This window comes from Microcebus murinus, chromosome X (genome assembly GCF_040939455.1).
Source record: "Microcebus murinus isolate Inina chromosome X, M.murinus_Inina_mat1.0, whole genome shotgun sequence".
Taxonomy (NCBI): domain Eukaryota; kingdom Metazoa; phylum Chordata; class Mammalia; order Primates; family Cheirogaleidae; genus Microcebus; species Microcebus murinus.
The window spans coordinates 12,350,880-12,422,968 of NC_134136.1; the positions used below are offsets into that span (position 1 = coordinate 12,350,880).

The window sequence follows — 72,089 nt, forward strand, 5'->3', positions numbered from 1 at the left end:
TACCATTGATTAATTACAAGCAACTTCATGGTTTCTTAGGTGGGTCAATTTATTATTTTAAACCAGTATAGAATCAATTAGTTAAAAACATACTGTATTATAAAAATATCAAGATTTATATAATGGAAAAATGCAGTCCTTGTCATTCAGTAGCACAAATTATGCTACTAGCCCTTTACTCAAAAACATTGGAAAGGAAATATTAATTAAATATAGTGGTATTTTATTTTTTTAAATGATCAATTGAAACATGTCAAAGGGATTTTTACATGTGCAAAAGTCATGTAATGAGGAATTGCAAGATGGCTTGAATTATAGAAACTAACCAACAGTTCCTTTCATATAACAGATACCACATTCTGAACTTCTTGAATATTCATCATCATTGAATTATTATTTATAAATAGTCTGAAGTATTTCCCTTCCCAAGAAACATGTGTGTCTCCATCCATATGTGAAGGAAACATTCTTGGAATAGGCCCTGCACATTTATGTTATTTGCCTCTCATGCTCTTTGACCTATCCAACCTCTGTTGGGGCTAGTGTTATGTCTGTTTTCACATGATGACTGAGATTTGGAGTTTGAATGCAGGCTGTAATTCTGTAGAATTTAGCACTAGGTTCTAACTGACTCATCTAGTGGTGATCAAACTTGTCACTTTGTCTTCATTAGCACTATAACTAACTGAGATAAACAGCTCAGACAATGGCTGTGTCATTTAATTACAAATAAACTAGGTGTCTTTCTGAATGTCAAGGGTAACTCCACAAAGATAGTTATATCATTAAGCAGTCCTAACCATTGTAATACTTTCTGTAAAAGTAATCCTTGTGCTTTCCTATTGGAAATAGTAATGACCAGGAAGTAGCATTTGAGAGTTTCTTTGTGGCCCAGCTCTGGGAACTGGTAGGTACTAAATCTACCAACCATCCTCATCTTCAACATTCCATACTCTAGGGTTTTGTAAAGAGCTGAAATGTGTGTTATCTGTTATTACTACAAAATTTTACTAAATAATATATTGGAGTGAAATCCAAAGGTTGAAATTGAGCAATAGCATTTATTTTGTTCATGATATTTACAAACAACTTTCCCTCAATATATGAAAGATGTGAAAATATTTGCCAGAAGAGTACTGCAGTTGAAAATATAGGTCTTCGAATAAAGAGGTGTTGCCTCTGATCTTGCATAAACAAAAAAAGATATTTTGCCTGCATATTGACTGCATCTTCTCTCTGTGTGTATCTCTCTGTTTCCCACTTCCTCTTTCTCCCTGCTCCCCTCCTCATGTACATATACAAAAATCAGGCATCATAACCTGATAAACTTTTTAAATATAAATAATAACAAACAAGTAACTGATTTTCTGCCTAGAGGAGTTCATTTTTTCCAGAGTAATAAATGTTTCAACTCAAGCAAACAACACAGAGAAATCAACTGTATATGATGCTTTTAAACTGAAATCCATAACAGGGGAGTTGATTTGTCAATACTCCATTAAGAGATGACCAAAACGGGTTCTAATGTGGTTTACTGTTACAGTTGTTTCTAAACATAGATTATTGTGTGTGATATAATATTTCTGGATGTTAACTTAAAAAGTTAAAGGAATGATGTTAAAATGCATTTAGGTCTGGTGCTGATACCTCTTAAAGTTCAATCTCCAATCTCAACCTCCCGAATGAATTCTAGTACTGCGATCTTAATTCACTTCTAAGTTATTTCATCTTCTTCCTATTTTTCTTGTTTTTTGTATGCTTACCATCATTCTTCTATCATCCAAGTTCAATACCAGCTACTACTCACTCAGCTACAAAAAGCCCTATGGATTCAACACCCAGTGAGTGCTGAAAGCCATTCTTTCCTTTCCATTGCCACTGCTTATCCCCTTATCTAGACCCTCATCACCTCTCATATTCATAATCACAATTGTCTTTTAAGTGGCCTCCTGTCCTCCATCTCCCCCTACTCCAATCTATGCTATAATCTGCTACCAAATCAATCTTGTCAAATATAAATAATTAATCATGTTTATTAATCATGTTTACCTTCTTCTTAACTAAAATCCTTTTATGATTTTCCCTGGTTGGACCTACATTTTATCCATGGCATTCAAAACTCTATACAGCATAAGTCAACTCGGCTTTTCCAGTTTTATCTCTCACCTACTCTCCTTTACATTTTCTCCAGTCCAGCTAAATTGGACTGCTAATCATTTCCTGAACATTCTCCACACCAGCATTATCCTCTCCCAATTGAATGTCTCTTGCTCCATTTCTATTTCTAAATTCTCTCAATGTTCTAAAGTTCAAATCAAATGTCATTTTATTCATATTATTATTGTATATCCAGAAATAATTACTTTTTGCCTCTGAATTAAAAGAATGTTTTCATGTTTTTGTTTGTATTTGCACTGCTTTTGTGGAATATATTATGTTTGTTATTGTTTTAGTTGTGTATTTGTCTTATTTTATTCCTCTACCAGAATATAAACTCCTTAAGGAACATACTAGATCTTACTTTTATGAGGCTATTTCGTAACAGAAACTGAAATACAGTTTTTATATTTAAGAAAATTGTATTTTAACTTTCAAGAAATAAAACTTCCTGAATCACTTCTATTATAGATGGTATTTCACTCATTTGTAATGCAACTAAGATACCTCTGTTTTTTCTGTATTGAGGTTTCCTTGAAGTCTATTGAAAAAACTTCTTTAATTGGAACATAATAATGGATTATACATACCAAATTATTAAAAGTTTACTCACTCTCTTATTTTGTTTTTCCCTCTACTTTAAAACAATGCCAATGTCTTCTTTTTTCTCCTTCTTAATTGTTTTACTATAAAACATTTATCTGATAGTGAAGATAATCTGATTAGCAAAAATAATTATAGAGACATAATTCTCCTTTTCTTATAAAATAATATAAAGCTTTTTCTTACAATGGGAAGTTGAGTGAAAAATATAAAAGTTTATTTTTTGCCTTCAGTTTATATACTATCCCATTTCCCATTCAAAGCATAGTGTGTTCTTTTAATATATCAAGTTCTTACCATCATTAATTATTTTAGTAATAAGGAAACATGTCTTTCTTGATCTTCTCAAGATAAAATTTTAATTTATGATTTTCTTTTGGTCAACTGGATACCTCATAATATTTTCATAGTTGTGCTACTACTTCAATAGAAATGAAAAATCTCACCTTATAATTTCAACTTTGCAATCGCTTTCCACATTTTGTACAATGAAATTTAAGCAAGTCTTCCCCACTTTGCATCTGTCTAATTTTCAGGGCCTATTTACATTTCATTGTAATGTGACAGCAGGAAAAATGCAGCCAGATGTAAAAGGGCCAAGTCACATTGTCAAGCAGAAGGTTCAACTTAAATTTTAAAAAGGCAAAAGAAAAGAAAGGAAAAAGAAAGATAGAGGGAGAAAGAAAAATAAAAATAATTCTTCTTCCTCATAAAACAAGCAATATTCTATAAATTAATACTTAAAAGAAATAAAGTAAAATAATGTAAATATCTATCTACCCAAAGTGCAGTCTTATTTTAAATTTAAATCCCTCTGAAACCCAGAGCACTGTGTTTATAATAGGAGAACAGCAGACAGACTTGCCCTTCACTGGAGGGCATGTCGTATAGTCCTTGCCTTCTCTGCAAAACCATCAGGCTGGCAGTAGTGACAGATGAACAGCTTACCATTAATTTCCCCTCTTTCATGCCTTCAATCCAAATGGTGCATATTCTCCACGGGGAGGCATCAAGGTCTTTGCCTTTATTTCTCTTGCATACTCACACTGACTTATAAATCAACTGCAGATAAAAAGAGAGGGCAAATATCAATCTTTATTTTTTTTCCTAGCCTGCGCCCACTGGCATACTACTGAGCTTTGACTGAAAGGTTCTTCAAGTCATCCTGTGATTCATAGGCTAGGGAGTTCTCAGTGAGGACAAAACAACAAAGGAAATCTGAGAGAGAGAATTTGTATAACTTGGTTTATAATTTAGAAGCTTTGCCACTGAAGTATTTTAAAGATGGGTTACCAAAAATATGTCTCTAAGATGTTATTACCATTGTGGAAAAATCTGGAATATAAATCCATCTGCATTCTTTTACTATGGCTAAGAGAGCAGCAATCTTTAAAACGTTTCTTTAGTCTTGTTTTTTCCCCTTATTATAAGGAGTTAGTCTCTTTATAAAACTAGAAGAATTAGCCTAAAACACCCTCTGTTATGACTGGTTTTGTTTTCTTTGAATTGGTATGTTTTACAATAGCTTTATGTATTAAATGTTTCATATAATATATTTGAAGCCTTTAATACATAACTCTTATTACTTTGCATATAGTTTTCAAATTGTACATGATAATTTGTACTTGGTAAATGCTTAATAAATATTTTATTTTTCAGAAGCTACAGTACTGGTTTTTTAGTTGTTGTGGTCATTTTATGCTAATATTTAAGATGATTGAGGATGACTGAGTTTTTAAAATTTCCTTTGAAAAAATTATACTCTGCTCCCTTTGGGAAAACAATGTTTATTTTGGGAAGAGGAAATGTTTGGAGAAAAAAGTACATTATAGTTCTTTTAACTTACAAAAAATCAATCCTGCACTAAAAGTACATTCAAAACCACTGGATGATGCAATATAATTTTAGGATAAAAAACTGATATTATGATCATTCGCAAATTGCAGTATTATTTTCTAGCTAAGTATAAAGTGGTAATTCTGTTAAATGACTGCAAATGTTGATGTTTAAGGCTGCCTGCTAGCCTTTTGCAGGTGACATATGTAGGCATCAGAGCTATTCCATTTTCTATCCCCCTTTTTTTAAGGCTGCAGGCCCCAACTATAAATTACAACTGATGACAAAAGTGGAAGCTAACAGTGGCAAAATTAGGCCCAAAGGCAAAATAATTATATATACAGCCTTCAGCAGTAAGGGAGAGAGCCATCAATCAGCCCCCAATTATTCACTAGTTAATCAGCTCTGCCCTTCCTTTATTGAAGGGTTACAGTGTAATTAAGTTGGCAGCATCCTTTTAATTCATCAAACATACAACACATGGCAGTGTTTGCTGCAATTGGGGGACAGCACCTTTGTGAGTTTGACCCCTAGCACTGATGCTGTAGATGAGGAAAACTTCAGAGGTAAGAGAGAATTTTTATGCAATAACACAACACTCCAGTGTTGGTGTCTTCATATATAGCCCTAAGCTTAAAACAGCTAAAGGGACTGTATATTACTGAGCACTTTCAAATCCATATTCCATGAGGCATGCAGTAACTAATCACAAAGCTAACCTTAAATATGTAAATGAATGTGCATGGCTGTGTATATTTATGGATATGTGTTTAAATGGCACATATAAAAGATGTGACCATAAAGAGATATACCTGATTTCTGACACACAAATGAGCACTGACACTTTCAGAATACTAGTTTGGGGAGGATATCCATTTATTCTAATGAACATACTATGGCTTAAACTATTTTGGAGGGGGATCCTGTAAACTTTACCTCATTTTATGTGGCATGTCAGAAAATGAGGCAAGTATCATTATGGTCACTTATTGTTTGTGCTACTTTATTCTGTTTTTATTTTTGATCCTAAAAAAGATGTTCTATTTGCTCAATATATTTTAAAGTGAATTTTGTTTCTTTCCAAAAATGACTTCCAACATTCATCTTTGTTGAGAATGTTCTACAAAGTCTGACAACAACCTCTAATAATTACAATGGTTATATTATTGCTGTCCACATGGAGCATACTACTGAGTGCACTATAAAACAGTGGTACTTGGATATTTAATATGTGTTGTGTTGTTTTTCACAATTACTATAGTATTAATTATTTTTTTTCATATGGCTCAAAAGTAGTAATGAGTACAATTTCTGAAGAGAAGTTCACAAATATTTTCTTTAATATTATTTTATATAATCTCTATTCAAATGCTCATATCTCATGCATAACTTGGAAACTAACACTATAGTCTATCAACAGAAATTCAACATAAGAAAATTTAGTAAAATGTTAGAAAAGTTGATATATTTTAAAAGGTGGCCACATAAAAAACACACACACACATACATGCACATGCACGCACACACACAGAGAAATTACTGAAGTCACTAATAGAATAGCTCAACTAAATATTTATTTTGAATCTCCATTAAGTTGTCTTCTATGTCCTAGCTTTATTTGCATTTAATTTGAGCATTACTATTGCATTTATTTGAGCATTTAACTACATTCTACAAAACATGAAGGTAGGGATGTTTACAATGCTTGCTCCTCATCCCCAGCATGATACCTTCAAAATGATTGGGAAACCAAAAGCCTTCATTGAATAAATTAGCATAAACAATACATAAAAAACAATTGGTTCAGCAGCTACTAAAAATAATCTAAAGATTCACTTAGATTGGTGGTTATATAACTGATGTGCATAATTTAAAATTAAATAAATCATACATATCTACAAAACTAGCCTAGCAAGAAGGAAAGGTAGAACAGAGGCTTAAAATTTCTTTCTATTCAAAAAAAAGACATATTTGAATTCCATAAATTTAACATAATAGTAATTTTTCATTCCAATATATCAATTGATAAACAAATTTAGCAAAGTCTCAGGTTATAAAAGCAATGTAAACAAATCAGTAGCATTCCTATATGCCAACAAATGGCAAACTAAGAAACAAATCAAAGACTCAATAACATTCACAGTAGTAACAAAAATCTGTCAGACCTTTTTGGTCCAGGGCTTAAAATAAAATGCATAGGAGTATATTTAACTAAGGAGGTGAAAGATGTCTACAGGGAGAACCATAAGACATTGAGGAAGGAAATAGCAGAGGACATAAACAGGTAGAAAATCATACCATACTCATTGATAGGCAAAAATCAGCATTGTTAAAATGTCCATACTACTCAAAATGAGCTACACATTCAATGCAATCCCTACTAAAATAGCAATATAATTTTTCACAGATTTAGAAAAAAATAATTCTAACATTTTTTGTGGAACCAGAAAATACCCCCTATAGCAAAAGCATTCTTAAGAAAAAAGAACAAATTGGGAGGCATCAATTTACCAGACTTCAATCTATACTACAAGGCTACAGTAACTAAATAGTATTGTACTGGCATAAGAACAGAGAAATAGACCAATTGAACAGAACTGAGAACCCAGATATAAATCCATCCTCATATACTTATCTAATCTTTGACAAAACAGAAAAAAGTACACTGTGGAAAAAAATCCAATAACCACCTGTAGAAGACTAAAACTGGATCCACACCTTTCACCTCTCACAAAAATCAACTCACAATAGATAACAAACTTAAACCTAAGGTGTGAAACTATAAGAATTCTAGAACAAAATGTTGGAAAAACTCTTACAGACATTGGCCTAGGCAAATAATTTATGAAGAAGACACCAAAGGCAATCATAGCAACAACAAAAATAAATGGATCAAATTATAAAGCTTCTGCACAGCCAAAGAAACTATCACTAGGGCAAACAGACAACCTACAGAATGGGAGAAAATATTTTCATGCTACACATACGATAAAGAGCTCATAATTAGAACCTATATAGAATTCAGGAAAATCATCAAGAAAAAAATCAAAAAACTCTATCAAAAAGTAGGCAAAGGACATAAGCAGAAACTTTTCAAAAGAAGATAAACTAATGGCTAGCAAACATGAAAAAATGCTCAGCATCTCTAATAATCAGAGAAATGCAAATCAAAACCACAATGAGATATCATTTGCTTCCAGTGAGAATGGCTTTTATCAAGAAATCCCAAAACAACAAATGTTGGTGTGGATGCAGAGAAATAGAAACACCGATACACCATTGGTGATACTACAAACTAGTACCACCTTTGTGTAAAGCAATATGGAGATACCTCAAAGAGCTACAAGTAGAACTACCATTTGATCCAGCAATGCAATTATTGGGCATCTACCCAAAGGAAAAAAAAAAACACATTCTATACATTCTATAAAAAAGACATCTGCACTTGAATGTTTATAGCACTACAATTCACAATTGCAAAGATGTGGAAACAATCCAAGTGCCCATCAATAGATTAGTGGATTAATAAAATGTGGTATATGTATACCATGTAGTTCTACTCAGCCACAAAAAACAATGTTTATCTAGCAGGTCTTGTATTATCCTGGATAGAGCTGGAGCCCATTCTACTAAATGAAGTATCACAGTAATGGAAAAATAAGCACCACGTGTACTCAACATCAAATTGGTATTATCTGATCAACACATATGTGCACATATAGTAGTAACATTCATTGGGTGTCAGGCAGGGGCTGGGTAGGGGAGAGTATGGGTATATTCACATCTAGTGGGTGCTGTGCACACCATCTGGGGAATGGACATGCTTGTAGCTCTGACTCAGGTGCAAGAAAGGCAATACATGTAAACTAAACATGTTTAGCACTGTAATGTGCAGAAATAAAATGAAAATAATAATAAAAGAAAAAAGAAAAAAAGCACAGTATAATACCTTACCATTGTTCCTAATTAATTTGATATAATTGAATTTTGCATACTTAGACCAATAATATTTGTAATTTTCTCTTTTTTGTGCCTATTGATTTCATAGATTTCCTCCAATATTTTCACAGATATACAAAATAAGCCTTCTTTGAAAACATAAAAGTAGATGCTATATAGTCCTTACATTCAGTTTATATAAATAAGTCTTTCCCTTGTCTTCCCCATCTCTGTCTTGCCTTCTTCTTTTTCTTTAAGTTGTCTTTTATGGGTCATAGTTGTATTTTTTTTCTTCTTTTTAAAGACAAAGATTTTCAGAATAAGCATTAAAAACCATTTCCTTTTAGTAATCATATATTATCAGTTTGCCCTTATCATTCAAAAGGCATATTTTCATCTGATATTTTTATTATTCCTAATATGTTCCAGGAAATATTTTCCTTAACATTGTTTTTCAGGTTGCATCTTGCTTAAGGTTTTCACTTTTTTCATTATACTGGCCTTCATTGTATTTCTTGGTAGGTTAGACTAACTCCCTACCTGGTAGTTTTTCTATTTCTTTTTAATTTCCTGTCACTTCCTGATAGGAGCACAGAGGTAAAACCATTTTGAACTCATTGTAATATTTTAGAAATATTACTCAAATATAAATGAAAAGAAATATATCATTTGGGTTGTAAATATATTGATTACCACATATGGTTGAGTTTATAGTTGGAAAGTGTATATAAATTTTGCTGGTAACCAACTAAATTCTATATAGAAATATTTTGATTCTTTGTATAAAATGTTAAATATTTTCATCATTTTTTCAGAAAGATCAGCTTTCTGTATTTGGTGTTATATTTAAAGTCCTATAAGTTTGGTTTAAACGTATCTCAAAAAAATAAACAACAAGAAAAAAAGTGAAGGTTTTTAGTATAAAGTTGACTTAAGGAAAAATAATAAAAATCACCACCTACTCTTTTATGGGTAATTTGTAATAAGGAAGACTTAATTTCTTTCCTTTTTTTTTTGAGTCTTACATAGATTTATTTATATGCCCATTTGATAGGCAAGAATACTGAGGCAGAGGGCACATGACACTTTACAGAGAAAAGAATGAACAAGTCTTTGGAGGACAGCTGTTTCTTGTGCAAGAATCAAGTGCACCTGCTCACACTATGCCTGCAGTTGTTCTATTTCTGGTGACAGCACGAGAGGCTGAGTGAGCAGGATGGATCTCGAGACCGGGATGTAGACTGGAGCAGGAGCTTTCACGTGCTCACACCTGGGTTTACAAAGCAAGAGGAACGGGAAGAGCATGGAGTTCAGCAGAGGCTGAAAAATCTCCTGAGCGTCTTCAAGGCAGAATCCGAGTAAGGAGCGCAGCCACTTGGAAGACAGGCTACATGGAAGCCAGTGCTCAAACATTCTCATTTTGCCTGGAAAACCTCCCTAGAACCGGAGTTAAATTCTATTAAGATATATGCTGCCCTGCATATATCTAAGCCTAAGGAAATTCCAGTCCCTATCCTACCAGTGACCTTGGACAAGGCCCTTCCCCTGCATCCTTGTCATTACAGACCATCCTGGAATTGGGCCAGGCAGTGTGAGGGTCTCTCTCAGCTGCCCCACTGACTCCAGGGGCAGTGCCAAGTCACCGTGATGGTGATGGTGAGGACCCAGTGGGCTGATGCACTGGGCAACCGCAGGGATTGCTCATCAGTGACTCAGGGGGTTGACTCAACGGCTAGGGGAAGATTCTGGGGTGGGGACAGAGGCCCAGTGAGCTGGGCTCCACCCTTTCTTTCCCTTCAGTCACACTCCACTTTTATCTGTGGTATATATATTGGGGTCTAGCCAAGATGTCGTTTGAATATATATATATATATATATATATATATATATATATATATTTTTTTTTTTTTTTTTTTTTTTTTTGAGACAGAGTCTCACTCTGTTGCCCGGACTAGAGTGCAGCGGCGCCAGCCTAGCTCACACAACCTCAAACTCCTGGGCTCAAGCGATCCTCCTGGCTCAGCCTCCCAAGTAGCCGGGACCACAGGCGTGCACCACCACACCCAGCTAATTTTGACTATTTTTAGTAGAGGCAGTCTCCATACGGACAAAGCTTTTGCTTCACTTGAGTGATGAAGTAGAGCAAGGGTAAACTCTTCTTTCTGTGTGGCCTCATGAACAAACCCAGCTCATTTTTTTTAAATAAAATTAGTAAAGTAAAATAGTTGTTCTAAATGGACAAATAATGGTAACATGATCTTCCACCATGCTAACAGCATAAATTGTTTATTAAATATAAGCTTCTTTATAATATTGGGTTCTTTAATTCAAATGAAGCTGCATAATATCCTCCTCCCTATAACTATCTTCACTTCATTAAAAGTAACTTCATATTTTATTTAATGTACAGATTAAACATTTAATTGCTATACAGAAGGAGCTATACAGAAGGAGCTAAGCAACAGTGTTGATCTTTCCAAATCAAATGAAATAATGATTCATGCTATATTAAATGTGAAACAAGTAGCATTATGAAAGAAGCAAGAGAATACATATGGTATTGCTTGGATCATATTTATCCCAGAATAATTGAGAAATGATATAAAAGCTGTTTTTCTTCAGCTAGGAGAGAATAGAGTTATATAGTATTTTATGATATAATTGGTAAGACCCCAATAGACAATCTGGATCATTCAGAGAAAAAAGTTGTTTCTTCTCTTTAGAGGCTTAAATTTATGGTTGACATGCCCTTTTTGTTTTTACTAGATAACCTCCCCATGCCTTGTTTGCCACTGGTTTAAGAGGAATATTTTTGCCTGTTCTTCTTAGCCAAAAGTCCAAGAAGGGCTCAATAGGAGATTGTTGTGGAATGAAAGAATGAGACTTGGAAAATAACAAAATTATGATGGTCCTTAAAAAATGTTAGTGTTTATGTAGTGCTCATGTATCATTAAATTCAGAAATACAGTAGAGCCCTGTTTTAATCCAACCTTTTTTTCAGGATTTAAACATACTGTGGATCAGATCTTATTCCCTAAATCTAACAACTATAAGTAACCAAAACCTGAGAGAGTACAGTGAGGCTGTAAAGCAGGTGGTCTTCCTGCCTCCCTGCACCAGGGTTATAAAGGAGTCTCACTGTTTTTCTTTTTCTCACTTTACATGCTATAAAATAGGAAATGACCTTTGTTCTCTCATAAAGAAACTCAGTTGAATGAATTACTTCTATAAAATATTCAAATTATTCAGCTTTCTTGTTTCTTGGGATTATAGGGTAAATAGTATCTCTGCTGAGGTTTCAGAAGAGAAGGGACTTTCATATTTCAAATGTCCCAAAGGAAGAAAAACAAAGTACTCAACTATTTACTTCCATCAATAGGTTGAAGAGTCCAGCTGTTTAAGTATCTGAGTGGCATTGTCTGCAAATTCTGAGCATTCAGTATAATAATCATAGCACTCATAACAATCCTTATTTTTAAGCACTTTTATATTTATTTATTTAATCAACATGATAATCCTATGATATAACTATTATTACCTCCATTTTACTTGTGAAGTAATAAAATCACAGAGAAGCTAAATAACTTGCTCAAGGTCACATAGCTAGTGCCTAAATATAGTGTAAAACCAAGCAATTAGGCTCCATACTCACTTTTAACCACTACATTGTTAACCAGTATGCTCTATCCCCTTTACAGGGACTTGGACTAGATGATTTAAAATAAATATCTCTTCATTTGATTTTATTATTAAGAATAACATTAGGAGCAAATTTTATTCCAATGTCAAATACAGTAATCCTAACTAATTTGGGTTCATACTCCAGCTTGAAATTTAACAATTTTTTCTTATATTTGACATTCAATGATCATTTAAAAGAGAAGTAGTTACAGAGATAAAGGATAGTCAAAATTCCATGTATTGTTTTGGGATAATCATATAAGCCTATGAATGATCTTTGTAAACTCTATCTCTTCCTTGACCAAATGAGGAATTAATTCATTTTGCACTGTTCTGTGTCCTGGTATAATGGAGATTAAAATCATGTCTTGAAAGTTTTTAAATGACTTTAATTGTATACAACATATAAAATTGTTATCAGTGTGAAAGTTTTTTCAGTAGTGACACAAGGGTAAAGATGATCATTTTGGTCTGTTAGCATATAATTATAAATTGTTTTAGTTAGCATTTAAGTACTACAGCTAATGGACTAATTTATATGAAAGTACTTTTGTCAATAGCCAAGCGTTATAGTAATATTTTTTCTCAGCTGAAATTGGGCTTTTTTATTTATATAATAAACTTTCTTTGCTTTTAACACATTGATTACCACACTAGAAAAAAAATTTCATTGGGACCACACTATTTTATTATGGAAATGTAATAAAAACTTCGAAAACAAAATGGTTCTTTCTAATATAATGGAAAATTTATATTTTTTATTTTCTGTGCATGAGTTATATGTAATTAAATTGCCAATATTAATTGTAACAATAAGAATATAAACAAGTAAAGTTTCACTAACCAACTGTAGGGTTTTGCCCAGAGGACCACCCATCACGTAATATGTATGCTATAGCATGGCAGCATGAGTTGCCTGTGTACCTCATGGCTATGTGTTACATATACTTCAAGAGGCCTCCACCTCAAAACTAGTGTGAGTTTAATACAACTCACATGACAGTTAATGGGTCATACACATTTCTTACTATGCAGTATTTTAATGTAACATTAGCAGAATGAAGTATTCAAATAGTGATTTTACAGATGTTAAAGTGTTTCCTGGAATGTGTAAATTATCACAGGTTAGTTGCAACTGATGGGACACTAGGCCAATGTTTAAAATCATGTCTCTTATGCATCATTTTGCACCTACTTTAATCTCCTACAAAATCTTTCCTTCAAGATGTCATTTTCTTCAATTTTATTGTTATTAATTGATATTCATGTTCTTTTTTAAAAAATCAAGGAATGTTATGTACTTGAAGAATATAGGGATGAGTTAAAAGACAGCTATGTGCTTGATGTGGATGATTTCTAGTATTTTTTTTTCTAATCTTGAACTTTTTATGATTCAGGGCCGGGTGCTGTGGCTCACACCTGTAATCCTAGCACTCAGGGAAGCCAAGGCAGGAGAATGAGCTCAGGAGTTTGAAACCAGCCTGAGCAAGAGCGAGACCCAGTCTCTACTGAAAATAGAAAACTTAGGCAGGAATAGTGGTGTGTGCCTTTAGTCCTAGCTATTCTGGAGGCTGAGGCAGGAGGATCACTTGAGCCCAGGAGTTTGAAGTTGCTGAGAGCTATCATGATGTCATGGTACTCTACTCAGGGCAACAGAGTAAGACTCTGCCTCTAAAAAAAAAAAAAGAAAAAAAAAAGAACAATTGAATGTAAAGCATTTAAGTTAGCAACACAGCACATAGAAAATTCCTAATATATTAACTTATAAAAAAGAATTTTTTTATGATTCAAAATCAAATTTTAATTTCAATTATGTCATTTTTTTCTTCCATACTTTGGACTCTGTAGCATCCATTGGGCCCTAAACCTCAAAGGCACCTTTGATTCTATTTTTATCTTCTTTAATCTATCATATCTAGTCTATGCACTGGGAAATAATAAAAACTATATACATTATGATACCTGATCCCCTGACTCCTTAGCCTTCATAATTTAATTAGAGATATAAGTAATATAGAAGTTCTTTGAGAGCACTTATCATGCCTTATATGTTGCACAGTATTTTTAACTATATATTTTGGTTACTTAGTAAGTGCCAATACCTCCTAATTTCTAGTGTGACTATAAAATGGTGCAGTTGCTCAGAAAACACTTTAACATAGAAGTTAAACATAGAATTACCATATGATCCAACAATTCCATTTTGAAGTATATACTCCAAAAATTGAAAAGGTATGATCAAATATTAATAAAAACATGTACGTGAATGTTCACAGCAGTACTATTCACAGTAACTAAAAAGTGAAAGCAGCTCCAATGCCTATCAGCTAATAAATGGATAAATAAAAAGTGGTAATAATACAATGCAGTATTATTCACCATGAAAAGAAATGAAATACTGATACATGCTACAACATGGATGATCCTTAAGAATATAATCTAAGAGAAAGATGCCACACAAAAAGGCCACATATTTTATTACACTTTTTACATGAAATATTAAAAGCAGGCAAATCTATGGAGACAGAAAACAGATTAGTGGTTGCCACGTACTTTTGGAAGGTAGAACAGGAAATAACTGCTTAATAGAAATGGAGGTTTCTTTTGGGGATGATAAAGATTTCTAAAACTAGATAATGATGGTGGTTAAACATTGTGAATGTACTTTATGCCACCAAATGGGACATTTTAAATGATAAAAATGGTAAATTTGTGTCATGTGCATTTTAGCCACAATAAGAAATTAAAAAAAAATAACTGATTATATTTACATGAGGCAGGGTAGGGATCTATTGGATCCAGACAGTTTCAAGAAAAATGGGAACTCTCGTAGGCTATATTCCTGCTAGGATTGTAAACACAAATGTTTTCCGGAGCAAGCTTGTCACAAGGAAACAGAACTGACAGATATCATACAATAGCGAGTAGTGGGGTCTTGGACAAATTCTAGAGTGAAAAACACACTAATAAATTTTTCATATTTTATTGTTGAAAAGCTGTTGTATTTTATTATGAATGAGTCTTGGGTTTGGTCAAACAATTTTTCTTATGAATTAATATGGTCATATGATTGTTCTTCTGTAGCCTGTGGATATGCTGCATCTGATTGATTTTCAAATGTTGAACCAGCTTTGAGTACCTAGAATAAATCCCACTTGGCTATGGTGTATAATGTTTTAGTCATGATTGGATTCAATTTTCAAATATTTTATTAATAATTTTAATAAAATCATATTTTGTTAATAATTTGTACTGCGTTTGTCTCATTTTCATATCAGGGTAATATTAGCTTCTTAAGTGATTTGGGAAGTATTCCTCCCTTTTTTTATTTTCTGAAAATAACTGGGCAACATTAGTGTTAATTCTTACTGAAATGTTTGGTAGAATTCTCCAATGAAACCCTTATGGCTTGCAGATTTCATTTTTGGAAGCTTTTTAGTTACAAATTCAATTCCGTTAATGGTTGAAGGACAATTCAGATTATCTATTTCAGCCTGATTGGGTTTTGGTAGTCTGTGCTTTTGAGGAATTGGTCCATTTCTTCTAGGTTGACAAATTTTTGAATAAAAGTTTGTAGTATTCCTTTATTACACATTTAATGATTATAGGATTATTCATGATAACTCTTGATGCATATTAGTAGCTTTTTTCTTTTCCACATATTAGTAGCTTTTTTCTTTTCTTCTTTGTTTCTGTATGTTTTCCTAGAATTTTAATAATTATTTGGAAGACCAACTATTTGTTTAATTGAAGCTTCTGTTTGCTATTGCTTTCCTGTTTTCAATTTCATTAACTTTTGCATTTATTTTTATTATTTCCTTTCTTCATGTTATTTGCTTTATTTTTTCTTGTTTTCCTAGTTTCCTGATGCAGATTAATAATTTGAGGCTGTAGTAAACTGTAAGATATTGTGGCTATAAAATTAATGATAGCCATAAGGCATATGCAAACATCTCACAGGGTCTATGCTATGTGTCACTTAGCAATATGATGCATCTTGGCCTGAGGACTTCAAACCCTAGCCCTGAGGATTACTGGGTCTGTATCACAATGAGAACTAAAAACTCTGGTTGCCCTAGAGACAAGGCCACCTCAGCCCAGATGCAACTTTCATGAACCTTAAAATAAGAATAGTTTTACAAGAACCTTTACAAGAATGGCTTCAATGTTCCTTATGAAAGAAGGGATGGGTATATACAAACATAATGAGTGAGATGTGCAGCATTTGGGGGATGGTCACGCTTGAAGCTTTGACTCGAGGGGGGAGGGAGGCATGGGCAATATACGTAACCTTAACATTTGTAGCCCCATAATATGCTGAAATTAAAAAAAGAAAAAAGAAAAAAACAAGAAATACCTGGTAATTGATCCAGACTTAATACAGGTATAAGAAAGTGATGAGAAATCCCAAACTCTCAGGGAATGCTCTCAGGTTGGAAACCCTCTCAGTCAGACCATCATCTGATTCCTGATTACATGTGATCCATGCCACTGGCCTGCTCCCACTGTCCATTTCATAAGAATACTACCAGAATAAACTACACGAACATCAGACAGTGCCTAAGACTCATTTTTGAAGTGAATCATACCAAAAGAGAAAAGTTGTCACTGGGGAAGATGGTCAATCATGACTACTTGAGACCCCAGGACATACAAGAGGATTTTCCACTTTTTAAAATATAACCAGTTAGTATTATGAATTTACCTCTCAGCATAGATTTTGATATGTTTTATTTTCATTTTTTCAGTTATGTATATTTTTAAAATGCCCTTTGAGATTTAGTTTTCATCTACAAATTATTTCAAAGGGTGTTGTTTCGTTCCCAAGGGTTTGGAGATTTTCTTGTTGACTTTCTGTTACTGATTTATAGTTTAATTTCATCAAGATCAGTGAACATAGTTCACTGATTAATTAGTTTTAATTATTTTAAGATTTTTGAGATTTGTTTTATGGCCTAGAATATGGTTGATCTTGGTGAACGTTTCACAGGTGCATTCTCTCTCTCTCACACACACACACATTATGCTGGGTATTTGTGTGGGGAATGTTATGTAAAAATTAAATTGATCTTGTTGGTTGATTGTGTTATTCAGATCATTTCTATCCCTACTCTATTTCTGTCTAGAACTTGTATTAATTACCGTATGTGGGATGTTGAAGTCCTCAAATGTAATTGTATATTTATCTACTTTCCTTTTAGCTTTATAGTTTTGTTCCATGTATTCTAAGGCTCTGTTTGGTTTGCACACAATTAGGATCATTATGTGCTCCTGGTGGAATGATCAGTTTGTAATCGTATAATATCTGTCTTTGAGCCTAGTAATTTTATTTGCATTATAATCTATTTTATATGATATTAATATAGTTATTCCTTTCATTCCTTATTTGTAAATATTTGCATTGTATATATTTCCATTATTTTACTTATTATTTCCCTATATGATATTTGACATGAGTTTGTTCATCCCTTCATGATAAACTTTCAGTATTTTAGGAAGAGAAGGATACTGTCAACTTGAAAAATAGCATGTACAAAGAAACAATAGCTGACCTCATAATTAATGGAAGATCAGAATGCTTTTCCTAAGATTAGAAATAAGTCAATGCTTTTACCACCTTTATTCACCATAGTGCTAGAAGTTATAGCCATAGCAACAAGCTAAGAAAAAAGTAATAAAATGCACACAGATTGGTAAGGAAGCAGAAAAGCTAAAAAATAAGTAAGTTCAGCAAGGTTACAGGATTCAAGATCAATACAAAAAGGTAATTACATATATATGCTAAAATAAATGTATAGACATTGAAATTAAAACCATAATACAATTTTCAAATATTCTAGAGTGTTACAATGATAAAGAAAAATATTTATTTATTTATTTATTTATTTTTATTTTTTTTATTTCGTCATATGATGGAGGTACAGATTTTAAGGTTTCAATAAATGCCCTTTCCCCCCTTCCCCCACAAGTCTGAGTCTCCAGCATGACCATCCCTCAGACGGTGCACATCTCACTCATTATGTATATATATACCCACCGCCCGCCCCCCTGCCCAATACCCTATTACTGTAGTACCTATGTGTCCACTTAGGTGCTGCTCATTTAATACCAGTTTGCTGGTGAGTATATATGGTTCTTGTTTTTCCATTCTTGGGATACTTTACTTAGTAGTATGGGTTCCAGCTCTAACCAGGCAAATATAAGATGTGCTATATCACCATTGTTTCTTAGAGCTGAATAGTACTCCATGCTATACATATACCACATTTTATTAATCCATTCTTGGATTGATGGGGGGACTGCAAACTAGTTCAACCTCTGTGGAAAGCAATTTGGAGATAACTTAAAGCGATACAAGTGAATCTACCATTTGATCCAGCAATCTCATTACTGGGCATCTACCCAAAAGATCCAATGACACTCTACAAAAAAGACACCTGCACTCGAATGTTTATAGCAGCACAATTCATAATTGAAAAATATTTATTTTTAAGGTATTTTAAAAATACTTTAAAATTAAGAAAATTAAAATTTTAAAAACATGTACAAGATCTATATGCTGAAATGTAGAGGCAAATAATTCATATGAATTAGAAGACTGAAAATAGTAAAGATGTCAATTCTTCCTAAATTAATCTGTAGGTTTAATGCACTTCTCATCAAAATTCCAGCAACTTTTATTTGTACACAGAAAAGCTTATTATAAAATTTATTTGAAAAGGCATAGGATACAGAATAGCTAAAACAACCTTGAAAAAAAGAATAAAGTGGGAGAAATAATTCTATTTTAATATTAATATATAATTAGGTAAATAGTAAGGCCTTGTGTATAGCTACAGTGATCAAGACAGTATAGCAGGGGAGAAGGAATAGACACACAGATAAGTACAAAAGACTATAGAACCTAGAAATGTACTCAAGTGAATATTACCAACTTATTTTTGACAAAGTTACAAAAGCAATTAAACTGAGGGAGGAAAGCCTTTATATCAAATGGTGCTGGAATAATTGCACATCTATAAGTAAACAATTGAACCTCAAACAAAGTTTCACACCTTATACAAAGGTTAACTCAAAATTCATTGCAGACTAAAATATAAAATGTAAAACTATAAAATATTTAGGAGAAAACAGAAGAGAAAATCTTCAGAATTTAGGAATTTATAGAGTTCTTGGATAGAAGTATAACCCATTAAAAAATCAATAAATTGGTAATTAATCAAAATAAAAAACAATCTCCCTGCCACTAAAAGCCACTGTTAAGAAAACAAAAGGGACAAACTATATTCTGAACAAAAAACACATAGCCATCAAGGGATAAATATTTAGAATATATAAGGAACTCTTAAAACTCAACAGTAAAAGAAAAAAAGGTAATCCAAATAGAAAAATCGGAAAAACAACATGTAAAGACATTTCACTGAAGACAATATACAGATAAAAATTATTTTCAACATTAAAAGCCATCAAGAAAATGAAATTAAAACCACAAGGAGATATCACTACACATCTTTCAAATTGGTCAAAAAACAAAACAAAACAAACAAAAAATAAAATAAAATAAAGTAAAAAATGGCAACATCAAATGCTTTAGTGAATGGGGAGCAACTGGACCAGTCATAGATTACTGGTGAGAATATAAAACGGTACATTTTACTTTGGCACATAACAATTTAGAAGACAGTTTGGAAGTTCTTATTAAACTAAGTATGCAATTATCACAAAACCCAGCACCTGTATTCTTGAACATTTATCCCATAGAAATAAAACCTTATGTTCACAGAAAAGCCTACACATAAAAATATACAGGGGCCACAAACAAGATTCTCTGTATTATTTATTATAACTGCATGTGAATATGTGGTTATCCTCAAACAAAATGTTTAAATAATATTATTCCAGTTATATTATTTGTGCATTAGCTATGACCATAAAGCCCTTTCTGAGGATTCTTATTTTATTTAAGATTTTATTTTCTTTGAATGTAGGAAATTAATCTTAAACTACTTTTTATTCACCACAGCATCACTACCAGCTGTTTAATTCATAGTTATTGACAGATATGGTAAAATGAAGAATTCATTTTATTAAATAAACTTGGCATTTAACATCTACTCTATGCCAGATATTATAGTTACAGAAATGGGTAATAGGATCTTTAAGTTTCTATTAGGATTTTACAATCTAGTAGGGGAGAAAGTCTTGCAAACAGAAACTAAAACTATGTGAAAAACCCTAATAGAGACATGGATGGAGTGCTGCATGAACTCTATCAGCAGAGGAATATATTGGATAATTAGGGAAATTTTCATAGTAACAGTTAAAACACAACTAAAACATTGAAGGATGAATAGAAATTTTTCAGGTAAAGGAAAGAAAAGTGGAAGGACAATCCTTGTTGGGGGGGGGGTTGAGGGGCAGAAACAGTATAGTCATATGAGGGAATCATGAAACAAATGATGCTTACTGCAATATTTGGCCATAAATAATAATATGGCACAGCTAGAGTATACCTACCAGAATAGACACTGGTGGAAATAGAAGAGCTAAGCAGAAGTCATATCATGTTTGGTCTTGTATGCCAGGCTAAAGAATTTGAATTTTCATTTTGTAAACAGTGAGGAGTCATCCAAGAATTGTGAGCCTGTATGAAATATGATAAATAACAGTCTTGGATGAGCAGAGACTATACTGGTTTTAGGACTAAAAGCCCCATATTATGGGAAACATTTCAGTCTCAAGCAAACTGGGACAGTTGCCTACACAATATGAGGATACCAGGGCTATAGTTTAGAAAAATAACTCACTGTAGACTTAAAAGTAGCCATAGTGTAGGAGAGTGAAAAAGAGGCCAAAGGCAAGAAAATCAATTAAGAGAGAATTGCAATTTCAATGTAAGATTTCTTCTTTAATAACTTTACTTGAGTGAGAACCATTATAAATAATTTTTAATGGTCACCTGTCACACAACTCGATGTTCTGGGGCCTTAAAAAGAAATAAACAACTAACACAACGTTAAAAGAAGTAGTCCTGTATTTAAAACCATGTTTCAAATTTTAGTGAGGGTTTTGTACTTTACTTTCATTTCCACAGCCCTCCTGAAGGGCATATTATAAGATTAACCCTTCCACATCTAAAAATTACATAAACCTTATCACCGTGTATATTTGGATAAATTCATAATGAGGGACATTTCATAAATATGGTTGGGCACTTTACAAAGTTGGCTTACATGCAGAATTTCCCCATGGAATTTTTTTCCCAAGCAAGAAAAAATCTTGCTTGATTTTTCCCTCTCATCTGGAAGAGTGTTTTTTTGTTTGATTGTGTTTTTACTAAAATCCGAGTATCTGTAAAGTCTTACAAAATGATAAAAAAATTCAATAAATTTGAAGTTAGAGAAAGACAGATTCAGCTATAATTTGGAAATGTGGATAAGCTGTGGGCTTTAAATGGTTTAACAATTTAATAGAGATGCATTAAAAAAGTAAAAGAATCTTGAGCAGCTTCATTCAGAGGTGTAGCTTTCATAAGGTGCTATGGAGAGCAAATCATAGGAGCCACATTTCACAAGCCTGAAGGAGTCACTCATATGGCACATCTATTTTTAGTAATATTTTTGAAATCTATAATGTAATTCATGCTCATGGTAAAAACAATCACACATTATAGAAGAGTATAAAATTAAAAGTAAAATTCACCGCCACCACAATCCCACACCTTAAAGGAAACCACTATAACCTTCTAGAAATTGTACTTCAGTTATACAAACATACCTATATATATCCTTTTATTTGCACAAATAGAATTGTATCACACACACTATTTTGAAGAAGAAGGCTTCCTTTTAGCATTCTAGTTAAAACCTGGTCCTCATTGACATTTGTTCCCTGGATATTAAGTTTCACAGCCTGAATATTTAGCAAGCTTAGAATATGAATAGACAGGGTCACCAAATCAGTTGTTTTCAGTGGAAATTGATGTTTTCCTTTTTCTCATCTTACTGCCTGATCCCAAAGCAGTCAAATGGACCAGCTGTGCAATCAATCTACATTAGCTAAAAAGACAGTCAAAAACATTATTTTGGCTCCTTTTTGATCTGGTATTTTTTTTTTTTTTTACATAGGAATGACCACAATAATAGCATTCATTAATTGAACAAATATTTATTAAGTACTTACCAAGTGCTTGACACTGTTCTAGATTATGGAAAAAGGCATATAGGAATCATATTAATAACATAATATATTATTATTATCATTATTATGGCCACAAAATTTTTTCAGCCTCTATTTTCATTCCAAACAACAAAAAAAACATTTCAGCGGCTTGGAAAATCACTTTAAATCTATATTTATTTTGATCCAACATTTTCTCTAAGGTCTAACATCTTTTCCATATTAGTATCAACTACTACCCAGGTTTTAAATATTTATGGGGACAAAGGTTTTAAAAATTATTATTTTATTTCTGAGTAGTATTTACATGATTCAAAAGTCAAACTATATAAAAAGTATATGTAGAAATGTCTTGCTTCCACCCCGTCTCCATATGTCTTATTCTCCAGCCTCCCACAACTACTTTATTCATTTCTTATGTATCTTCCAGAATTGTTGAAGATTTCATTAATTTTTATTTAATGTTTATTTTAAGTTCCTCAGTCTCAATTCCAAATACTATATTACATTTAGTTAAAGTATCTCTTTAGACTCCTCTTGGCTGTGACGTTTTAGTTTTTAATATTTTATTGAGGAAATAGTCACATAAAATTGAGCAATTCATTAACATTTAGTACATTCACAGTGTTGTACAACCATCGCCTCTATCTAGTTCTAAAACATTTCCATCTCTCTAAAGTAAACTCCTTACTAATCAGTTTCTCCCCATTTCCCCTCCCCCCAAGCCCTACTACAAACTAGATAAACCACCTATCTGCAATCTGTCTTTATGGATCTATCTATTCTGGATATTTCATATAAATGAAATCATACAATGCATGACCTTGTGTGTCTGGATCTTTTCATGTAACACAATGTTTAGAAGTTGATCCAAATTGTACCATGTATCGGTATTTCATTCCATTTTGTGACTCAATGATATTCCAAATGTGTAGAGTATTGTCCATCTATTCTTCTACTGTTCATCTATGTTGATAAATATTTGAGCTCTTTCCACCTTTTGGTTATTGAAAATAGTAATGCTATAAACATGCATATTCATGTATTTGTTTTACTATTTGTTTTTAATTATTCTGGGTATATACCTAGAAATGGAATTTCAGGATCATATGACAATTCCAGTTTAACTTTTGGAGAACCACCAACATGTTTTCCAAAGCAACTGAACCATTTCACATTCCCACCAGAAATATACAAGGATTTTGATTTGTCCACATTCTTGTAAAAACTTGTTATCTTCTACTGTTTTATTATACTCATCCCAGTGGGTGTGAATTGGTGTTACTACATTGTGATTTTGATTTGCCTTTCCTAAAGACTAATGATTTTGAGCATATTTTCATGTTCTTGTTAGCCATGCATATATTTTTTTAAAGAAAAGTCTATTGGATTATTGGCTTGCTTTGTAAATAGGTTTTTGTCTTAATATTGTTGAATTGTAAGAATTTTTTAAATATGTAAATATATTTTATTTGTCAAATGTAATGTCAGTTTTATTTGAATATTCAAGTACAAAAAATGAAAATTGATATACTTACAACTGTTAAGAAAATGTTAGAAACCATTAAAATGTTCTCAGAAAACTAAGGCACTGAATGCAAATATCCCTTGAAATATGAATTATCTAAATTTTTATATCTTTAATATTCAGATGTTCATAGATACTTTCTTAAAAAATATTTTAATTGAATGATTCAACCTTATTAATTTTCCCTGAAAGACAGAGTTTTAAACAAGTATATAACACATCTTAATGAAAATAGTGTGATACACCCAGGTTCAAAGGTGCTTTATCAAAAGGGTTTATATACCTGGATGTTTTTACTTGTAAACATTTGTTTCATCTCAGCAATACATCATCCTCAATAAGGCAAACTGAAGCATGAAAAGTTATTATTATATAATTTGACACAAAAGCTTAGGATCATTTTACCATTTGGATAATCGTATCAAAAATTTTAAAGTTCTATGTAACTATTGAAAGATTAGAGTGTTAACTCTATAATACATTCCTAAACATATTCCCAAAGCTTTTTTTTTAAAGAATATACAAAAAAAAGGTTCATCTAAAACATAAATGCAATCAGATGGCCATGATATTAAAGAGTTCTGTAATTTCAATGGCACTGAGACTTTGCTCTTTGGTATAATGTACTGCAAAGTGACAATAACTTGGCAACAGGAAAAAAGATCTAGATTCATTGCAAAATGGCAACTTAAACATTTCTAACAACAGTAAAGGTTGTTGTACAGCAGGTTGAAATACAGGTTGATTATACCTTATCCAAAATGCTAGGGACCAGAAATTTATTTCAGATTTCAGATTGTAGAATATCTTCATATACATAATGGCACACAAGTCTAAAAACAAAATTCATTTATGTTTCACATACACCTTATCTACATAGCTAGAAGGTAATTTTATATAATATTTTTAATAATTTTATACATGAAACAACGTGCGTATACATCAGTCTTTCAGAATGCAAAGGTGTCAGGTGTAGAATTTTCCACTTGTGATGTCATGTGGTTGAAAAGTTTTGTATTTGGGAGCATTTCATATTTCAGATTAGGGATGTTCAACCTATAATATCATCCACTCTGGCTTATGCATTGACCTTATATTTAAAAGTATTTTTCCATAAATGTCAGCAACTGTGGCCATTTGAGAGATATAAAGTAAGTGATAAAGCAAATAAAAATGGCAAGAGAATCAAAGCACACTTCTGATGTTTTAATAACTTTTGCTTGTGATGATCTTCTGTTGTCTGGAACTGCTGTTTTATGTATAATTAGAATTCTTGTGGTCCTTGTCTTTTCTCAGGTTGCTACCTGTTGCCAGAAAGGACTGGTTCTGGAATATCTCACAGGTAGCTTTCTGTTTAGAGAAGGCGATTATTTCTTCATCCAAAAGTCTTTTCTTCTCTTCAAGCTTTATTCTCTCTTCTTGGTGAACTCTCTTCAGGTGCTCAAACTTGGCCTGCAGCTCTCTTTCAGCTTCTTTCAATATAGCTTCTTTCTCCTTCATTCGCTGCACAAACATCTGCTTCATTTCTTCTTCCTTCCTCTGACGTTCACCATGGAATTCATGTTTTTTGGCTTCGTAGGTCTCTTGAAGACTGACAGGCTTGTTCTCTGGGCCCATATCCTAGAAGCCCATTTCCTCCAGCTTGCAACATCTGTAGAGCTCGTAGTGCCGAGTATGGGTCTGCTCGCACAGGTCCTCCGTGTTTGTGCAAATGAGCATCTCCCGCAGCTTTACGAAGTCACAGTGGTTTTCGTTTTCCACTTGTACAACACTCCAAGGGTACTGGCGAGCTTTGACCATTTTATTTCCGACTTTCACCTCATCCATACTCCCTACAACAGCAAATGGCAATTGTCCATTCATTGCACAATTGATCCTAGCAACAGTGTCATCGTCTGTCGGGAACTGGTATATCTGGACACCATTGCTGACAAATTCACTCATGAGCTTGATCTTAAACTTCTATAATTCAGTTTTAGAAACTGTATCTGCTTTGGCAATCACTGGTATAATGTTCACCTTGCTGTCAAGGTTCTTCATGGTTAGGAGATCAAGTGTCTTCAGAGAGTGGCCTGTGGGTGAGAGGAAGTAGAGGCACACATGGATACGAGAGTCATAGTAGTTGAAGAGAGAACGCTTAATCTTCAGTTCTTCTTGGAGATAGGCCTCAAACTGGGCATCTATGTAGTCAACTATTGGTTGGCAGCTCTCTTCTTTATTTATTTGGTCACCAAATCCCACTGTATTCACAATGGTCAATGTTTAATCAAACATTACTTTCTTGGAGTTCATATGTCTGAGCTTTAAGTTTCACATGTGGGCAAAATGTGAAGATTCTTAGTATTCAAAATTAGTATTAAATAACGTGTCAATCAGTGTTGATTTTCCAATTCCAGTCTCCCCCATGCAGAGAATATTAAAACAGAAACCTTGCTGAATGGATCTATTGACCAGCTGATCAGGCAAATTCTCAAAGCCAACATGGCCAGACATAGTCAAGAAACGAATACTTTCTCTTTTTTTCTGTTCATCGTTAGACACTGGTGAGGACGTACAAGTTGTTTTCATTCCATAAGACAGCTGCCGCGTCACCTCTTAGGAGGCCATGGTCTCCGGTGGGAGGGCGGCTGAGCTGCGGTCTTGGTCGGGGGGCGCCCAGTGGCTAGTCTGGCGGTGGAGAATGGGAAGGCCGGCGGGTGAGGCGGGGATATAAGACTCATTAGATACATGACTGATAGACATTTTCTAACATAAAATAGATTCTTTTCACTTTCTCTATAATGCCTTCTGTTGCACAAAAGTTCTTGAATTTGAAGTTCAATTTATCAATTTGTTTTGATTTTGTTTATTTTGATCATGGTTTCAGTGTTTTATATAAGAACACACTTCCAACTCCAGGGTCATGAAGATTTACCCCTTTATTTTCTAAGAGTTTTATAATTTTAGCCATTATATTTAGGCCATTAATCCATTTTTATTTTTTTTTGTATACAGTGTGACGTAAGGGCCCACATTTACTTTTTTACATGTTGATATACAATGATACCAGCACCATTTATTGAAAAGATTATTCTTCCACAATGAACGGTCTTGGCACGCTCATTAAAAATTGATCGACCATAGATGTGCAGATTTATTTCTGGAAATTGCATTAGTCTATATGTCTATCTTTAGGTAAGTTTCACACCATTTGGATTACTGTAGCTTTGTAGTATGTTTTAAAATTGAGAAGTGTCAGTATTCCAATTTTGTTCTTCTCTTTAAAGTTTGTTTTGGCTATATGGAGCAATTTACTATTTCATAGAGGATCAGCTTTTCTGTTTCTGATTTAAAAAAGGCCATTTAAATTTTTGATAGAGTTTACATTAAGTATTGATGTTTTGGTAAGTATTGATGTTTTAATGACATTAATGTCTTAGCATTGTCTAATTTATAAACATGGAATTTTATTTAAGTTAATAATATTTTTTTTTATTTAACATATGTTTCAGTCTTTAATTTCTTTGAGCAATGTTTTGTATTTTTTAGTGTATTAATACAAGTCTTGCACCTCGTTGGTCAAAGTTATTCCTAGATATTTGTATCATTATTTGGGATACTATTTTAAATTAAATTGTTTTCTTGATTATCTTTTTAAGTATTTATTGTCAGTAAATAGAAAAAAAATCAGCTGAGTGTTGATCATGTATCCTGCAACTTTACTGAATTTGTTTATTGCCTCTAGTAGCATTTTTGTGGATTCTTCAGTATTTATCAAGATCATGCCACCTTCAAATAGAGATAGTTTTACTTCTTCCTTTGCAATTCAGATACCTTTTATTTCTTTTTCTTGCCTAATGCTTTGGTTAGAGCTCCCAGGACATTGCTGAATGGCAATGGTGAAAGCTAGCATTCTTGTCGTGTTCCTAATATTATGGGAAAAACTTTCAGATTTTCACCATTGAATATAATAGTTGCTGCAAAATTTTTAGAAACATTCTGTATCCATGTTAAGGAAGTCTCCCTATATTCCTACTTGCCAGGTATTTCTACATGAAAATGTGAGCTTTTGTCAAATGCTTTGTCTGCACCAATTGAGAGAATTGTTTTTTTTTCTTTCTTTTCTTCTTTGTACTATGAATGTAGTGCATTATTACATTTATCAATTTCTTGATGTTGAATAACCCTTATATTATTGGAATAAATCCTATTTGGTAATAGTGCATAGTCCTTTTAATATGCTGTTGAGTTTGGTTTGCAATTATTTTGTTGAGGATTTTACATTTGTATTCACAAAGGCTATTGGTCTGTAATCTCATTTTATGATATCTTTACCTGGGTTTGGTATCAAGATAATGCTACTCTTATAGGATGAGTTAGGAAGCTGTTCCTCCTTTTTTTCTTGTGAAAAAATTTGACAAGGATCACTGTTAGTATATCTTTAAATATTTCATAGAATCCACTACTGAAGTAATCTGGTCCAGGACTTGTTTTTATTTGAAAAGTTTTTAATTACTGATTCTATTTCTTTAATTGTTATAGTCTGATCAGCTATTTTTTTCTTGCGTCAGTTTGATAATTATGTATTTATAATAACTTGGCTATTTCATCAAGGTTATGTAAATTGTTAAGTACAATTATTTATAGTATTCCTTTATAAACTTTTTTATTTCTCTAAATTCAGTAGTAATATCCCCACTTTCATTTGTGATATTAGTTATTTGCATTTTTTTCCCAGTCTAACAAAACGTTTGTCAATTTTGTTGTTCTTTGAAAAGAATCAAGTTTGGGTTGCACTGAATTTCTCTTTTGTTTATTCTTAACTTTTGCTTATCTCTATTCTCATCTTTATTATTTCCTTTCATCTGTTAGCTTTGAGTTTACTTTGCTCTTTCTTTTTCTAAATTCTTTAAAGTGTGTAATTTAGGTCATTCCTCTTTTTAATGTATGCATGCAGTGCTATAAATTTCACTCTGAGTCCTGTTTTGGTTGCATCCCATAAGGTCTGATATGCTATTCTTTGTTTTTCATTGATTTCTGCATATTTTGTATTTTTCCTTATGATTTCTTCTTTGAACTATCGGTTGTTTAAGATTGTTTGCTTTAATGCTTACATATTTGTATGTTTCCTAGTTTTCCCTCTGTTATTGATTTCTGACTTTATCTCACTGAGGTTAGAGAAGATAAGTTATATTATTTTATACTTTGCAATTTATTGAGACTTATTTTGTGGCCTAATTTTTGCTCTATTCTGTAGAATGTTCTAAGTCCATTTGAGAAGAATGTGTTTTGTTAGATGGAGTGTTCTATAAATCTCTTAACTGTGGTGTTGTTTCAGTACTCTACTTCCTTATTAATCTTTTGTCTAGATAATCTATCCATGAGTAAAAGTGTACTATTACATTGTCTAGCTGATATATTAGAACTTTTTTTATTTCTCCTTTCCAATCTCAATCATTTCTTCAAATATTTTGGGGCTCTGTTGTTTGGTGAATATATGTTTATAATTATATCTTCTTGAAGAATTGACCCTTTTATCAATATATAGTGTCCCTCTTTGTCTCTTATAAGAGTTTTTGACTTAATGTCTATTTTGTTTGCTATTAGTATAGCTACTACAGCTTCCTTTGGTTAGTGTTTTCATAAAATAAATATTTTCATCTTTTCACTTTCAATGTATTTTTTTTTTCCTTAGAACTAAAATTAGGCTCTTGTAGACTGCATGTGTTTGGATCATGTGTTTCTTATCCATTCTTCCATTCTATTCAATTGGATGGGGAAGTTTAATCCATCTATATGTGGAGCAATTATTGATAAGGAAAGAAGGAATTAATTTTCTCATTTTGTCATTTGTTTTATGTATGTTAAAATGTCTTTGTTATAAATTTCCTCCATTACCGCTTTTTTGCATTTATTATTTTTTGCAGCTTTCTGTCTTGATCCTCTCATATTCACTTCTATATACTTTTTTAAAAAAATGTTCAAAATATTATGAGGGTATAAACATTTGGTTACATATATTGCCTTTGCACGAGCCAAGCCAGAGCTACAAGCCTGCCCATCCCCCAGACAATGTGCTATGCACCCATTAGTTTAGCATGCCATCTTACTATCTTCTGGCCTCCATGATTTCTCAGGAGAAACTATTGATTTTATTGAAGATCCCTTGCATTTGGTGGGTTGCTTCTCTCTTGCTGCTTTCAAGATTGTCTCTTGTTCTTTGACTTTTGGCATTTTGATTAAAATGTGTCTCATTGTGGATGTTTTAATATCATATATTTCATCAGATTTGGGAAGTTTGAGCTATTATTTCTTCAAATATTCTTCTTGCTTCTTTATTCTGTGTCTCTTCTCAATCTATGAATCCCATAATGGTCTTCCTGCTGGTTGATGGTGTCCTATAGGTTCCTTATGTTCAGTTCACTTTTCCTCATTCTTTTTTCTCTGCTACTCAGATTGTATTGTTTCAATTGTCCTATCTTCTAGTTCACTGATTATTCTTCCTCTGTTTAATCCATCTAGTATAAATATATTTATTTTAGTTACTATAATTTTGACCTCCAGAATATCTATGCATTTTCTTTATATAATTTGTATCTATTTGTGGATATTGTAATTTCGTTCCTATATAACTGTCCTGATTTCTTTTTTTAAATATTTTTTATTACTTCATATTATGGGGGTACAGATATTGTTAGGGTTACATATCTTGCCCCTGCTCCCCCTCCCACACCCCGCAATGCCAGAGCTTCTAGCATGTCCAGCCTCCAGGTGGTGCACACCGAACCCACCGTGTACATACATACCCTTCCCCTCTCCCTCCTTCCCCCTGCCCAATTCTCGATTATAGATTTTTTTTCAGACATTTTGGTTACAATGTATATCTTTACCTCTCCCTAAAAAGTGATAGAGGTAATCCCTTCCCCCCCAACAATGCTCACCACTTCATTAAGATGTGGGTCTCCACCCCCCAAATCCCTGTTGGACACTACCATTTTTTGAGCACCATAGTTTTAGTCAGTCAGTACCAATTTGATGGTGAGTAGATGTGTAGTCCATTTTCCAGATCTTGTGTCTTGTGTCTCACTTTGTATTACGGGCTTAAACTTAATCCAGGATAGCATAAACGGTGCTAGCTCACTGTCATTTCTTAGGATTGAGTAATATTCCATTGTGAGCATATACCACATTTTAGTTATCCACTCATGAACTGACAGGCACTTAGGTAGTTTCCATGACCTTGTAATAGATTTCTTTCAATTATTTGTCTACGATTTACTTTAGCTGTTGGAGCATGTCTCAGACAGTTGACTTAAAGTGTTTGTCTATCAACTTCAAGGTTGAGCTTCCTCAAGGATGGCTGCATTCAATTTATGTTTTGTGATTTTTCTTAAAAATTGGATATTTGAATGTTATAATATAGTGACTATGGAAATCAGTATTACTAAACTTTCACGACTTTGATGTTCTTGCTTTTTGAAGGCTCTAGTCATATTTTAGTTAGTGAATCTCCCAAATTGCTTTCGCAAAGACTACCTTCCTTACGATGTATGGTTACTAAAATTTCTCTTCTTTTAGCTGTGTTCAGCTAATGTTTTGACAAAGATTTCTTTGAAAGTTAGAAGCAAAACAAATAAGCAACTCTCCAAGCCCTTGCAGATTGATTCTGTTCTGGGGCATTCCTTCTACTTTTAGCCAGGTCATTTACCTTTCTGTCTTAGCCTTCACTCTCTGCTTACACTTAGGGATAAATCAAAGGTTAAAACAGCGTTCTCTCAGGTCTTTTTAAAACATGTATTCTGCCCTGGGAATGCACATGGCTTTCTAAATTCGCCAGTATACATGAGTACTCTTGAATGCCTTAATTACCCAAAGAAACTCTTTCCTATTTTTGCCTACATGATTAAGGCTGTCTATACTTTGTAGGTATGTATTGTATAGTATCAAACATAATGGTTTGCCACAGGTGGCTGTGGGTTTTTCCTTCATCTAACAATGTTTCCCAGCAATGCCTGCTGCTTATCTGTCCTAGGTGAGTTGCAAGTCAAGTTAAAAAAGAAATGATAATTGCCCTGTGTTAGTCTTTTGGGTAGACTCTACACAGGTTAGAACAAACACAATATTTTAAAATAATGTTTAGTGTGCTCCCCTGGAACCAGGAACCATGATCTCACACTTGGAATATTGACTGCTGCCCTCAAAACCACTATCAAGTCAGGGGGTAGATCAAGGGAAAGTAAAAACTTCACAAAGCTTTCCTACCATTTTTAAGTTGCTTTTTTTTGGGGGGGTGGTATTCAGTATTTTCTCAGATGTTATAAAACTTTGGCTGTTTTCCAGACTCTGACAAATTTGATTCTGATAGTTTCATCTTTATTTTTAAATTTCTGTTGAGGGACAGGTGTTTAAAGCTTCCTACCCTACAGTTTTGCTGATATTTCCACTATCAACCAGTTTTGCATAAGAGGATTTATGCCATATTGTAACAACAACAACAAAAAATCCATAACACAAGATAACACAATCATGTCACAATTAAATTCTAGACACAAAATATTTCATTAATTACTACTGAAGGAAATTATATTTCATCTGGCAATATTATTTTATTGCATTGATATCGACTAGTAGCTTCAATAAGTATCATATCATATAGCATGCTCTTGCTTTATAATCTTAAGAAATTTATTAAAATAATGCCATTATTTGTAGCATATTTTGTAGAAATCTCATAAAATTTTTGCTTCAGAAGAATGGAATATGTCCAGAAAATGATTTATGTATGTGCTTTTTCCATTCAAATGCCTAAAATTATAAGAACATAACAATATTTTTATTCTAATTCACACTGTAGAATGGCAGAGAGAAAAGAAAAGAGTCAAAAATGAAATAACAGGAGGGTGGGAAGGAAGCACAGAAAAACATTCTTATTATGTTTTACATTGGGCAGTATCTATACCAACAAGCTATTATCAAGTATAAAAATACTGCTTATGAATACATTCAATAAACATTTATTAGGCAACTACTGTATGCTAGTTTCTGGGAATATAAAGTAAATCTCCCATTCAAAACACAAATATATTAATGCAAAGTGATATATATAGCAATAGTCACAATGACTTTCCTTTTATGGTGGTGATATGAGATTAACTGTCAAAAAACAAAGTTACGCATTATGTAATAAGAATACCACCATTGTAACTGTGAAATTTGTTTCATACTAAGGCAACAATATTTTCACATTTTCCATACAAAGAAATGCCATTCATATGTAGCAGGATAAAATACTTTGTTATTATAGGCTTAAAGTGTTGTCATTAGGCTTTAAAATCATTTAGCAAAGAACAGATACATAAGCAAAGTTATGATGTCTTTAGCACTAATTATGTGGTACAATCACAATGGAATACTGACAAAATTGTCATTTACTTCTTCCTGTCACTGTTGCTCAGTGGTGTGTGGCTCCACAAACTGACATAACATGTTATGCCATATCAGCATTATGTGGCTGGTTGGCTTTGGTAGACAGGTTGCCATAGTGGCTGTTGAAAATCTTTTCAGCTTGAAGATACAAAATAAAGTTACTGTGGAATAATTAACATATGTTTGGGTTTAGAAGGAGGTGGGATTAGCTGCAAGTCATCAGTTCAACAATCTGAACATGTAGCCATGGCACAGATGGAGCAAAGGGTATTTTCTTTGCCAATTCAGTGTTCTAAGCACTATTAATAGAGACATCTGGGAAAGTTGAAATGTAAGATAATTTATATGTTACAGGGAGCAGTTCCACAAGTATTGTTGGTGTATGTTGACTTTTAAAGAACAGAAATTCCACCAAACTGTTAATAGTGTGAGCTCACATTTTATATAAATGAATAAAATTAAATATGAACATCTATAATTTTGGCAATATGACAACTAGTCTGAATACCCTGCTTAGTGTACATGTAGTGTATTTACATAGAAACTAATATAGAGATAAAGCAGAAAAGAAAGATCAAGAGAGCTTGAGTGCATTTATTTTGGCCTATACCAGACTCTTACCGCATTGAACAAGGAAGTTTCCATTAAGTTGCCAGCCTGGGACCCCCTGAAGATGGATGAATTACTAAATTGCATGCCTTATAAACTATTATTGCTTACCTTTCTGTGACAATAGTTAGTGATTAACTTTTGTGACCTGGCCACAAGACAATGCTGGTTACATATGGTTGTTTCCCAACAGCCTTTTTAAATATTTAAAAAATGTTGCCACTGCCTGATAAAGAGTCCCAGTCATGCTTGGGAGAGGGCCTCTACTCTGTTTGTGGAGAAGGATCTTCTGTCTGACTATATCTAAAGACCAAGCCAGGTCAGTCAGTTGCAATTTAAAACTCAAGAAACTGAGAAGAAGTAAAAGAAGAAAGTGAATTATTAAACTCCTGCTCAATGATGGAGAAAATCCCTACCAACTCCCAAGGCCAGGGGCATCTGGCATCCACCAACTACTTGAATCTTCACAGAATGGGATTAAAACCCCTGCTACCTCATTATTGGGGAAGCCATATTTAAGCAGATGGAGTGAATGCATGTCATGTAATTCTGGAGGAAAGTCTCAAGAACAGAGTTGGAAAGAGATGGACTGTTCAGGCCTTCTGATAAAGGCATGACTAGGTGGTAGTAGTCCCATCCAGGGGGACTACTAGTGTCTGTCACTAGTTGACTTGCTTTCTAATTATTTTCTGCATGAAGCCAAGAACCCACTTGACAAGTTCAAGAGACTTTCCTCCCTTCAGTGGGAAACCGCCTTAATCATCTTCCTGGTGACCCTATATGGGACAAAGAGGGACCCTCTACCCAAACCCCAAATTAAGACCATATGGCATTATTAGAAACTTTCCAAATTGGTAAGTATCTCTTTGTCTAGTTTAGTTTAGTAACCTTGGGTTCTTTCACTTCTTTTGTCTTCTAAAGTCTCAAACTTTTTCATTCTCACTTTAATCTCTGACCTGAGTGTTCCTCTCAATTTCAGACAAGTAGGGAGGTGGCTGCAGGGCCTCTAACTCAGTAGCTGGTGTGTATGCTCCCATCATCTGTGTGTCCTACATGGGTGCCCTAGTATTTTCAGCATTTTGAAAAGGGATCCTCACTGATTAGCTTAACCATGAAATCAAGAGGGGTAATTGCATTAGCAGCTGGTCCCATATTTGTCTCCTTCTTACTGAATACCAAGTCACACTGCGCCCTCTGCCAGCACTTTTCCTGCTGGCTCTGTCACACTACTTTTTTCTGATGATCTATCTTTGCATGCTCTAAAGATAAGACATCATTTTCCATAGCAGCCAGCCAATTATTATTCCTTGGGTTGTTTGCTTTGTCATTGCAAGGGATGTTGCTGGGACAATGGACAACAAAACAATTTACTTTTACTATATTACTATCACTACATAGGTCAGTAGCATGCATCTGGCATTTTTAAGCTCCAGCTTTACTTTTGTTTTGTTTTGTTTTTTTCTTCTGGAAAATATATTTTATTTTTTAATTTTTTTCAGTGTATTACTGGGGTACGAATGTCTGGTTACATATATTTACTTTGCCCAACCCAAGTCAGAGCTTCAAGAATGTCCATCAACCAGACAGTACTCACTACACACATTAGATGTATATATACCAATCCTCTCCTCCCCCATCCCAACTGCATGACACCCAATGAATGTTATTACTATATGTTCACTTAAGTGTTGATCAGTTAATACCAATTTGATGGTGAGTACATGTGGTGCTTGTTTTTCCATTCTTAGGATACTTTACTTAGTAGAATGGGTTCCAGCTCTATCCAGCATAATGCAAGGCATTCTATATCACCATTAATTAATTAATTAATTAATTTTTTTGGCTGAGTATAACACCATGATATACATTACCTCATTTTATTAATCCACTCATGTATTGATGGGCACTTGAGTTGTTTCCACATCTTTGCAATTGTGAATTGTGTTGTTATAAACATCGGAGTGCAGATGTCTTTTTTATAAAATGTCTTTTGTTTTTTGGGGTAGATGCCCAGTAATTGGATTGATGGATCAAATGGTAGATCTACTTGTATCTCTTTGAAGTATCTCCATATTATTTTACACAGAGGTTGAACTAGTTTTCACTCTCATCAGCAGTGTATGAGTGCCCCTAACTGTCTGCATCCATGCAACATTTATTGATTTGGGACTTTTTGATACAGGCCATTCTCACTGGAGATAAGTGATTTCTCATTATGATTTTTTTTTTAACTTCACCTTTCCTTTTATTTAATTTTTTTTAATTTCGGCATATTATGGGGGTACAGATTTTAAGGTTTCAATAAATGCCCATTTCCCCCCTCCCCCCAAAAGTCTGAGTCTCCATCATGATCATCCCCCAGATGGTGCACATCTCACTCATTATGTATGTATATACCCGCCCCCCTCCCCCCTCCCACCTGCCCAATACCCTATTACTGTAGTACCTATGTGTCCACTTAGGTGCTACTCAGTTAATACCAGTTTGCTGGAGAATATATCTGGTGCTTGTTTTTCCATTCTTGGGATACTTCACTTAGTAGTATGGGTTCCAGCTCTAACCAGGAAAATATAAAATGTGCTATATCACTGTTGTTACTTAGAGCTGAGTAGTACTCCATGGTATACATATACCACATTTTATTAATCCATTCTTGGATTGATGGGCACTTGGGCTGTTTCCACAGCCTTGCAATTATGAATTGTGCTGCTATAAACATTCGAGTGCAGGTGTCTTTTTTGTAGAGTGTCATTGGATCATTTGGGTAGATGCCCAGCAATGGGATTGCTGGATCAAATGGTAGATTCACTTGTATCGCTTTAAGGTATCTCCATATTGCTTTCCACAGAGGTTGAACTAGTTTGCAGTCCCACCAGCAGTATAGGAGTGTTCCTCTCTCTCCGCAACCACGCCAGCATTTATTGTTTGGAGATTTTTTGATAAAGGCCATTCTCACTGGGGTTAAGTGATATCTCATTGTGGTTTTGATTTGCATTTCCCTGATGATTAGAGATGTTGAGCATTTCTTCATATGTTTGTTGGTCATTAGTCTATCTTCCTTTGAAAAGTTTCTATTTATGTTCTTTGTCCACTTTTTGATAGGGTTCTTTGATTTTTCTTGCTTATTTTCTCAAGTTCTATATAGATCCTAGTTATCAGCCCTTTATTGAATTTGTAATATGTGACTATTTTCTTCCATTCTGTAGGTTGTCTGTTTGCTCTTGTGGGAGTTTCCTTGGCTGTGCAGAAGCTTTTCAATTTGACCAGGTCCCATTTATTTATTTTTGTTGTTGCTGTTATTGCATTTGGGGTCTTCTTCATAAATTCATTGCCTAGGCCAATGTCTAGAAGAGTTTTTCCAACATTTTTTCTGGAATTCTTATAGTTTCCTGACTTAGGTTTAAGTCTGGTATCCACCGTGAGTTGATATTTGTGAGAGATGAAAGATGTAGATCCAGTTTCAGTCTTCTACATATGACTATCCAGTCTTCCCTGCACCACTTATTGAATAAGAATTCTTTTCCCCAGTGTATGTTTTTGTCTGCTTTGTCAAAGAGTAGATGGCTGTGTTAGGATGTTTTTATACATGGGTTCTCAGTTCTGTTTCATTGGTCTACATCTGTCTTCTTGGGCAAGTATCATGCTTTTTTAGTTTTTTTAGTTACTATAGCCTTGTAGTATAGCTTGAAGTCTGGTAAATTTACACTTCTTAATTTGTTCATTTTGCTTAAGATTGCTTTTGCTATATGTGGTCTTCTCTGATTTCACATGAAGTGTGAAATGATTTTTTGTAGATCTGTGAAAAATGATGTTGGTATTTTAATATGGATTGCATTGAATCTGTAGATCAATAGGTAGAATAGACATTTTAGCAATGTTGATACTGTAGATCCGTGAGTGTGGTACGGTTTTCCACCTGTTTATGTCCTCTGCTATTTCTTTCCTCAGGGTTTCATAGTGCTTCTTCTAGAGGTCTTTTACTTCCTTAGTTAAATGTATTCCTAGGTATATTATTTTCTTTGTTGCTGTTGTGAGGGGTACTGAGTCTTTTATTTGGTTCCCAGTTTGACTGTTTTTGGTGTATAGGAATTCCACTGATCTCTGTACATTGATTTTGTAACCTGAGGCTTTGCTGAATTTATCAATTCCAGCAGTCTCATAATCTTTGATGTTTTCTACATATAAAAGATCATATAGTCAGCAAAGAGTGATAGTTTGACCTCTTCTGCCCCCATTTGGATACCCACGATTTCTTTGTCTTCTCTGTTTGCTCTGACTAAGACTTCCAGCACTATGTTGAATAGAAGTGGTGATGGAAGGCAACCTTGTCTGGTTCCAGTTCTAAGTGGGAATGCTTTCAATTTTCCACCTTTCAGTATGATGTTGGTGATGGATTTGTCTTAAATGTCTTGTATAATGTTTGGTTAAGTCCAGTCTATGCCTATTTTGTTAAGCATTCTTATCATAAAAGGGTGCTGAATTTTGTCAAATGTTTTTTTCTGCATCTATTGAGAGGATCATACAGTCTTTGTTTTTGCTTCTATTTATGTGGTGAATTACATTTATAGATCTGTGTATGTTGAACCACCTCTGCATCTCTGGGATGAAGCCCACTTTGTCGTGATGGATTATTTTTTTTTGATAAGCACCTGAATTTCGTTTGCTAGGATTTTCTTGAGCATTTTTGCATCTATATTCATAAGAGATATTGATCTGTAGTTTTCTTTTTCTTTCTTTTTCTTTTTTTGCCTCCTTTCCTGTTATTGTTATCAGAGTGATTACCATTGGTTTCTTAAGTGAGCTAGGTTTATAATTCATTTGACTCACTTTATATGTCAAAAACATTCCTCTGTCCAATGTCTCTTTTTGCTGGCACTCTGTAACTACTTCTGCCATCAGCCTTTCTTCATTTGCCCCAACCCTAAATGATTTCTCTGATTTTCTTTTTTTTAATTTCAGCATATTATAGGGGTACACATATTTAGGTTATGCATATTGCCCTTGCCCCACATGAGTCAGAGCTTCAAGTGTGTCCATCCCCAAGACGATGTGCACCGCACCCATTAGGTGTGTATATACCCATCCCCTCCCCCCCCAATCGGCCTGACACCCAATGAATGTTTTTACTATAGTGCACTTAAGTGTTGATCAAATAAAACCAATTTGGTGGGAAGTACATGTGGTGCTTGTTTGTACATTTTTGGGATACTTCACTTAGTAGGATGGGTTCCAGATTTATCCAAGATAACAGAAGAGGTACTAGATCACCACGGTTTTTTGTGGCTGAGTAGTACTTCATGTTATACATATACCACATTTTATTAATCCACTCATGTATTGATGGACACTTGGGTTGTTTCCAATCTTTGCAATTGTGAATTGTGCTGCTATAAACATTCAAGTGGAAATTTTGTTTTTAATATATAGAATATCTTTTTTTTTTCTTTTGAGTAGATGCCCAGTAATGGGATTGCTGGATCAAATGGTAGTTCTACTTTTAGCTCTTTGAAGTATCTCCATATTGCTTTATTTCTTTTTATGTCCATATTGCTTTCCACAGAAGTGGTACTAGTTTGCAGTCACACCAGTAGTGTACGAGTGTTCCTATCTTTCCACATCCCCACCAACATTTATTGTTTTGGGACTTTTTGATTAAGGCCATTCTCACTGGTGATAAGTGATATCTCATTGTGGTTTTGATTTGGATTTCCCTGATGCTTAGAGATGTTGAGCATTTTTTCATATGTTAGCCATTAGTCTATCTTCTTTTGAGAAGTTTCAGTTGATATCTTTTGCCCACTTTTTGATAGGGTTGTTTGATTTTTTCTTGTTGATTTTACTGAGTTCTATATAGATTCTCTTTATCAGCCCTTTATCAGATATGTAACATGCGAATATTTCCTCCCATTATGTAGGTTGTCTGTTTTACTTCATGATAGTTTATCTGGCTGTGCAGAAGCTTCTTAATTTGGTCAGGTCCCATTTATTTATTTTTGATGTTGCTGTGATTGCCTTTGGGGTCTTCCTCATAAATTCGTTGCCTAGGCCAATGTCTATAAGAGTTTTTCCAACATTTCCTTATGGAATTCTTGTAATTTTATGCCTTTGATTTAATTCTGTTATCCACTGTGAGTTGATTTTTGTGAGAGGTGACAGGTGTGAATCTTGTTTCAGTCTTCTACATGTGGCTATACAGTTTTCCCAGCACCATTTATTGAATACGGATTCTTTTCCCCAGTGTGTGTTTTTGTCTGCTTTGTCAAAGATTAGATGGCTATATAAAGATGGTTTCTCTACATTTTGTGGAAGTCAGATTATAATTGTCCTCTTGGCCCCCAATATTGTGTTTGTATTCATACTGAAACCTGCTCTGAGTACTCTTGTTTTATCCTTGATTCTATAATTTTTGTGTTGAAGGATTTGTTTTGGTGTGTTCCTCACACTGGAGGACATAGCACTCATTCTTCTGTGCAGATCTATCTTTATATTTTACTCTTCGTGCTTATTCATCTGTGCCAGCTTTCACTCTGCAGGGTTTTGTCGTCATTACTTTGTTAAGTTTCCTTATTGAAAAGAGAAAATATAAGTGGAGAGGAGAAAATAATTTGTTTACTTCAAAAGTTAGGAGGACCCCAATTTCTCGCCAGGATCCTTTTTCAGTATGGGACAACAGTGAGCGTCCTGGAGACTCTTTCTTAGGGTGCCTTCTGAGCAATTGGGACAAATTTAAACTGGAAGGGTTAAAGAAAAAATAAATATATTTTCTACTGTAATGAAGCTTTGCATCAATATAAATTAGAAGATCATCAAATTTGGCAGAAAATGGTTCTCTAAAGTATAATTCCATAATGCAATTAGATTTGCTTTTTAAGAGAGTGGAAAAGTGGGAGAAGGTCCCTTATGTACGTGCTTTTATGGCTCTTTATCAGGATCCTGATTTAAGGAATATTTCAGGATGTTCCTAATCATGTAATATCAAGGAATCAAGAAGTCACACCAGATATTATGGATGATCCTCTCCTGCCTGCCCCTCCTAGACAGCCTATGTCACCCCTGCAGCCTCCTCCATCCTCCAACTCTGACAGAACTTCCATTAGCTTCCACACACAGAAGTCTACACTGAGGTCATCAGGCACTCCTACCTCTTACCCAATTAGCATCAGCCTATACCCTCCATTACCTTACTGGAGGAATTGAGCCCTACTAGCACCAATAGGTGTGAGACTCCACATCAGCCTTTAAAATCAAACCTGTGCCCATTGTGGGAAGTGGGTAATGGAAACAAGGGAATGATTAGAATGTATGTGCCTTTTTCTATGTAAGATTTGGCTATAGGCCAGGAAAAGTTTGGTTAGTTTTCCAAGGACCCATGAAATTTTATTGAAAGATATGTTAAGTTGTCTATAACATTCGAATTAACCTGGCAGAGCTTACAGATCTTATTGTTTATTTTTTGTACTGTAGAGGAAAAGCAGAGAATCATAGGCACTGCCTGTGAGCATCCAGGTGGGATGGCTGCTCAAAATCAAGGCTGTACAATCTATTGTGTAGCGGGAGATACCATTCCTTGTTTAAACCCCCAGTGGAATTATCGGAGAATATCTATAGACTGTCAATTCTGGAACCACATGATAACTTGTCTAATAAAAGGCATGAGAAAAATGCATAGTGAAGCTGATAAACTATGACAAAGTCAGAGAAGTAACCTAGGGAAAAGTTGAAAATTGCACCCTATTTTAGGGTCACCTGGTTGAGACTGTTAGAAAATATGCTAACACAGACCTAGATTCTCCAGATGGTTGGGCCATCATAGGAATGCATTTTATCTCCCAATCCACTCCTGATATTCAGAAAAAATCTGCAAAAAGCAGCAATGGGCTCTCAGACTCCCATGAATCAACTTCTAGATAAGGTCTTTTGAGTGTATAACAATAGGGATAGAGTGGAGGAGGTAGATAAAAACAAAAGAAATAATCAGAAGGCCTAACCATTGGCAGCTGCTTTAAGCTCCCTGCCCCACCTCAAGGTTACCCACCTTATAGAAATATGGCAAGGCCAGCATCTGGGGTACCCAGATGAGAGCTCTTCATTTGCTATCCCTTGAATCCCAATCAATGTACATTTTGTACACAAGAGGGCCATTGGAAAAAGACTGCCCCAAGCTCCTGAGGGAGCCTGAGCCACATAAACCTGTAATGGCCAAGAGAACAGAAGATTGATGGGGCCTAAGATTCCCTACAGCTCCCACTGGATGTCTCACCATTTCTACAAAGGAGCCTTGGGTAACCCTAGATTTAGAAGGGAAGAATATTAAATACTTATTAGATATGGGAGCTGCCTTCTCAAACCTGACCCCTTTTTCAGGGTCATGATTTTCTTGTTGCTATACAGTAACTGTAATTTATGGACAGCCAAAGATTAAAAGTTTTACCTACCCTTTAGGTTGCTTCCCAGTGGACCATTGATTTTCCCATAGATTTCTGCTTATGACTGAATGTCCAATTCCTCTGATGGAGAGAGATTTACTTTTCCAGTTACAGGCCACTGTTCAATATGGTGAGCCTTATAAAACAGCCAGTCCAGAGGGAACTTTGGTTTTTTACTTTGAATGCTTGTCTACATGCAGGTAGGGAAGAGTCTAGCCTTCAGCTGGATACCCCTCACATTTGGAACATGGACATTCCTGTCAGGGCTGTTAATGTGCCCCCAGTTTAGACTGCTTTAAAGCCTAATGTTAAGTATCACTGGAAAAGGCAATATCTTTTGAGACCTGAGGCTCAAAAGGGTAATTTAGCCCTTGATAAGCAAGGTTTTAAAACATGGGCAGCTACAGCCTTGGCAGTCCCCATGTAATACTCCCATGTTGCCAGTAAGGAAACCAAATGGAAATGTAGGTTTGTCCAAGACTTAAAGACAGTAAATGAGATCATAATTCTGGTCCTTCCAAAAGTTTCCAACAATTTGTACAATACTGACCCAAGTGCCTGAATATGCAAGATAGTTTACAGTATTAGATTTGAAAAATCCTTTCTTTTGGACTTCTTTTTTTTTATTTTTTTTTTTTATTTTGGCATATTATGGGGGTACAGATTTTAAGGTTTCAATAAATGCCCATTTCCCCCCTCCCCCCAAAAGTCTGAGTCACCATCATGACCATCCACCAGATGGTGCACATCTCACTCCTTATGTATGTATATACCCACGCCCCTCCCCCCTCCCCCCTCCCACCTGCCCAATACCCTATTACTGTAGTACCTATGTGTCCACTTAGGTGCTACTCAGTTAATACCAGTTTGCTGGAGAATATATCTGGTGCTTGTTTTTCCATTCTTGGGATACTTCACTTAGTAGTATGGGTTCCAGCTCTAACCAGGAAAATATAAGATGTGCTATATCACCATTGTTTCTTAGAGCTGAATAGTACTCCATGGTATACATATACCACATTTTATTAATCCATTCTTGGATTGATGGGCACTTGGGCTGTTTCCACAGCCTTGCAATTATGAATTGTGCTGCTATAAACATTCGAGTGCAGGTGTCTTTTTTGTAGAGTGTCACTGGATCATTTGGGTAGATGCCCAGCAATGGGATTGCTGGATCAAATGGTAGATTCACTTGTATCGCTTTAAGGTATCTCCATATTGCTTTCCACAGAGGTTGAACTAGTTTGCAGTCCCACCAGCAGTATAGGAGTGTTCCTCTCTCTCCGCAACCACGCCAGCATTTATTGTTTGGAGATTTTTTGATAAAGGCCATTCTCACTGGGGTTAAGTGATATCTCATTGTGGTTTTGATTTGCATTTCCCTGATGATTAGAGATGTTGAGCATTTCTTCATATGTTTCTTGGCCATTCTTCTGTCTTCTTTAGAAAAATTTCTGTTCAAGTCTTTTGCCCACTTTTTAATGGGGTTATTTGATTTTTTCTTCCTAATTTTCGTGAGTTCTAAGTATATTCTAGTTATCAGTCCCTTATCGGATGCATAGGATGCAAAAATTTTCTCCCATTCTGTAGGTTGTCTGTTTACTTTCATGACTATTTCTTTGGCTGTGCAGAAACTTTGTAGTTTGATCATGTCCCATTTATTTATTTTTGTTTCTGCTGTGATTGCCTTTGGGGACTTCTTCATAAAGTCTTTGCCTACGCCGATGTCTAGGAGAGTGTTTCCAACTTTTTCCTCTAGAGTTCTAATAGATTCATATCTTAGGTTTAAGTCTGTTATCCAGCGTGAGTTGGTTTTTGTGAGAGGTGAAAGGTGTGGGTCCTGTTTTAGCCTTCTACAGGTGGCTATCCAGTTTTCCCAGCACCATTTATTGAAGAGAGATTCTTTTCCCCAGCGTATGTTTTTGTCTGCTTTGTCAAAGATGAGATGGCTATATGAGGATGGTTTTATATCAGGATTCTCACATCTGTTCCACTGGTCAATAGTCCTGTTTTTGTGCCAATACCATATTGTTTTAATTACTACAGCTTTGTAGTATAGTTTGATATCTGGCATATTAATGCCTCCCATTTTGTTTTTGTTGCCTAGAATTGCTCTTGATATTCTGGGTCTTCTTTGGTTCCATATGAAGCGTAAAATTATTTTTTCTATATCTGTGAAGAATGCTGATGGGATTTTAATAGGTATTGCATTGAATCTGTAGATCAGTTTGGGTAGTATAGACATTTTGATGATATTGAGTCTGCCGATCCACGAGCATGGTATGGATTTCCATCTGTTTACATCCTCTGCTATTTCCTTCCTCAGTGTTTCATAGTTCTCCCTGTAGAGGTCTTTTACCTCTTTGGTTAAATATATTCCTAGGTACTTTAATTTCTTTGTTGCTATTGTGAAGGGAATTGAGTCTTTGATTTGGTTCTCAATTAGATTGTTGTTGGCGTATATGAATGCCTCTGATTTCTGTGTATTGATTTTGTATCCTGAGACTTTACTAAATTCATGGATCAGTTCCAGGAGTTTCTTGGTTGAATCTTTGGGGTTTTCTAGATACAATATCATATCATCAGCAAACAGTGAAAGTTTGATCTCTTCTGCCCCTATTTGGATACCTTTGATTCCATTTTCCTGTCTGATTGCTGTAGCCAAGACTTCCAGCACTATGTTGAACAGAAGTGGAGATAGTGGGCAGCCTTGTCTGGTTCCAGTTCTAAGTGGGAATGATTTCAATTTTTCCCCATTCAGTATGATGTTGGCTATGGGTCTGTCATAGATGGCTTGTATCATTTTTAGGTATGTCCCTTCTATGCCTATTTTCTTAAGTGTTCGTATCATGAAAGGGTGTTGAATTTTGTCAAAAGCTTTTTCTGCATCTATTGAAAGAATCATGTGGTCTTTGTTTTTGCTTCTGTTTATGTGGTGAATTGCATTTATAGATTTACGTATGTTGAACCATCCCTGCATCCCTGGGATGAAGCCCACTTGGTCGTGGTGGATTATTTTTTTGATAAGTGTCTGGATTCGGTTAGCTAAGATTTTGTTGAAAATTTACAGCAATTAAAAATCTCCCTAAAAAGAAAAGTCCCAGTCCAGATGGCTTCACACCCGAATTTTACCACACTTACAAAGAAGAACTAGTACCTATCTTGCAGAAACTATTCCACAACATCGAGAAGAACGGCAACCTCCCTGACACCTTTTATGAAGCGAATATTACTCTGATACCCAAACCAGGAAAGGATGCAACAAAAAAAGAAAACTACAGACCAATATCCCTAATGAATATAGAACTCTTTCATATCTTTCATTATATATATTCCTAGATATTTAATTTTCTTTGGGGCTATAGTAACAGGTATTACATTTTTTATTTGAGTTTCAGCTTGACAGTTCTTGGCATATATGAATGCCTCTGATTTGTGTATATTGATTTTGTAACCTGAGACTTTACCGAATTCATTTATCAAATCTAGGAATTTCTTGGAAAAATCCATGGGGTTTTCTAGGTATAATATCATATCATCTGCAAAGAGCGAGAGTTTGATCTCATCTGCACCCACTTGGATGTCCTTAATATCCCTCTCTTGCCTGACTGCTGTAGGTAGGACTTTAAACACTATACTGAATGGAATAGGAGATAGTGGGCCTCCTTTTCTAGTTCTGGTTTGAAGTGGGAATGGTTTCAATTTTCCCCCATTCAGTATAATATTGGCGGTGGGTTTGTCATAAATGGACTTGACAGTTTTAAGGTGTGAGCTGCCTATGCCTGTTTTGTTAAGAGTTTTTATCATCAAGGTGTGTTGGACTTTGCCAAATGCTTTTTCTGCATCTATTGAGAGAATCATATGGTCTTTGTTCTTAACAGGCTCAAAGTCCTTTAAGGCGATACAAGACCAGAGCCCATATCCCCCTTTTTCTTTTTCTTATATCTATCAAAACAGATATGATATAGTTCTTTCACCATAGGGAAGTTTTAAATTTTCTTTAGTAAAAACTAAGAGAAGAAATTATCAAATATAGGAAAAGTCATTTATGATAGGGACTTACAAGAGCAAGGAGAAAATATTTACTGCTTTCATAACACTGCATCAGACACTGTGCTAGGTAGTTACACACGTTATTTCAACTAATTTTTATAATAACCCTGGTGTAGGTGGTGTTAATTATATCCTACAAATGATAAAACTAACATTTTGAAGGGTTAAAAAACATGCCTAAGCTCCTAAAATTTTCATAAATTTTGGAATTATAATTCACCCTCAAGTTCATTAGCACTACAATTAATACTTTTATTTTGAAAATCCATTTAATTTACTTCTGCTGGTACACATGATGTAATTGAGCAAGACAGGCCAGTACTAGCCCTGCATCAAAAATATAGGAATGACATTCTTGGAACAAAATATGGCATAACATCTTGGTGTTACAGTTTGAATGTTTGTTTTCCATTTAAAATTCATATTGAAATCTAATCCCCAGTAAAACGTATTAAGAGGTGAGACCTTTAGAACGTCATTAGGCCATAAGGACTCTGCCTTTGTAAATAAGATTGTGCCTTACAAAAAGGTTGGGGGGGGGAAGTAGTTTTGTCTTTTTTTCAACCTTCCATCTCTCTACCATGTGAGAATATAACATTCATCACTGTTTTGACCTCTTGTTTCTTTTGCCATGTGAGGGCATAGTATTTAAGGCACCATCTTGAACGCAAACATTAAGCCCTCTACAGGCATTAACACTGCTGCAGCCTTGATCTTCCACTTCCAATCTCAAAACTGTGAGATATAAATTTATATTGTTTATAAATTACAAAATATCATGTAAATGGCTATGGCAGTATAAGTGGGCTAAGACAGATGGCTAATAGCATGGGTTTTGGCAGCAGAAGAGATATGGGTTTAAAATTGAGATCTCTCATTTAATGATTGCATACCTTCCAGGATTCCACTACACCTCTCTAAGCATTGCTTTTTTTATTTAAAAAAATATAGATAATAATATTTACTCCAGTGGATTATGAAGATCAAATGAGGCAATGTATTTAAAGTACCTGGCACAAGGCCTGGCACATGTTAAGTATTCAAATGGCTGTTGTTATTGTCATTATGGTTACAATGAATGATCAAGGAAATGGGAGAACCCTGTAGAATCCGCATGATCAGCAGCATATGAGAAGAGCACCATGTCATTCTAATGATTACAAGGGAAGAGAGGCTGTATAATATACACCATATATTTTGTCAACTAATAAAAATATATTAAAATAATAAATAACATTTTGAAATACCAGTAAAGTGAATAGAGCTATGAATCCATAACTATCTAGCTTTTTATTTTCTAATTCACCACCATGTAAATATCCATATTTCAAGTTCAAAACAATCTTTTGACAGTAATTTTGAGGAGTACTGGTGGACATGGCTATTTAGATTTGGGGAATTTAGAGTAAGGTGACACGAAAAACTTCAAAAATACCTCAACACTAATTTTTGTCTATTTATTACAAAAATACTTAGTCAAATGCATAAAACAAATAAGGTATGCTTTATGTTATTTGAAAATTTTATTTTATTATAGTAATAATACTTAACATGAGATCTATCATCTTAATATATTTTTAAATATATAATACATTATTGTTGACTATAGGTACAATGGTGTACAGCAGATCTCTAGAGCATATTCATTTGGTTTAACTGAAACCTGATGCCCATTGATTAGCAACTCACCATTTACCCATCCACCAGCTCCTGACAACCACCGTTCTATACTTTGATTCTATAAATTTGACTATTTTAGATACTTTATATAATTTGAATCATGCAGTGTTTGTCTTTCTGTGACTGGATTATTTCACTTAGCATAGGAAGATATACAAATGGCCAACAGGTATATGAAAAAAAAAGTTCAACTTTAGTCATCAAGGAAATGCAAATCAAAAGAACAATGGAATATCACCTTGCACAATTCAGGATGGTTATCAGAAAAATAAAAGATGAAAAATTTTGGTGAGGATGTGGAGAAATTGTAAAACTTGCATGCTGCTTATGAAAATGCAAAATGGTGCAGCTGTTAGGGAAAACAGTATGAAGTTTCTTCAACTATGATTTATTTTGATGTTTAATAATTTTAGTTACTTCTCAATATATAGTTACTTCAATCCACTTTATTGGAGGTCACATTTAAAATGATTAAGAGGTCACTAATATGTGTCAATATATTTGAAGACTAAAGAAAAATTAAATCATTTTTGCTGCATAAATGACAACCTTCATAGACAGAAAAATATAAAAATATAATAGCAAGAACATATAATCAAATCAAAATTTTTATCATAAAACATGATTTTTCTCAAGCCTGTTACATTTAATAGAATTAGTTCCATCCAGTTTTAAATGACACATATGATTTTTAGATCATTTTATATATTGTATCCAGTGCTTTCTGACATGATTTCTGTTTTTGTGCCTTCACATCAGTGTAAATTGTGCCTTCACACATCACAGATGAAAATAGTACCACTTATGTTTTGATATTACAGACTCAGTAATTTTTTTAATAAATCAAGAGCTCCAAAGATTATCCTTTAATAATAGCTGCTGGAATACAAATTTGCAGTTAAATCCGATTTAGCAGGAATGTATGAAAATTTTATTTTCAGCAGCTTCCTATTGGCTAAACCTTTGACAAGAGTCAAGAATGTAAGTGCCTTTTTCTAATATCATGTATACCTTTATGCACAAAATTGATTCAAAATTTGCTTATTCTAGAAAAGAACATATAACTTATTTAAGTTTATTGCTGACAGTGGCCATTACTATGGAGTATGTGTGTGTATGTGCATGCTAGGGATGCAAAGAGGCTGCCATTGCAAATGGGGAAGAAATGTAGATCTGAAGAACTAACTATACTTGACGGCAAAATGCATGTACTCTGCCCTGGAGCATAAAGGCTGTTGTCAGCCCTTCGAAAGCTAAACTTGCTACAATTTTCAGAGACCCATAGTGCAGATGTGTCAGGCAGAATTTGGGCCACAGTGTTTGGATTAGCAGTAAATCTACTAATCCAACCTAATATCCAAAGGGCTCTTGCTAAATCTAGGAGGTCATAAATTTACACTGCTCTTTCATCATCCTGGGCACCAGATGGCCTTATATGGGCATTAGGCATAATGAGATCTAGGAAGAGATTATTATATTCTTAGGTCAAAATTCACAGCCAATTTTCTTTCTTTCTCTTTCTTTCTTTCTTGCTTTCTTGCTTTCTTGCTTTCTTGCTTTCTTGCTTTCTTGCTTTCTTGCTTTCTTTCTTTCTTTCTTTCTTTCTTTCTTTCTTTCTTTCTTTCTTTCTTTCTTTCTTTCTTTCTTTCTTTCCTTCCTTTCTTCTTTTTTTTTTAGGCTAGAAGGGCTAGTTTCCTTGAAGTGCTAATATCCACTGTTGATTGACTCTGCAGACTATTTTCCAAGTTAACAGTATTTATTTTAGATGTAAATAGTATTATTGATAGCCAAAAGTCTGCAACAAAGATACTCATTCATATGGCAATTCACCCCAGCTATTGCAGCAAAGATAATGACTACTTTCCCTCAGTTTATATTTACAGCTTTAAAAAGTATTATTTTAGCTATGGGAAAACAGAATATGAACTTTATCATAATGGCCACTAAGTGTTGTCAACACATCCTTAAACTGGCAGTTTTATAAATGGCTCTTTTAAAACCGGAAAGTAGTAAGAAAGCAAAATAGAACAAAGTTTGAAATGTGTGCTTGTTTAACACCCCTTCCACCATCTCTGGCTGAGAATACAGGTGGCCAAGCACAAGAAAGAGTTCCTGCCAATTTCTAAAGTTACACTTTTATCCACTAAACAAGCATCCTGATCCGGGTTGTCAAACAGGGCACTCAACAGGAGCCCCTGGGTGTGCATATTAAATATCACTTATGCCTTTGCCTGGACCATCCGCTTTAGGGAAGGCTTGATCTCAGTATGTTTCACCCTTTTCCTATACTCCCTGGTTTGGGGTAATGAACTTTCCCCAGAGACCTTTCTTAGAAAGGATGTTCATGTAGAACAGTTGATGCACATGCTTTTATTTTGAAAACCACATGTTCAGCACATTTTGCTTTTGTGAAATGGAATATGGTTTAAGTTTGTTTCAATCAAAAAGAACTTGGCTGGAAAGACTTATGTCAAAGTGCAAAAGGTTTTATACACAATAAAGGTTTTTAGTTTTTCTTTCTTTCTTCTTATTATGGCCCAAAGAGAAGAAAATAATAAGGCATGCTCTTTTTGCCACAACAGCAGTTGGTTTTTTACATATGGATGAATTTACAAGGAAGATTGCTAGGAAAACACCATCCTTTTTGATTATTTAGGATTCAGATGATTTATTGCAAAAGTCACATCAAGAAAAGCAGTTCTTTCCTCTATTATGAAAGTTAATATGTATTCACAGAAAACAGTCTCAATGTCAGAAATTAATGGGTCATATTTAAAGCCCATTCTTGGAGTAACTAGGCTATTGTATCAGCATGGTACTCAGGGAGTTCTATTTTTAAACACCCCTCATTAATAGGTGTTCATATTCAATGAATGTGCATCTTAATATGAAAAAAAATCTGACCTGGAAAATGAACAACAAAATTAGGATTTAATAGTTTATTTGTAAATCGTATAATTAAACCATAGACAATAACACCATAAAAAGCCCTTGTCTCTAGCATCACTTTCTAGTGTCAGTTTTATTCGATGTCAGTTTAAAGATAAATATATTGGAAGGTGGTTTCTTAAGGAGAGTAGATAATTTTTGACTCTTTAGATTCAAGAATTCCAATAATCACCATTCATAAATATACTTGTATTTTTAACTTATTTTTACAAGTTTTAACTACTCATATTTATTTATTTATTTACTTTTAATTTTTGTTTTTATTTCAGCATATTATGGGGGTACAAATGTTTAGGTTACATATATTGCCTTTGCCCCACCCAAGTCAGAGCTTCAAGTATGTCCATCCCCAAAACAGTGCTCAATGCACCCATTAGGTGTGAATATACCCACCCCTCTGCCCCCTCCCACCTACCCAAGATCTGATGAATCTTACCACTATATGTGTACTTAAGCATTGGTCAGTTAAGTTGGTTAATACCAATTTGATGGTGAGTATATATGTTGCTTATTTTTCCATTCTTGTGATACTTCACTTAGTAGAATGAGATCCAGCTCTATCCAGGGTAATAAAAGAGGTGTTAGATCATCACTGTATTTTGTGGCTGAGTAGAACCTCATGGTGTATATATATATATATATATATATATATATATATATATATATATATATATCTCACATTTATTAATCCACTCATGTATTGATATGGACACTTGGGTTGTTTCCACATCTTTTCAATTGTGAATTGTGCTGCTATAAACATTCTAGTGCAGATGTCTTTTTTATAGGATGCCTTTTTTTCCTTTGGGTACATGCCAAGTAATGGGCTTGCTGGGTCATATGGTAGTTCTACTTGTAGCTCTTTGAGGTATCTCCATATTGCTTTCCACAGAGGTTGTACTAGTTTGCAGTCTCACCAGGAGTGTATGAGTGTTCCTATCTCTCCACATCCATGCCAGCATTTATTGTTTGGGGACTTTTTGATAAAAGCCATTCTCACTGGAGATAAGTGATATATCACTGTGGTTTTGATTTGCATTTCCCTGATGATTACAGGTGTTGAGCATTTGTTCATGTTTGTTGGCAATTGATCTATCTTCTTTTGAAAAGTTTCTGTTCATGTCCTTTACCCACTTTTTGATAGGGTGTTTGATTTTTTTCTTGCTGATTTTTCTGAGTTCTATATAGATTCTAGTAATCAGTCCTTTATTAGATGTGTAGCATGCAAATATTTTCTCCTATTCTTGTAGGTTGTCAGTTTGCTCTCGTGATAGTTTCTGTTGCTGTGTAGAAGCTTTTTAATTTGATTAGGTCCCATTTATTTAGTTTTGTTTCTGTTGTGATTGCCGTTGGGGTCGTTTTCATAAGTTCTTTCCCTATGCCATTGTCTGTAAGAGTTTTTGCAACATTTTCTTCTAGAATTCTTATAGTTTTATGCCTTAAGTTTAAGTGTATTATTCACCATGAGTTGATTTTTTAAAACCACATCAAAATATTTTGTCTCTGTAGCCTGTCTTAAATTAAACAGCAAGGGTTTTTTGAGCATTCATCCTTTTGAAAGCATAATAGTGCAATATGTGGGAGGGATACAAAAGTACTAGACATCATTTTTTTCTAAAGGAGTTTATTTTATAATCTATTTAAGAAGACAAGACAAATATGCATAAGAAGTTTAAAATAAATTGGGAATAACAGCTCATAAAACATCCTTTTGCTAGAACCCAGAGGTTGAGTTCTAGTTACTTTTTGTACTTTTTATTAACTTATCAAACATTTATTGAGTTCATTTTATATTCCAGACACCATGTCCAGAAGTGACCTAGGGGAATTTAAGACTTGGTCTATCTCCTTCATAGGCTACTTACGAGGAACCAATGAGATGATGTGCTTAGTTACACAAATACATATAGATGTAATGAATGGGTGCTAACACAATGAAAGGGCAGGTTTAGGTCAAATTTACATTTTATTCCCTACAACTGGTTTAAAAATGAAGGTTGTGCCTCACAAGCCTTTTGAAAGTTATCGCTATAATCTGCATATTATATCTTGTTGCTTTTTTGTACTTTCTCATTGTTGAATTAACCTATTTCAATTTGAATTATTATATTGAATTAATGCAAATTCAGCTGTAGCAAAATGGAAAACCAAGTGAGATTTGAATGGTTGTGATTATTATTACCTTTTGGGGAAAGGAGAATAAAGAATAACTCACTAAGAGTTACAATGCAAAACACTAGACAACTTGAACAGAAATAAAGATTTAAAAGAAAAAAATCATTTAGTCAGCTATTTTTCTATAAATTGCTCATTAAGCTACATCAAAATACTAGAAAGTGCCGGGCGCTGTGGCTCATGCCTGTAATCCTAGCTCTTGGGAGGCCGAGGCGGGCGGATTGCTCAAGGTCAGGAGTTCGAAACCAGCCTGAGCAAGAGCGAGACCCCGTCTCTACTATAAACAGAAAGAAATTAATTGGCCAACTGATATATATAAAAAAAAAAATTAGCCGGGCATAGTGGCGCATGCCTGTAGTCCCAGCTACTCGGGAGGCTGAGGCAGAAGGATCACTCGAGCCCAGGAGTTTGAGGTTGCTGTGAGCTAGGCTGACGCCACGGCACTCACTCTAGCCTGGACAACAAAGTGAGACTCTGTCTCAAAAAAAAAAAAAAAAAAAAAAAAAAAAATACTAGAAAGTACTTTGAGATAAAACTTGAAAGTCTAACAATAGTCACTTAAAGCACTAGGGACATGCAGTCCATGGTTGGAATTTATCATACAACTGCCAGGGATGCTCCTTCCAGGACATATTAAGCATCCCTACTATAGTCAGGTGGCTGACATTGAAAGCTGCCTTTGTATAGGAAGAAGGCCATGCCACACCTGGGATGTATGGGTGATTTGGTTGTGACTTCTGTCACCTTAATTGCTAGAATTGATTGAAACAGTTTGGTTGTTAAGCAGGATGTTCTCTTCTTCCTGGCTATATTAACAGTGTATCTTGGTAACTTGAGATCAGTTCCTTATAAAGTATAATAGGATACCATCCAGAATTCCTACCTTCTTCCCTGTGAGCCCTTGGATTCTCTTTTTTCTCCCTCTATGTGAAAGAGTTTGCAGGATCCATTTCTATTCCTATAGCAGTAGTTAAAATTGCCTCTCTCTCGGTTTGTTTGTTTTTGCTGTTGTTATTGTTGTTTGTCCATATTAATGACCAAGTGGGTAAATACAACAAACAAATGGTACTCACCTATGCTAAAGGTAAGACAAGTTGTCAGGGGGAACAAAATTCAGATTCAATCTTTATAACTTAAGATTACATTGAGATTTCAAGGCACTGTTTGACAGCATTTTTTTTTTTTTGAGTCCTTGGAATTATGACATTTTCTACTTATCAAAATGACACGGTATAGTATGGAAAAAAGTTTGCAAAAGATTACATAGATCATCAGAAACCTTCCATAAAAACACACATGTCCAATTTGGAAATAAATTTTGAACCCTTCATAAAAGTACTCATATTGTACTAAATATGTACATCAAATCTGTGGTTTTCCTGATCTACAAATCCCTGATGCCATATGATGATAATCAGGGTCTAGAGAATTTGCATACTAAACACCAAAATTGAAAAATTCCAATATGTTTAGAGCAATTATTCTTTTGAACATTTTTTGTATTAAAGAGATGGGATGACATCATGTAACTCTTTAAAGTTCTTATAAAATCCATAGATTTTCTTTACAAAAAATGCAAATATACATAGATAAACAAAATTTAGGATACCACTAAGAAAGTTCATAGAATTATTGAAGTCCCTCTGTTGAACTCAGATTTTAGTAATAACTGGTTATTTGAGTCATTTCCTCTGCATACCACTAAGATTCCAAGATAGTCAAATCAGGAGGAATACGTAAGCAGGATTTTCAAAGAGCATTTATCACAGTGGACAAAATAAATTCTTCATAATAGAACCCAGTAAACCTCACTTTGTATAGCTTAAGCTTAGGCCTGATATCAATGTAATTTTTCAGACTTTCATTGTTATTCTTAGGGTAATCATTTCACTTTAAATCACACAATTGAAATTTTAACACAGAGGTAGCTTACAGTATGCAACAGTTATATTCAAACTTCATAAAATATTAGGAATTTTTTCATTAAAAATGGTTTTAATCCTAAAATGTCAGATTTTTAATAAATATTTTGTCTACTTTTTTCCCAGAACCATTTATTTATTTCTCATTGTGATTAATCTGAAGATAAAATATACTATCTTATTAAGGTCTATAATTTAGATTATATTTTACACAAGAATTTCTAACAATGTCTTATCTAGTTATTTCCAAAGACAGGAAAGCTGTTTTCTGTTTGGGGTACAGATCCCACTGCAAGTTGTCATATATCAGCCTGCAAGCAGAGATGGGATGAAATAGAAACAGCAGTTCCTGCTGAATAAATTTCCAAGGCTACATGCTGTGCTCCTGGACAGGGAGAAACACTAGGGCAAAGTATAGAAATGAATATTGATGTAATTAACTGATCTCTTTCCAAGATTGTGCAAGAAAGGCATTTGAATTTTATTGGCCCCATAACAACGTTTATGCAGTCTTGATTCTTTTTTTAAACCATTCATTCTATCTTTTCACACATATCTACCTATTTTTGATCAAAATAAGAGCTTAAGTATCTTCTCCTCAGAAGTACTCACATAATGCAACTGAGATAGATATTATTTTCTTAAAGCTGAGTTTATTACAAGCCATAGTTCCAGAATAACATGTTGCAGCCTTGAGCTTCATGATATTCTTTATATTTATTTGTCTTATTTAACAAGAATATTAAATAGTACAGAGTTGAGGACAGAATTCTGTGACTAAATTCTAGAATTCCCTTCAAGTGACTGTTGAAATGCTATTTGTCATCTCCCAAATAATATATTCATAATACACATTCAAGTATCTATTTACTAACAATACCTACCAACTTATCCATATGCTGTCTCATGTGCCCTTTTGAAGTATCAAATGGGCTGTCTTCTAAGCTCAATATTATAATTCTGATATTCTGCATTCTAAGTTTTAACCTTCTGACTCCAAAAATCTATTCCATCTCTTCATATACAATCACCCATTTCCATGGTCCTACATATATTTTGTTCAATTTAAAGCACTCTCTCTAGTTTATGAATAATTATGTACAATTCTTTAATCCCACAAGGACATCAAATCATATTTATCCTACCTGCTTTTTAATGAATTTTTTTCTTTTTTTTTTACAGTAGCCACAAAACAGGAACCTACCTGCTTTTAACTGTGTGCTTTTAGCTGCATCATCCCTTTTGGTTTCTTTTTATTTATTTTTTTTATTTTTGCTTTTATGGAGGGATTAAAAACACATGAAATTTAATCTCTTAGCAAATTTTTAAGTTTATAGTACAGTATTATTATTAACTGTATGTGCAACTTTTGTACAGCAGATCTCTAGTATATTTTCATCAAGTCTCTAGGACTTTTCACATGACCGAAACTCAATACTCATTAAATAGTAACTTTCCATTTCCCCCTCCGTCAGTCCCTGGCAAATACCATTCCACTTTCTGCTTCTATGAGTTTCACTATATTTTGTACCTCATATAAATGGGATCATACCATATTTGTCCTTCTGTGACTGACTTATTTCACTTAGCATAATGTCCTCCAACTTCATCCATGTTGCAGAAGATGAGAGGATTTCCTTGTTTTATAACACTAAATAATATGTCACCAAATGTATACACTGTTTATTTTTTATCCACCCATCTATTGGAGTAGTGGTCCCCAACCATTTTGGTACCAGGGACCTGTTTCATGGAAGACAATTTTTCCATGGAGGGGAGCATGGGGAGGCTGGGCTCAGGAGGTAATAACAATGATGGGGAGTGGCCATAAATACAGATGAAGCTTTGCTGGCTCTCCCACCTGCTCACCTCCTGCTGTGTGTCCCCAGTTCCTAAGTTTCATGGAAAACAATTTTTCCACAGGGAACGTGGGGAGCTGTTGTGGAGCTCTGCAGCCCAGTCCCTAACAGGCCATAGACAGGTACAGTTCTGCAACCTGGGGGTTGGGGACTGCAGCCGTGGAGGACATTTACGTTTTGTCCTAAATTTAAGTATTCACCTCATGGCTATTGTGAAGACAGCAGCAATGAATGTGGGACTACCAATATATCTTTGAAACCTTGTTTTCAAATATTTTATGTAAATATACAGAAGTGGGATTACTTGATCAAATTGCAGTTCTATTTTTAACTCTTTAAGGAACTTCCATTGTGACTTCTATAGGTAGTATGGACATTTTAAAAATAATAAGTCTTTTGGCCAGGCTCAGTGGCTCACGCCTGTAATCCTAGCACTCTGGGAGGCCGAGGCAGGTGGATCACTCAAGGTCAGGAATTGGAAACCATGCAGAGCAAGAGCGAGACCCCATCTCTACTAAAAATAGAAATAAATTAATTAGCCAACTAAAAATATATAGAAAAAAATGAGCTGGGCATGGTGGTGCATGCCTGTAGTCCCAGCTACTGGGGAGGCTGAGGCAGGAGGATCGCTTGAGCCCAGGAGTTTGAGGTTGCTGTGAGCTAGGCTGATTCCACGACACTCTAACCTGGGCAGCAGAGTAAGACTTTGCCTCAAAAAAAAAAAAAAAAAAATCTATGTCTTCCAATCCATGAACACAGATTGATAATTTATTTATTTATTTTATTATTTATTTTTTATTTCAGCAAATTATGGATGTACAAATGTTTAGGTTATGTATATTGCCCTTGTCCCCTACCCCAGTGAGAGCTTGAAGCGTGTCCATCCCCCAGATGGTGCACATCACACTCATTATGTATGTATATACCCATCTCCTCCTCCCCCCCTCCCATCTGCCAGATACCCGATGAATGTTATTAGTATAGTCCGCTTAATTTATTTGTTTCTTCTTTATTTTTCTCGTGAATATTTTTGTAGTGTTCAGTATAAAAATCGTTAATCTTCATGGCTTATTTCTAAATATTTTATTCTTTTGAACTCTATTATAAGTGGGATTTTTTACTTACTTTCATTTATGGATTTTTTGTTGTTAGTGTAGAGAAATATAGCTAATTTTTTAATGTTGATTTTGTATCTTGCAAATTTACTGAATTTGTGTATTATTTCTAAGACCTTTTTTGGTAGAATCTTTAGGGTTTCCTACATATATAATCATGCCATTTGTCCCCATGGATAATTTTGCTTCTTACTTTCAATTTCAGAATGTTTTATTTCTTTTTCTAGCCTACTTGCTTGTGCTAGTACTTCCAGAACTATATTGGAAAGAAGTGGCAAGAATGAGTATCCTTTCCATGTTCCTGATCTAAGAGGAAAAGCTTTCAATATTTTGCTGTTGAGTATGATGATAGCTTGGGCTTGTCATATATGACTTTATTATGTTGAGGTAATTTCCTTGTATGCTTAGTTTTCTGAATAATATTATCAAAAAGATTGTTGAATTTTATTAAATATTTTTTCTGCATCTATTGAGATGATCATGTATTCTTCATCTTTATTTTGTTCACTCAGCACATCACATTTATTAATTTGTATATTTTCAATTATCCTTGCATCTAAGTGATACATCTCACTTGGTCTTTGTGTATGATCCTTCTAATGTGATAGATTCAGTTTTATAGTATTTTATGTAGGATTTTGCATCTTCATTTATCAGGGTTATTGGCTTATAGTTTTCTTATAGTGTCTTTTCTGGCCTTGGTATTAGGATAAAAGGCATTTGCTAGCCTTAAAAAATGAGTTTAGAAACACTCTTTCCTCTTTGAATTGCTTGAAAGAATTTGAGACTATTTTGAAATCTTTTTCAGATTGTTCGAGTCGAGATTCACAGGGCCGCAGGACAGAGAGACAGAGTCGCTGAGGCTGTAATTATTAAAAGGAGTTTTATTGTCTAGCTCGAGCTAGAGTCCGAGCCTCCAGAGTGCCAGCACAGTGGCCTCTTCTTCGGGCAGGGACCTCCCTTTGTGTGCTAGTGAGCCTTTTATACCTAAACTGTTTACATGCTGATTATGCATCTGCCCCCCACAGTGATTTTTACTTCATCCTGCCCCTGATAGGCTCTAACCTGTTCTAGGTCTTAGCTGAGAGACTCTGGTTTCCGTGTTCTTTGTCTTTCTCTTCTGCATCCCATAATGTACTCATAATGCTTTGCAGTTAGAAAGCAAGTAGTAAACAGAAGCTGGAAGGTATCCGTTGTCTTAATAGCCCAGTATCTTACATTCACTCCTTTCTCTTGGTTTTTACGAGCACTCTTGCTCGTATCTAGGGTTTTGTATCTCTTTTATTCTTAAGCTGTCTGCTTTCTTTAAGACTCACCCTTTGGTATTGCTGCTGCAGTACCATTAACTGCACAGTATTTATTTGTTCCTTTATGAAGGTGACTAACCTGTTTAGAATACATGGCCCAAAAGTGAGGATGAGCATGAACACTATTAGAGGTCCCAACAAGGTAGACAGCAAGGTAGTTAGCCACGGAGAACTGTTGAACTATGACTCAAACCATCCTTGTTGTTGCTAATGCTCTCGTTTTTGCCATGTAAGTCTTTTTTTGACCTTAGCCATGGACTCTCTAACTACCCCAGTATGGTCTGCATAGAAGCAGCACTCCTCTCCTAGGGCCGCACATAGTCCCCTCTGCTGGAGGAATATTAAGTCCAGCCCCCTCTGGTTCTGCAGCACTACTTTGGACAGTGAAGCTAGGGATTTTTCTAAATGGGAGATGGACTCTTTAATTCTGGCTATGTCTTCGTCTATGGTGGCCATTAAGCTATTGAACCCCCTGTGCTGCACTGCCAAGGATGAGATACCTGTCCCTGCTCTTATTGTTCTCAGGCCAAAAAGAGTAGCTAAGGTTATTGCTGTGAAAATCCCTCTCTTTTTTTTAGTTAACCTGGCGTCTTCTGTGCCTTTTGTCTATGCATCATACATTGTATTTTCTTGGTGGTAAATAATCTTAGGGAATACTAGTACCATAATGCAGTATTCTTTTGATTTATTAAAAACAGACAGGCTAAGACATGGAGTCACACCTGTATTAGAGCAAATCTACTACCCATTGAGCTTTGGGACTATCCATTTTGCTCTTTTAGTCCAGTTTGCAGCCGGATGAATTTTAGCACAGAGCTGCTCATGACTAGAGGGCACCTTTCTTATGCATGTTCCGTTCCTGGAAACTGCCTGAAGTGTTAGCCCCGGGCCTTTACGGTCTCATGTGTGGGACTTGGGGGTCTCTTCTCTTGAACGGTTAAAGGGGGCAGCTACACCTACTGCTTTATAAAAAGGGGGTCTAATATCATAGCATAACCAGCAGGCTTCTGTAGCGTTGGGGTTGGTTTAATGCCTCATATGCTGGTGTCAGCATTTTCTATAAGAGGTCTCTAGGCTCTTTCGTTTTGGGGGCGCCAGCGTATTTATTTATTTATTTATTTATTTATTTATTTATTTATTTATTTATTTTTGCCACTGGGGTCAGTGGAGAAGCTGGTGGGATGCTCGCCCCTGTGGGTTGGCGTTGGGTGGTCATAGGGCCTGGCCAGGCAATCGTGGGCTGTGGATTGCCCTGCATTCCCCCCAGCACTAGATTGGGCCCTATAACACCTGAGATGGGAGACACCCTTAGTTTAAGCTGTATTACAGTGCCAAAGTGTGGGCGCTGATAGAGATATATTCCCCAGGATGTCTCGAGACATCCGTCTGTCTGCTTTTTTTTTCATCTGTGAACCTCACACATATCAGGTTACAGTTAGAGGCATACCTGGTTCGTGAGCATGGCCGGACATAAGACATTTCAATAAAAAGAGGTTGTACCTGCCATCTCTTTTTTATCATTGGTGGTCACACACTTCTAGTCTGCACAGTAGAGAGATTCAATTCTCCCCCCCCCCACACACACACACGTCTCATCTCCCCTGTTCTAAACCCTGGACATGCATAAAACCCATTCTGGCTTATAGACACTTGCCTCTGCTACTGCCTCTACTTTCCCCCTTCTATCTCTTCTAGAGGGCTAATTCTTTCTATATTGAAATATAGGTCTGGCCACCAGGTGTTTAGTGGGGCCTTTCTTGAAGTCTTATTATAAACTTTATGGGTTTTTAAGTTAGTAATTTTTCACGTGAGATTATAGGGCATATGGGGATTTGAGTTAATGGCTACAGCTGTAGAGACCCTATCTAGAAACAATACACCCACAAACAGCCTATGTAGCAAACAAAAAAGGTTACTAGGGCACATCTTTGTAGTTTAGTCCAGTCTTTAGGAGCCACAACCCCAAGTCCACGTCCCAAAAGGATGACCAGCAGTCCGACGAAGATTTGAGTCAGCAGTCTCATCTAACTCTTTTTCTCGGCAGAGCTCTGGCCTGCGGCTGTCACGCGGCTCAGTCTGGTCTTTAACGGGTTTTTCAGGTCCGCTGTTGCCTTCCACTGGTCCTGCTACCACTCTTGGTCGTCCTTACTGGCAGGTCTCACATGGGAGTGGCGTATTCAAGTCGCCATTCTGTCAACCTTAAGTGCAGTGGGGGTAACAAGAATTATTTGAAAGGGTCCTTTTCATTTAGGCTCTAGGGTTTTACTGTTATGCCATTTTGTCTACACCCAATCTCTTGGCTGATAATGGGGATATAAGTGTTTATTACTCTCGCTCTTTGGCCCAGTTGTCTGGTAGATGGCCTGGAGGGCCAGCCATACTTGGCTGTGAACACGTTACAGAGCTTGTACAGCCTGCAGTACCTCTCTAGGGTGTTCCGGGAGAGCCTCAGGGCTCACCCTGGGGATTACAGGCGGAGGGGTACCATACACAATCTCAAAGGGGGTTAAGCCCAAATGGTAAGGGGTGTTCCAGGCTCGGAACAGGGTGAAGGGAAGGAGGGTCACCCAGTCCCCACCAGTCTCTAGGACCAATTTAGTTAAGGTCTCTTTTAGGCTTCTGTTCATTTTTTCTACCTGCCCTGAGCTCTGGGGATTATATGCACAATGTAACTTGTAATTTGCCCCCATTGCTCGGGCTAGCCCTTGACTGACCTGACTTGTGAAGATTGGCCCATTGTCAGATGCTATGCTCTCTGGCAGCCCATACCTGGGAATCCTTTTTTTCTAATATTTTTTGCTACTATTAAGGCAGTCTCTCTTTTATTAGGAAAAGCTTTTACCCACCCTGAGAAAGTGTCTACCATGACCAACAAATACCTGTACCCATATTTTCTGGGTCTTACCTCTGTGAAGTCTATTTCCCAAAATAATCCTGGTTGCCTTCCCCACTCTCTGGTACCTGCATGGATCTCTCTGATCATCCCCAGCTGCGTGACCTGGCAGACACGGCAGTTCTGGACAATGTCTTCTGCTATCTTTCCTTGTGATTTGAATCTGACTTGTGCAGTGTCCAGCAACTATAGCATCTTTTTTTTCCCAGATGTATCATCTGGTGCAAATGTCCTAGTAGGTGGTTCTCTAAGGTTTCAGGAACTACTAGGCAGTGCTCTCTATCTTGGAGCCAACCGTCCTTACTCTGTGTCGCCTGCAATTTTTCTTTGGCCCAGTTTATGTCCGTGCTGGAATAATTTGGTTGGGGGGGCATCTTTCCCATCCCAGAGGGTGGCAAGCTCAAATATAGAACATCTGTTAGTTCTGGTTCCTCTGCAGCCCTTTTTGCCTCAGTGTCTCCAGCCTGGTTGCTCCGGGCTTCAAGAGAATCTCCTTTCTGGTGTCCTGGAATGTGGACTACTGCCACTGCTTTTGGCAATAAAATGGCTTTTAGCAATTGAAGTATTTCAGGCTTATGTTTGATTTCTCTGCCCTCCGCTGTGATAAAACCTCTCTCTATATAGAGGGCCCCATGTATGTGGACCACCCCAAATGCATAACGACTGTCGGTGTATACTATCAGCCTCTTTCTTTGGGCCTGGCGGAGGGCTTCTGTCAATGCCACCAGTTCTGCTTTCTGGGCTGATGTCCCCTATGGGAGGCGTGATGCCCACATAAGATTAACCTTGCTCATTTATTGTAGCTGCCCCCATATGCCTGTGTCTGTCCTGGACGAAGCTGCTCCCATCGGTGAACCAGGTCAGGTCGCTGTTTGGAAGAGGGCGGTCTTTTAGGTCTTTCTTGGCCATCTGGGTCTCAGCCAGGATTTTGAGGCAACTATGTTCAGGCGTTTCCGGGTCGGGATCTGGCAGGAGCGTGGCCGGGTTCAGGATGGCAGGAGTCCGAAACTCAATGCGAGGAGTGTCCACCAGAAGCCCCTGGTAGTGAGTCTGCCTCGCATTTGTAATCCATCATCTTGGTGGCTGCTTTAGGATCTCCTCTATGGCATGAGGGGTGGTAATCTGCAAATGCTGCACCAGGGTGAGCTTATCGGTGTCTTTGACCAGTGAGGCAGTAGCCGCGATGATTCTCAGGCAAGCCAGCCATCCTGCCACTACTGGATCTGGCTTTTTTGACAGGTATGCCACTGGGTGCCTCTAAGGTCCTAGCACCTGCATGAGCACTCCCTTGGCTATTCCCTTTTTCTTGTCTACAAACAGGTGGAACTCTTTTGTGGGATCAGGGAGCGCCAGGGATGGGGCCTCTAACATAGCTGTTCTCAAGGCTCTAAAGGTACCCTCCATCTGCACTGTCCATTTTTATGCTTGCCCTGCCTTACACCCTTCATACAAGGGCCAAGTCTTTTCTGTGAACCCCGGAATCCAGAGGCGGCAGTACCCTATTGACCCCAGGAACTCCTGCATTTTCTGACATGAGGTCGGGGTGGGTATCCCAAGCAGAGTCTGTTTCATTGCTTCTGTTAGCCACCTTTGGCCTCTCTTAATTTTATATCCTAAATAGTTGACTTCATCCTTGCAAATCTGGGCCTTTATGGCACTAGCCCTGTAGCCCATTTCCCCTAACACTCTGAGTAAGTCTTTGGTGCTCTCTAGGCAGGTCTGAAGGGTTGGAGCAGCTAATAGTAAACCATCTACATACTTCAGCAGTGTCACCTCTGGGTGGTTGGCATGGTATTTACCCAGGTCTTCGTGAAGGGCCTCGCTAAACAAGGCGGGCAAGTTCTTAAACCCCTGGGGAAGTCTTGTCCAAGTCAGCTGCCCCTGGATCCCCCTCTCTTTGTCCTGCCACTCAAAGGCAAATATTTCTTGGCTGTGCGGGGCCACAGCTAGGCTGAAAAAGGCATCCTTTAAATCTAGGACAGTGTACCAAATCTGCGTTGGAGGAAGGGAGCTTAGTAGGGTGTGGGGGTTTGGACCCATAGGGTGGATTTCTAGGACATGCACGTTGACCTCCTTGAGGTCCTGCACAGGCCAATAATCCTTTCTACCCGGTTTCTTCACTGGCAACAAAGGAGTATTCCAGGCTGACTGGCACCTCTGGAGAATCCCGGTGTCTAGGAGCCTTTGAATGTGGGGTGTTATTCCCACTCTAGCCTCCTGGGGCTTGGGGTACTGTCTAACTCAGGCTGGCTCAGCCCCTGGTTTTAACTTAATGTATAGAGGTGGCCGATGCTTTGCCCACCCTGCACCCCCATTTTAGCCCAGGCTTTGGGAAATTTGCGGAGCCAGTGCTCTATGTCCTTTTCCTGGCCCCTCACAGGCTGGTATAGTCTATCCTTATCCGCCTGTGCCAAGGTCAAGAGTTGAGTGACCTGGGGGCTGCTAATAAGGTTACCTTTATCGTCAGTTATTATTATTCCTTTTTCTTTAAAGTAAATATGGGCTCTTAATTTCGTGAGTATGTCTCTCCCTAATAATGGGGTGGATCACTCTGGAATGATCATAAAGGTGTGACTCCCTTGCCCTTAAATTAAGTCTAACTTTTGTCATGTAGTCCATTGGTAGGGCTTGGTTCCAGTTGCCCCCTGCACCCAGCTAGTCTTGTTAGACAGTTTTCCGTGGTCTCAGTAATCACCAAATGTTCTGCTCCCATGTCTACCAGGAAACTGACTGGGCTCCCCTCTACTTGTAAAGTTACCCTGGCTCTAGGAGGGGAACTGAATCCCATCCCCCCTATTCATCCTCTATTTGCCCCACCACCATAACCTTCTCAGAGGATTTAGCTCTACATCCCCCCTTCTTCTTGGGGCAGTTCCTAGCCAAGTGTCTGTGTTCCTTGAAATTGGTGCACTGATCCTTGCCTAGCCTCTCCCTACAGGGTCGCTCTTGGCCTCTTGCTTCTAGCTGACCTCCTCCTGTATCTGCAGTAGGATCTTGCCCATTTCTCTGTTAGCTTTATGCGTCTCACCTGACTGGAACTTCCTTTCCTCTAACCTCATCCTTTCTAACTTTTCCTCAGGTGTCTCTCTATTGTTGTAAACTTTCTCTGCCACTTCCAGGAAGTCTTGTAGAGTTTTCTCACATAACCTATCTATTTTCTGCACCTTACACCTAATGTCTGGGGCTGCCTGATTAACAAAGGCCATCATAATAGCCTCCTTGCTCTCTTTTGCAGTAGGATCTATGGGAGTGTACTGCCAAAAAGCCTCCATGATCTTTTCTAGATATGCGGCTGGGCTCTCCTTGGGCCCCTGACAAACATCTCCTACCTTAGCCAAATTGGTCGGCTTCCGTGCCGCTGCTCGGAGACCGGCCATCAGAGTCTGGCGGTAGACCTAGAGACACCCCCTACCTTCAACCTCATTGTAATCCCAGCATGGCCATTCAAGAGGAAAGATCTGGTCAATGACTGGGGGGTTGATGGCAGGTCTGCCGTCCTCTCCTGGAACCAGCTTCCGTGCTTCTGCTTGGATTCTCTCTCTCTCTTCAGTTGTAAAAAGTGCCTTAAGCAACTGTTGACAATCATCCCAAGTGGGCTGGTGAGTAAAAAGGACCGAATCTAAAAGGTTAATTAAATCCCTCGGATTTTCAGAAAAAATTGCATTTTGGGATTTCCAATTGTAGAGGTCACTAGTGGAGAAGGGCCAGTACTGGTATGTCTGTTCCCCATCTGCTCCAGGGGGTCCAGCCGCTCTAGGGGGAGCGCCCTCATGGGCTCCAGATCTGGAGCCCGCCCAGTCCGCTGCCTAGTGCCGTAAGCCAGTACCCCCGTCAGTGGTTCTATTGCGGTTGTGGGCGCCTTGGGCGCCGCCACCGTGAAGGGGGCGGGCGTGGGCGCTGCTGCGGCCAAGAAATTATAGGGCGGGGGCACATTCCACTCCAACTCTGTTAAATTTGGGTACAGATTGGAGTCCGGCAATACAGGGGAGGTGCGAGGAGAGGGCAGCCCAGCAGGCCATGAGTCCTGCATCTCACCCTTTTTCACTCTTTTGGTGCCAAAATCTTGGCCTTTTCTTTAGGTGCAGGCAGGAGGGTCTTTAGCCAGGGTGGTGGGTCCTGGACCAAACCCTGCCAGACCACAATGTAAGGAATTTGGTTAGGATGGTCGTGGTGGCCAAACACCACCCCTTTTAACTTTTTAATGAGGGAGGCATCAAAGGAGCCCTCCTTGGGGCATCTCACCCCAAACGTAGGCCACTCCCCCTCACAAAGAGTGATAAACTTTCTTTTTTTAACCTCCAAGGACAGGTCTTGTGTCCTCGCCCTCATATCCTTAAAGTGACTCACGAGGATAGACAATGGCGTCGTCAGGGTTTGCTCCATTCCTAAAAATAAGAAGTCCTGGACACAGGACGAACTCATTCACACAATCGCACCGGTGACATGACTAAACGAGGAAGAAATAACAAAATGAGTACACGGACGAACAAATGGGAAACAATGACCCACCTATTCTAGAACCTCTCCCCAGTCCCCTTCTGACAGAGCCTCCAGCTCCAGGTCAGCCATGGGGTTTCCAAGGAGGCCAGCAGACATCTCCATCTGGCCTCAACCGGTGACCCGCCAGGGCATCCGCCTAGGTCCTAGTGACTGTCCACTAGTCCGGGGCTCCAATCTATACACTCCTTCCCGGGCTCTGTGTCCTACCCAGCGGTCTGTGAAAAGCCCGGACGAGCCCTCAAATGTTCAAGTTGAGATTCACAGGGCCGTGGGACAGAGAGACAGAGTCACCGAGGCTGCAATTATTAAAAGGAGTTTTATTGTCTGGCTTGAGCTAGGGTCCGAGGCCCCAGAGTGCCAGCACAGTGGCCTCTTCTTCAGGCAGGGACCTCCCCTTGTATGCTAGGGAGCCTTTTATACCTAAGCTGTTTACATGCTGATTATGCATCTGCCCCCCACAGTGATTTTTACTTCATCCTGCCCCTGATAGGCTCTAACCTGTTCTGGGTCTTAGCTGAGAGACTCTGGTTTCCGTGTTCTTTGTCTTTGTCCTCTGCATCCCATAATGTACTCATAATGCCTTGAAGTTAGCAAGCAAGCAGTAAGCAGAAGCTGGAAGGTGTCTGTTGTCCTAATAGCCCAGTATCTTACAAGATAATTCATATAGCACCATTTCTTTAGAGTCTATTTTTGGAGAATTACTGTGTTCCTTTGATTGGGTCATGTTTCTCTATTTTCTGGTGCCTTGTAACTTTGGAATGACTTTGTATAGGGAAGGACCTTCACCAATAAACCTGGCTAGTGATTCTGTTGACCTTTTCATACATTTTCTATGGATATGTCTTCTCTGGACTTGTTCATATAAATTCCCAATTAGAGGGATTTGGCAGTTTATTTTTTTCAGGTGTTCATAACCTCTTCATCCCTCTGCTGTCTGTCCATTACTACAGGTTCTCTGTAGCTGCAGCAAGCTACTCAATTTGGTTTTGCTCTCCATGATCCCCAGGCTTCCAGAGTATGCTGAGTCCCATTAGCCCTCTCAGTTGCATGAAAAATACATTAGTCCTTCAGGCAGACTTTCAAAAAGCTGGAACATTGGACACATGACTCATTTGTTCCTTTCCCCACAAAGAGAGGCATTAAGCTATATCAGCCTGTGTCTGTGATACTTCAGGTCCCCTGGACCAGCATCAAGACTTCCTGCTTTCTTTTGTTTTAAGCCACCTCAAGATATCTAATGTATATCAGATCCAGTCAGCACTGTGGGATGTGAGAGACAAAAACAAATCCCTCAGGCATCCCTCCAAAAATTCAAAAATGATGGATGCATGCCCCAACTCTTTCCCTTCTCAGGTAGATGCTAGGGATTGAGAGCTTTCTCCTGCTCATTCCTGGTGAGCTAGGAGGAAGCACTATGATAAATGGTTGTGTGCTATCCAAACTTTCACCATTTTTCTTACTGGTATCCTTCATGGCACCCTCCATCAGTGCTTGCATTCAGACAAAACAGAAACTAGTCCCCTAGAAAGTCTACTCATAAAGTCTAAATATCGGGTGCATGTTTCTGTCTCCTCTTTCCCTCCTTAGGGAGAGGCTGAGAACTAAGAGTTCCTTCCTGATCATGTTGCACTGAACCAAGGAGAAATAGTATAGTGAGTAAGTTCCACAAATTTTCCAACTGACTTTGTTATAGCTGGTTTTGCACTCTCCTGAGGGTACAAGAGCCTCTTAACTGGTTTTTGGATTTCTCACAAACAGACTTGGTATTGTCGAATCAGTGTCTCCATATGGAAAAGGAATGTTCTGGGCTTCTTATTTCACAAGCTTGATGATGTCACTCTCTCAGACTCTTCCTTTCATTTTTATTCTCACTTTCTTGCTTACCTTTATTAGAATCCATAATCTATTAAAATTGGCCAAACCCATAATTTAGACTCTCCCCCCTCCTCACAATTGCCTAGAAAAATGCAACCTTGTTTAAATTCCATTTTTTGCCTATTCTGTAAGTGCTGGACAAATCAATAAAGTTGGAGGAACACATACAACCATGTTGACTAGTTTCACTTTAAATGTATGTCAAAAACCCTGAAGTGGATCGAAGTAATTTTACTACATATCCCTAGTCCAGGAGTTGTAAATATTTTCTCTAAAGAATCTAATCATAAATATTTCATAGATTGTAGGTCATGTGGTATCTGTTGAAAAAATTCAAATCTGGTGTTCTAAACAGCCATAGATAACACAATAAAATGAATATGACTGTGTTCCAATAAAACTTTATTTACAAAAAAAAGCAGTGGCCAGATTTGGTGCATAGGCCATAATGTGTCAACCTCTGTCTTAGGAATCACTCTCTCTTTCCCAAATATGAATATTTCACATTTCTTTTCTATCTTCAATCCTCTAGTGACCCTTCTTCCTCTCTTCCCCACTCTGAGATGATAATCTTGTGTTATATTTATTTGAGAATTTACATGGCACCCAAAGATCACTGACTCATCTTCATACCACTGAGTATACTTATTTATTTGCATATATAGACTTTTACTCTGTGTTCCTTCCAGGATACTAGGGATAAATTAAGTTCCTCCATAAGGCCAACCCTTGCACCTGGGAAGTGCTCAAGGATGTTACTTCTTGTTTTGTCCCTTCTCCATCATGTTTTTCCCCTCACCAGAGAGTTTTTCTCATAGATAAGCAAAATGCTATACTTTCTTCCATGGTGGGGGAAAAAACAACAACAAACAAACAACAACAAACCATCTATCTTTTAACCTCTTATCCTCTTCCAACCCAATTTCTTTCCTCCTTTGTACAGAAAAATTCCTCACAATGTGGTTTATATATGCAACCTTTATTTCCTTGCCTTCCTATCTCTCTTCAACATACTCCAATCAGAATTTTGTTCCCACCTCAAAAGTGTACTTCTCAAGAGTCATGGAGTTTTATGTTATTGAATAGTCAAGTTTCAGCCCTCATTTTCCTTAATGTCTGAGTAGCATTTGGCACAAAGGACCAATCACTTCTCATTAAAATATTGTGGCTAAGATTCTGAAACACTACACTTTTATTGTTTTTCTCTTACCTCAATAGTCACTGTTTATTCAGTATCTTTTATTGACTCATCTTCACCTCTCTGACTTTTATATGTTGGGGTATTTCAAGGATTAGTCCTTAAATATCTTCTCTGTTTGTACTCTATCTTTAGGTGATTCTTCTAATTCTATGGCTTTTAAATTCCACTTTTGTGGATGACTCCAAAATTTAGATCTTCAACTTTTACTCTCCCTTAACCTTCAGACTTATATTTCTAATTGGCCTATTTAGCTTTTCCATTTGGATGCCAAATATGCATGACAGATTTAATGTGTTCAAAAATAAACTCTTGATTCCAATCCTACCTCCCAATAAATATTACCACACATGTTTTAATCTCTATCTCAGAAAGACACCAATTCGCCAATTGATTAGATCCAAAACCTAATAAGCCTTCTTGACTTCCCTTGGTCTCTCATATCTTGTATCTATTATGTTAGTGAATTTTGTTGGTTCTACCTTCAAAATGTAGCTAGAATTTGACCACTTTTTACCATGTATATTGCCACTACCTTCCTGCAAGCAACCATTATACCTTGCCTAAACGTTAGCCATATTTTCTTAATTAGACTCCCTGAAAATTGTTTCACTTCCCTGTTTAGATATTTAGTGTACATTTCTTGACAAAAATTTTGTTAAAGACACCTTTTAAACTTCATATAACTCAATACTTATAATATTTATTTCACCACAAAAATAACTTTCTCATCCCAATAATAATTATTAATTTACCACAGAACTACTGTTCTTTACAAGACAATTTGGAAAACACTGAGCTAACCATTTATGTTATACTAAAATTAGAAATATGCTAAGTGTTCTTAAAGTTCCCTGGACCTTATAATCTGATTTTCTAGTACCTTGCTACTGTATCATTTAATAGAACATGTCTGACTTAGCAGAATTCAATAATAACACAAAAGTTGGATTTCCAAATTAAAATATTTTCCATATATTGTATTCCAGTGATTGATGCACAATTTCCACTAGTCGTGTCTTCCAGAGAAGCAAAATGTAACATTATCTAAATTTTTAAGCATTCTGCCATGTTCATGAATGTGGCTGTGAAAAATATGTTAGATGAAATTTGTATTAAATGTAGATCTTGTTTCACTTTGAGAAACTAAAGTCATATTCAAAAGATTTAATCTCTCAACCAGCATGTATTAATTTCAATGAAATATGATTTCTCATAGCAGTAGAAAAGTAGGATAATAGAGTTAGTTAGGATAATAGTTAGTTACAATAGAAGTGGTGAAGAGCTAAGTTTTATATTTAGATCTATCATTCATTAACTATGAACTGGGATAAGCCAACTCCCCCATCAAGCCCTCAGTTTCTGTAGGTGATAAAAGAAATTTAAGATGCTGCCCTCCTACTCACATTTTCCTATGACATGTAAGAATTCTAGCTAAAATAATTAGAATTCCTCATGTTCATGATTGTAAGACAGAAAATTCACAAAAATTTAGAAGTTTTATCAGTGGAGCAATAGCAACAACAAAAGTCCATTTCCATTTGATAGTCTGGCAAATTTCACTGGATGCCATAAGTCGGACTTCCTTGACTTTTACTTAGATATTTGTTTACTTTCTGCTATGCCTTTTACATATTACCTTTTTTTAAAATTTCGGAATATTATGGGGGGACAAATATCTTGGTTACATGAATTGCTTTAGTAGTGCTTGAATCAAAGTTATAAGTGTGCCCATCACCAAGATTGTGGTACATGTGGTGAGTACATGTGGTGTTTTTTTTTTTTTTTTCCAATCTTGTGATACTTCACTTAGACGAATGGTCTCTAGTTCCATCCATATTGATGTAAAAGGTATTAATTCATTTTTTATGGCTGAGTAGTACTCCATGACATACATATACCACATTTTATTGATCCACTTATGAATTGATGAGCACTTGGATTGATTCTACTTCTTTGCAATTGTGAATTGTAAGGCAATAAATATTCTAGTGCAAATGTGTTTTTGATAAAATGACTTTTTTCTTACTTTGGTTGAATACCCAGTACTGGGATTGCTGGATCAAATGGCAGGTCTACTTTTAGTTCTTTGAGGAATCTCCATACTATTTTCCATAGAGATTACACTAATTTGTAGTCCTACCAACAGTGTATAAATGTTCCTTTCTCTCCACATCCATGCCAGCATATATTGTTTGGG

At 36.0% G+C, this 72,089-nt stretch overlaps 1 pseudogene; it reads right to left on the minus strand.

The window, feature by feature from the left end:
* Window positions 1-25,177: 25,177 nt before the first annotated feature.
* On the minus strand, window positions 25,178-26,495 carry LOC105885417 (septin-10 pseudogene; annotated as a pseudogene).
* Between the last annotated feature and the right edge of the window lie 45,594 nt (window positions 26,496-72,089).